Here is a 71054-nt window from a genome sequence, read left to right as displayed (position 1 = left end):
AACAACCCCCGAGGGAAACTCATTATCCTTATTGGGTTAGGTGGTAAACCACTTCCCGTTCAGTGCTGCATCCGTTGGTGGTGAAAATCTGAACTTAATTTTCGGTGGTTTTCCGGGCCAAAAGGAAAAACGATGCCTCAAGTCGTTCTTATAATTTAATGAGTCTAACCGTAGTGTAATGATAATGATCAAGTAGTCTTACTCTTACTGCCATTATGTCGTCATTCCTCTGGAAGTAGTTGAAGAGAAGTATTGAAGACTCCTTGCAAGGGTTAGAAAGTATCTTTATTCGTTTGTAAAGGTACCCGAATTTTATGAAGAAACGAAGATCTATTACGAATGAAAATTCTCCCTCGTTGTTCCAGTTCTGGTCAGAGACCTGCGAAAGCAAGCAATACCAAATGAGTTGATTTATTCCCAATTTCCAGCGCCACAAAACGTCGTCCTTGTCTGCGTTCGGAGTACGGAACGGCGTTCAACACGTGTTTCGGGCCGACTGGCTTAAGCTCACCCGCCCCGCTTTGCGTACATATTTACCCGCGAATTGGGCTTTTTTTATTTTGTTTTCCTCTTTTTATTACCACCCCGGTACGCACGCATCCTCCCTGCGGTCGGGCGGACATGTGACGAAGCGTTGTTTAAGTTTTTTAATTAAATTATAGGGTTTTCCTTTTAATAAACTGCTCGTGAATTTGACAATGATTTATTGGAAAACCGGCTCACTTCGTTCGCTGGTCGCATCGCACGCACTTCCCTCACTTGGGTTTCACTCCGAGCCAACCCCTTCGGGTGGCCGTTTTATGAGCGGGTGAGTTTTTGTCCATGTTTTCCCTATTCCTCCCATCTTTCCCTTTAGGTTGTATCTTTTTTTTTTGTGCTTTCCAGTATCGCGATCTCGCGACCACGACTAGTCCCCGACATTCATGACATTCGTGGCATTCGTTCGCTCACCTTTTTTGGGGCGTCTCTCCCCATCAGGTGATGCTGTGAAAGCGGAAGGGGGTGGAGTCGGCACGAGGGGAAAACTAGAATTAAATCAAACATTACAATGGCCAACCTTGGGGATGAGTGTTGGAGGAATTGGAGATACTTTCCTAATCTAATTGCTTCCCAGAACGCAACACCTTCGCGGTTTGTTGTTCGAGGATAGAAACCGAAAAACACAAGCCACAATTGTTCGTTCCCGTTGAAGAGATGATAAATAGAAAAAAGCCCACCAGCCCGCGATGAAAGATCAATCTACACTTGTGCGTGTGCGCAACAAATGTGTTAAGGTGCTGTAGATTGAACGAGCGATATTAGCTTATTCCCCCCTCCTTTTTTCATTTAGATTTTTTAAAGTTTCCCCCGAAACACGCCCCAACGTGACACGATGATTTTGATTGATGATGTTTAAAATTGTCCCTTTCCTCGTCCCCGGGCAGGGGGAAAAACAATGCGTACGCGTAGCGCTTGTTTGCGAGCAATAAAACTGGTTGAACATTGATCATTTGATTTCTAAATGGGACGCAACCCGTTTGTCATTGGCGTTCTGATAACATCATGTGGGGAACGAAAGGACATGTTCAATCATTTGGGTTTATCGCAAGGCGTTAATCGTTGTGTGATGCTGTCATTTGAAATAGGTTTAAACAATATTTACATTTTAATAGCCACGAGGGACAGTTATCGATAGTTTGTATTTGTTTAAAACTTCAGTTATGTAAGACTGCAGGACGAACATTTTCAACACTCGTTGATCACATTTGGGAAGTATGTTTCAGGCTTCTTTCTTTCGTTCCCATCTAAATATGATGGTGCTAAATTGGTTTGAGGCTTCTCGGCGCGGTCCATTTTGCCATCGATTGGAGCTTGAAAAGAAACACTTGAAAGCATAGAGAAAAGCGCACGAGAAGAGAGGGACTATGCTTGCCCCATCACAGAGAACATGCCCTTAAGGAAGGAACGGAACGCGCTGCTTCCCTGCAGCTGACCCATTGTTCAATTATTGATCCATTAGGGGGCGTTGAAACAGAACGAATTGGTGTATTATTAATTTTATGGATGTTTTCCCGTTCGCCCAATCTGCGCCTTTCAACGTGTGCCCGTGTTCTTGTCTTCGCCTCATTTTCTGCACTTCGATGGTGGATGATGGTGATGATGAGGATGAGGATGATGGAGGCCGGTTGATGATCACCGATGCCGCCATCTTCCTTTGATGCCCGGGGCCAAAACGGGGTTTCGCTCAGCGAAGACGCTCAGTCTACCGTGACTGGCAGGGATCGCTCGGGATCGGGTGTTCGCCCGTCGCCAGAAGGTCTCCCGGAGGATGACCGCCTCCTTCCCATGCCCATGCCAGCCAGCCATCCAGCCGGGAGTCCCCCGTAGGAGCGATCGTCTTCCCGGGACGCCCCCTCCGGCGATGTCGATCGACGCTGCTGAGCCTGAGGTTCTTCCGGGAGTTGCTGCAGAGTGTTTCCCCCGTTCCTCGAACCACGAACCTACCCCTATCGACATCCACGAGAGGTTTCTGAAAACATAAAGCAGACATACAGTCTGTGGTCGCTGTTGTTTTCCCGTTCCCGTTCCGTTTCCCGAGCGCAGCCAGATGCAGAGCGGAGGTTCTTCTTCAGGAGGCACGCTGAAAACATAATAATATTTATGCTGCATGCTTCGGCCGAGGACGAGGAATCTAGAGCACTGGCTGGGACGCACGCGACTCGCAACTTCTGCCCACCGAAGTGTGGAAAGTGAGATTGGGCGGGATCGATTGCTTGTTAGCGCAACAGTTGTGCCCTCTTCCGCCTCTTTGCTTCGTGTCTCGCAACAACTTTACTTCCAGATTTCTTAAGTGACTCTCTTCGGTTTCCGCAGCCTAGCACTAGCCCTGGTACACCTACTTTCTCGAGTAGCAGTTAAAACAAACATAAATAAACAAAAATAAATGAATAAAATGAATTATGCGCTCCACTGCTGGAAGTGGGCCGTGGGTAGGGATTTGTTGGTTTGTGTGTGTGTGTGTGTGTGTTTTTGATGTGTTAACCCAACGATTGAAAACTAATTGCCTCAGACTTCCTGTCGCGGTCGGTGCAGCAACTTTCTTAGCCCAGAGCCAGCGCGCTCTCTTAGGTTTTATTAGTACGAAGATTGTCCAACAATAACAACCTCCCCTTCGGGCTGAGCGAGACGGGCACTGTAGGAGGAGGAGTGCGGTTCGAGGCAGGAAATCGGAAACCAGGTGATAGATTTATGATCTCACACTTGACGAGCGTGGACTCGATTACTCGCGCCCCGTTCAGCGGACAGGTTGTGAGGCGTCCTTCCTGGTTTATGCGTTCGATATCAGGTGAGGGCCCGGGAGATGATCGAGAGATCAACAATCAGTGCAGCATAAAGTTTGATTTAGCAGGATTTTTCCCTCACGCCTTCAGTGTTTGAGGCTTTCCGTATGCGATGGCAATGGTAGCGACCGGGAGTGGGACCTCCGAGGCCTCCGGCTGATTGATTTACGATCACCCCCGAGCTAGCCATTTTATTCGATCGGAACTGCTCGCCGTCGTCGAAGGTCTCCATCATCCCAAATGCCACGTCCTCCAACCCGAGGATCCGTGTCAGAAATACTTTGTTTGACAGATTGTTTAGATAATGCCTTGGATTCGGTTTCTCGAAGTTTTGTTCCCCACAAAACCCCACGTCGATCGAACGAGTGATCGTACAATGACCGATTAGTCTGTTTGTTTTATTGATATTTTGGAATGAGTTTGTTTTCAAAACGCGTCACTCCATTGCGGAGGTTCATTTTCAATCCCTGGCCCGTCCCGGAAAGGAGAAATTAGGGGGTTTGTTTGACTCTGAAGGGTCCAAGAGATTGTTTATGTTTGTTGTCGATAACATAAGGCGTTTCTTTTTTTGTATCCCGAACAGGCTCCTTCATGTCTACGCGACTCCAATTATTGAGGTTTTGTGACGTATTTGCCATTATAAAATTATAAGAATCGAATAAACAGGGAAAGAATATCAACTTTTTAGGGATTATTCTAAGAATTCAACATTAAGCATTTTCTAACAGCACCATGATGGTTATAGTATTCCAAGGACCTCTTTTGTGTTGTTTAGTGAGAAAAGCGTTTTACTTCAGGAGATAACAATTAATAACGATGCCCAGCGCATTGTGATCGGTTTTGTTCCCGACTCCATTAGACAACATTTTGTCTGTCACAAAAACAAGGGCTGACCATTCGGGGATGGTTTCGTTATGGGCTCGCTTTATTTTCCTGACCATTCCAGCTGTTTTGATGTGAACCATTTGTCAAAATGATACAACAAAACGAAAAAAAGTAGAAAGGAAATCAACTATCACCAGCATGACGATGAAAAACGGTGAACAAAGAATACATTTTGTTTCGGATATTAGGCCGGATTCTCAAGGGAGAGAGAAAATCATCTAGATCTTTTCCAACATGAAACTCGCGGGATGCCACACTGGACGTTTCCATTCGAATGGATTTTCCAACAGTACTTGACGTTTATGGCAAACCCTGTCATATAAGCAAATTAAAGCGGATTGATTGGAAAATTGTTTGATCAGGTGATCAGATGAAGTCACAGGTGGCCCTTTCGTGCGTCTCAATGAAACCAATCGGAACAGAAACTGTTGCCAAGGTCCCCCGGATAATCGGATTAGTTCGAGCAAACGAACGACAAAAAACTACCATCACCGTACGACCGAAAAGCATGAATGGGAAAAGGCATCAAACACCGGAAACCCGGCGCGGAATCGATACGCAAATCCGCATGGGGTTGAATGGAAAATCGGGTGACAAAACAAGCAATAAACTAGGATCACAGAATCACGAGCTCGAGCGGCTCGGACCCGGCGACCCGGAGAACGCATTTTTCTGCAAACTAATCAGCTTTGGACCGCCGCGTTTTCCACCTTTCCGCAGCTCGGAGCGATAGAAGGGGGAAAAACAAAGACGGCAAACAAACAAACAACCTTGCTGCCCCCGGAATGGAAACGAAAAACAAATTAATTGAGATTATAGATTCTAGTCCGCGCACTTAATTGACTTTCGTTCCGGATCGCTTCGGATTTTCCATTTGAACACGCATTTTTGTTTGCCGAAGAAGTCAAAATGGTGGACTTCTCTCTTTTTCCCCCGACCCCGGGGATGGCGATATAAGGGGTGGTAAGTTTGCATGTGGAGTACATTACATTTAATGCGCTTTTAAAGTAGCATCTTCGGCAGAACGAAGCGTCCCACGAAACGCAGGCAAGTTGTTGCCAAAAACGGTTTACGAGAAAACTGCTACTAGTGCTACATTGTTTCCGGTGATTTCCGCCACGTATCGTCCGCCACGGTGCAGATATTTCGCTGGAAGGAAATGGTTTTTTTTCCCCCCATCATCACCATTCCGGTGGGAGAATGGTCGCATCGTTCTTGCTACGCATCGACATCATGATGTTGGAGAAGTGGAGTGCTGTACATATTTTAGCCCAAAAGTCGTCCCATTTGCTGCCGGGGATTGCTGAGTCAATAACCAGAAGTATCCGATAGTAGATCTTCTCAAGTTGGATAGCGTTCCTCTTTCTCGAAGGAAGTAGTGTGTTTTTTTGTTCCATTTCCGTTCGCCCGAGCTCATTCCTCATCCATCAGCCCGGATGGTGATTTTCGCCCGGGAGGATGTCTGCCGCCGTTTTTTTTTTTTGCAGAACGCGAACATTCCTTCGGGTGACGAGGCTTTCGCGCCTCCTGCTGTCAAACGGCAACACACGATAGCCAACAAAACAACAAAAAAGGGAAATGCAAACACGTTGGGAAAATTTCCCTTCACAACATCGCAGTTTGTAGCTTTCGTAACCAAAAAAAAAAGTGTAAGAAAGATTGCCAAATTTATGTATCCTCACTCGATTTCGAAGCGCATGCCGTTTGGGGAGGGAAGAGTTACGACGTGACCAGATTTGATCTCCATTTCTATGTGTTGCGGATTTTCCACTTCCACAGTTGCTCGACGCAAACTGTGTTAAACTTTAGCACTAAAAGGCATTCCTATAACAAAAAAAACTCCATCATTTCCATAGTGGATTACCTTCATTTGGGAAGGATTTGTGAGATATGTTGTGTGAAACTATTTTGTGTTCGCTGTGGATATTTTACGAAAAGTTCATCTCTTCAGTCTCTTGTCCAATGGGAAGTGAAAACTGTGTAAAAAAAAGAACTGTTCTAGAATGTGATCAAAACTTAGATTAATTATTGTTTATGATTCGAGGTAACAATTGTTGGGCCTTCGCATTCAATTCCAATGAGCCTGTTTTGAGCGATAAATATGGTTCTTTTCTTTACGATTTTCCCAAGGACTCTTCATTCCTCCGCAAGGTGTCCTTAATCGAGTCCTTTTGAATCATCGTCCAGTGGTGCTTGAAAATGTACAATTCTCCAACAAACCAACGTGCTCGGGATCCCTTTTATCTGGCCGCTTTGTCCCTGTTGCCCGGGGACTGAGAAAGGCCACGACAACCGTAAACTAATCTTCCACGCGATCATCAATCAAAGCGGTGAAGGATCACTCTCTTCTCGATGCACAATTTTTCTCGATCGAATAGACGAAGGTTGCGGTCGCTACGATGTGTCGCCTCGTTAATAGTCGTTTAATGATCAACCGGTAAATGTGGTGTGAGGTCTAGCTGCAAGTAGAGGAAAATGTTACATTCAATCGGAATACAATGTCCTTCAATGCCAAAGGGTCCGCCTTGAGATGCTAACGATAATGACGCGAAGTGGGCAACCGGAGTCCCTAATCTTGCCGGGAAGAAAAATGTCAATGTTTTTGGTGATGGTGTGGGAATTGCATAACGTCTTTCCGAAGGTCAAAAGGAAGCAGCAAAGTGTTGCGGTCCTTGTGGTTGTCCGTGGCCCACGTTCAATAAATCACGCATCATTAAACTCCAATTCAAACAACGGGCACCCGCTTTTCCGGGAAACCGCTGAAGGGCTGCGGGAAACTCGTGTCACTGGCGGGAAAACGAAGAGGGAAAAATGCGTCCGTCCTGTCCTTGTCGCCTGGTTTCCTTGTCCGACCGGGGACGGAAACAGGAAGAGATTCATAACTGGCGCGTTCATCGTTATGAATCATAAAGTAGCATCCTTGCACCCTCGCTCCCTTTATTTTCGCGCTCGCCCCCTCACTTCGGACGTAAAACATTTCGGAAGGCACACTTCTTGCCCACTTTATCCTTTTCCGGCCGCATCGACAAACCGATCGTCCTTTATGCGCTCCTTTTTTATTCGGTCTCACTCGCTTTCCTTCGATTGCTGTTGACGAAATTTATGAGTTTCGAAAGTCAATCGTGGTGCGCACGGTGCGGCCAAATGTGACAAACTTTTCATCGCTATTCCACAAACGCGAACCACGCGAACACGTCCGCTCGGCACGTGCATACGGAAATCCTTGCCACCGAGATCCCTGTTTGCACGCACAGGGCTGACGGTGGAAACTTAATCCTTCGTTGCTTACATTTATTAAAATATTTATTTATCACGCGCATCCTCCATCAGAAGCAGCCACCGAAAGGGAAATGCGGAATCTGCCCGGATGGTAATTACATTTTCACTCATCCTCAGGCATGTCGTGGTTGGCACAGATTTCGTTTGCTTATTACCTGCCACCGAATGGCACGTTCGTTCAGCTCAGCCCGGCACGTGTTCACATAATCTGTTCAAGAAATATCAGCATAAAAAGATCCAGTGTCAATTTCGTTACATTTTTTGTTTCCTTTTTAAATCAACAATCCATTAGTTTATCTCTTTTTTTTTCTAGATGAGTCAATTAGTTTTTCATCCATTTGCCAATCATTTTTAAACGACCTGACAATCGAAACCAAAATAGGATAAAAAGTAGTTTTTTTGCCTGTGTCAACATTGAGTGGCAATTGAATGCAATTGCAATTACATTCCCAACCACGAGGCCCTCCCATCGGTGCAATCGTATTAAAAATCATGTTTTTGATTTTCGATCAACTGACAATGGGGTTTTCCCGGAGCGATAGGAAAGGAAAAAAGAGCCAGTTTTCAATCGATGGAGCATCATGTGAAAAAAAAACAACCAAACAAAAAACATAAAACTATGACATGCAAAGTGAAAACACCAACCGAAAACATGCCGACCCCAATCAGGAACACAATCGACAGCATTATAAAAGATAGGCTCATGAGAGAGAGAGAGTAGGTAAAAAATCAGACCAACTCGATAACATCCAGTGTAAAAATCTGTTTGATATAATTCAATTTGCTTCCTGCCCACCTGCCCTCGTTACCCTACCCCTGCACTGATTGGAGTATTATTTATCCATTTACATGCCACCGGAACGGATTGGCCCCTTCGGCTCGACTGGTGGTGACTGTTGTCGTAATTAAATATTTTAAAATGTGTTGTTATCATTCCGACATGTATTCGTTTTGTTTTTGCAAGTGCTGTTTTTCTCATTTTTTTCACCTCTTCCATTTTTATGTCCAGGTTTTTTCATATTTTATTTTTTGCTTCATTTCTGCTTCCCATGTGCACACACATGATTTTTATTGCATCTCGCGTTACAATAGACGGTTGGTGGTGATTTTGGGGGGTCGTTTTGAGAGGCGATAGGCGATTGATTGTCGGCTGATATTCTACCCGACACCGTCCTTCACTACGTTCGGCGTCGAATTTATTCATTAAAAAAAGCACTGGAAGAAACTCACATTTTTAACAAATTGTACAATAGCATGAAGGATGGCGAAAGCTTGTTATGTTCACTATTATCCTTTCCAATGAGCTGCATCTGCATTGTCTGTTGCACCAGCAGGAACTCAGTGTACCAGTGGGTTATTGTACGTGGGTCAGCCGATTATGGTGGGCAGAATTCATGTCATTGTAAAAGTTCGCGCAAACGTCTAAAATGTTCTGATTATCTGATTCAATTTATCCAAAGGGAACTGCTCTGTTTTCGAAAACCCAACCAACAAATTTGCCACCAATCTTGGCACCTCCATCTACTCAACTAATCGGACATTCTTACCTCCCAATCGCATCTCGGTTGGTGTTTTAAAACAAATTGTTCATCCAACGTCACGTCATGGAGCTCTCTAATCAGATGACGAGCTCCTCAATCAAACAACAATCCGAAAAAAAAACACACGAACACAAACCGTTTTCCGATCCCGAGCGAGCACGAGAATGTCCGTTGGAATTATGATCGCAATCGTAGCCCCGAGGCTGTTTGGATGTTTGGCTTCTGCACCCACAAGTAGCCCCCGGGGCCCTTTCTTCTTCTGCTACCTCCCAAGAAGCCTCCTAACCTACATTCGGGAAGTACGAAAGCGTACGTCACGATCGCCGGCGAAAGAGTCAAAGAGCAGAGTGACCGACGCGTAGACGGACCACGGGCAGCTAATTTTCCTGGAAGGATTTTATAAATTTATCCAACTTCGTCGCGGCTCCGTCTCGAGCGGATAAATCCTTTCCGTGCGCGGACGAAAGGTGAGTGATAATAAAATTAAATCGATCTTCTCCCTTGGTATTCAGGGTTAGCAAGAAGAGGCGAAGAAAACGTTACTACCCGTCCGAAGAGCTAACGAAGAGAAGCAATCGAATCGGAATAAAAGCACCGAATCAAAAGGATGGCATCTGAAAGGTGGTGTTCTCGATCTTCTTCTCCCAAGGCCGGCGTCGGCAAGGTGATAGCGTGCGGGATAGATTAGAATCTCCGGATAGCCGAGAGATAAAGTTCCCCAGGACAGGGACGGAGGCGGGGGTGCGGGAAACGGATTAGATCTAGACCGGTCGATACCGTGTGGTCGATATATAGCCTTTTTGCCCGTGACGAGGGTGAGCTCAACGAATTAGGTGTAACGTGTATTTCAATATTTATTTTATTATTAATGACCATCGTTTTATTTATGCTCCAGACGTTCGCCGTTGCCGTCTCGTGACGGTCTTTGTCATCCTTCCTTTTTTTTTTTTGGTTATTGGTCCTGCCCGAAGGAATCTCTCTAAACTCCTTCGGTTTGCAAATACGATCGCCTTTTTTAACTCTTCGCCCGGGTGCATCCGAATGCCAACGCAAGGTCGCAGTTAAAAGGCTAGGCTAAACAAGAGACCCAATATCCAAGTGCATCCCCTAACAGAGGGGCTGGTCGGAAATCACAACTGAATGCATAGCTAATTTTGTTAAATTGTAATATATGACTTTTTAAAGGTCTTATGCTCACGGACGCGCCCGAGCGTTTAGGTTGTTTGTTTCGTTTCATCGTTTGATTTTTTTATTGGTTATCCTTTTGCCCAGTTAGATGTGGAAGAGTAGAAATAAAAAAGGGAAACATCAAAAAGGTGCTCACGGGAAAGGTCACGGTGATTTACCCATTGGGAATGCCCGTGGCCCAGCGATATCTACCTGGAGCAAGGACCCGGCACCGTTTTAGTGTGTTGTTTATTTTTATTTCAACTTGTCTGAACTATTCGTTTGGTTTTCTAAGCTCTCGCCTATTTGAAGAACGCATTTGAAGCCTAACGGGACTCAAGAGGTCGAAATAAAATAGCTTTTGCGCTAGACAAATGGGCGTCAGATTGGTTGGAAAAGGGTTCACCTAGAAATAGGCTCGCGAAAGAAATCGAAAGCATCTTTTCATTACGTTACTTTCGCAAGCAAAACTCGATCGTGCTCGATATGGTGGCCAATAAATAAATCATAATTTGGCATCTGCGACTGGACCGAATATCAATTATAATGTCACCGCGTCTCCGTGGGTCCTCCGTTAGTCAAACGAATCCCTGCTTCGGGACCGACGCCGACCGGCGCAGACTGGCAGACGAAATAATTTATGAACTGACTTATAATTCGATTATCTTCAAAGATATCTCCGACTGCCCACCGCGAAATGTCACCGGGGCTGTATGTGGATCTGTTTTTGTCCCAAGTTCCCATTTCCCCGCCGACCGTCTGGTTCGGATTGGTTCTGGTTGATTTTTGGCTGCCAATCTTGTTCCGTCAGCCAGTTTGTCATGCGGGCCAGTCTAAAGGCTGATGATCGTGCGAGAAGATAGGAAGCACTACCACCGACCAAAGGAGCATTAAAAAATCGGTTCGTCTCTAGAGTCCCAACCCATTGATTGATGGGTGATCGAGTTGAAGTTGTGGACGATCATAAAATAAATAAAAAATATTAATGTGCAACATCTGTACGTCCTCGAGCTTGCAAAGCTCGGTTGCGATCGGTGGGAATGCAGAAGATTCAAACACGAGCTTTTTATCGTAAAACATCGGATCCACTTCATGCCAACTGTTGCGAGCTACAAAAAGACACTATGCAGTTTGAATCGCTTCAATTAAATTTTTAACATCTTATCCATAGTTATTGATGCAATTATTAACATTTCAGCGTAATTTTTATCTTCCATAACCTTTTTTTCACATGAAATGAAGCTTCTTATGAGTTGGTTGAAGAAATATAATTAGAACTAATTTCATTGAATAAATTTCGCTTTACTTCAAGATTTGGTATAGATAAAAAAAACACACACACCGGAGGAGATTATGAATAAAACATGAACGATTGGGATCCCTTTCCGTGCGCATCTCCGGCGCTCTGAATGTGCGACTTATGCATTCTTTAAATTTATAAAATTGTTTCCAATAAATTATCGAATGGTATCGATCATTTTTTTTTTTTTTCATGTAAGATGTTTCCCATTTCTCGGTTTGTGATTGATTTGGTTTTTGTGTTCACGCATCCCGCATAATCGCTGGCGCCATCTCGAAAGTCTTCCACGGATGGAAGATAAATGTTCGATCAATTTTTGTTTGTCTTTTTTATCTAGGGAAAAACCTACCAAGTACATACACACACAGCTAATGCAAGTCGCTAACGAAATCTCTCATAAGCAGGATGTTTTAGGCAGGACCTACCGAATCATCAAACGTATTGCTTTTCGGGAATATCTGTGCTTCTACTTCTCTTTGATTTTTTGGGTTATGCTTATGGTTTAGTGCTAATGTTCGGTAGAAAAAAGCCTAGCGATTCACTCATCAAAATATTGATCCAACTCTATACTTTTTTGAATTGTACTACAAAAACTTTTTTTTTTTTTGTGACGTCCGAAATTTCGAAATTGAATACACCTATTAAGTTCAATGGCTTCACAATTGCCAACGTATAGACAAAATGCTAGTTATAAAAACTGTTAAATAATAAATTATGGAAAAAAATGTTATAATTATTTAAAATTCTTTATAGTAAAATTCAAAAGAATTAACAAATGTCATGCGAATCGATTTGCCAATGTGTGGAAGAGGCTTCAGCATTTTGACAGCTGCTGTCAAACGAGCGCTGTCATACGAATGCTTTCAATCGCGCGAAATTTTCCCAGTCGTCAACAAACTAAATATTCTTGCATAGCAGCCGCGTTTTTGTGAATTTAAAGTGTGAAATAGTCTACATTTTTTTAATTTACCAATATCTTTCAGAAAGTGTACTATAAATCAAACTATTTCCGTGTGTTTAACCGAGCAGGAACATGTCAATGGTGCGTAGAATGTTTGGCAAGGTGGTGTCGTTTCCTTAATGACTTCTTGTTTTCACAGGATATTCGATCGTTTTTTGGCCGCGGCGGATCGGCCGCGAAGCCTTCGAAGGCGCCGGAACCGGCCAAGACGCCCAATGCGAAGCGAAAGGCTGTTATCATCAGCGACGACGAAGAGGAAACTGAACGTCCAATCAAACGAAGCGACAAAGAAGCACCACCATCAACAACGGCAGCTGCAAAGAAACGACGTGTGATCGACTCGGATGATGAGAAAACTCCGGTAAAGAAGAAACCCGTCGAGGTCAGGCCCAAGCTCGAAAAACTGAAGCCGGTAAATGTGACCGATGTGTTCAGCTCGGCACCGGTGAAACGCGTGGAACTACCGAAGATACCGAAGAAGAAAACCTTGGAACCGGTGGCTATTGAACAGGCGGAAGCGGAAGAGGAGGATGTGATCCCGGTCACTCCACAGCCGGAGAAAAAGTCCCAAAGGAAAGATAGGAATGGGAACGACAAGACACCGGAAAAGCCGAAAACGTCTCCGATTGAAAAGAAGGTTGTCAAGCGGGAATCCAGTCGAGAAGACGAACCCAAGAAAACGTATGTCATTCCGGAGGCATCCGATAAGCCGAAAACGTCTCCGATTGAAAAGAAAGTTGTCAAGCGGGAATCCAGTCAAGAAGATGAGCCTAAGAAGAAGCATGTCACACCGGAAAAAAAGAGAACGATTGAACCAACGGCCACTCCCAAAAGTGAATCAAGCAAGAGCAAAAAGAATCTCAACGAATCCGTCAAAGATCCGAACGATTCCGTGTTGACCGACGAGGAACGTCACGAGCGTAAGCGAATGTCGGCGATTCTGTACCAGAAGTTCAAAAACCGTCAAGGACCGGCCAATCCGGGCTCGAAGGAAATTCCCGAAGGAAAGCCAAACTGCCTCGTGGGCTTACAGTTTGTCATAACGGGCGTCCTGGAATCGATGGAGCGGGATGAATGTGCGCAGGTGATAAAAGATTTGGGCGGCAAGGTGGTGGGAGCCGTATCTAAGAAGGTTACCCACATGGTTATCGGAGACGATGCCGGTCCAAAAAAGATTGCTCAAGCGGAAGATCTAGGAATAACCACGTTGACCGAAGACGGGCTGCTTAACTTGATTCGTGAAAAGTCGGGCCAGAAGAAAACTCCGGAGCCAAAGAAGGTTTCCAGTGAATCTGAAAGTGGCATCGAGAAGAAGCGCAAGGAGTCGCCCCGGGAGGAGAAGGAAGTGAAGAAAGTAAAGGTAGAAAAGCCATCTAATGCACGCTCCCCAAGTAAGCCCAAAGGCGATGCAGGAAAATCGGAAGCTGCCTCCGTTAAGGTAAAGGTGGAAAAATCACCTACGAAGCAAGTGAAGCAACCCGAGAAGAAACCGTCCCCTCGCAAGGAACCGGATGTTGAAATTGCCAATGTCAAACGAGAAATGACCGACTACCAGAAAGATATTCAAAGTGTGGATAATATGGCTTGGGTGGATAAGTATAAGCCGACGAGCACGAAACAGATCATTGGGCAGCTGGGCGCAAGCAGTAACGTACAAAAGTTGACCACTTGGCTTTCGACCTGGTACAAGAACAATGATGGTACGAAAAAGCACGCTAAACCGAACCCTTGGGCCAAGAATGATTCTGGGGCTGCATTTAAGGCCGCGCTTCTCTCGGGACCGCCCGGTGTTGGAAAGACAACGACGGCCACGTTGGTTTGCCGGGAGTTGGGATTCGACACGGTAGAGTTTAATGCCTCCGATACTCGCAGCAAGAGGTTGCTGAAGGAGGAAGTGTCCGAGCTTCTGAACACCAAATCACTGGCCGGGTACTTTGGTGGCAAGAGCGATAAAGTTTCCAGCAAACACGTGCTGTTGATGGACGAAGTGGACGGGATGGCGGGTAACGAGGATCGGGGCGGAATGCAGGAGCTGATCGCGTTGATTAAAGACAGCCACATTCCGGTCATTTGCATGTGTAACGATCGGAACCATCCGAAGATCCGATCGTTGGTGAACTATTGCTTCGATCTCCGCTTTAACCGCCCTCGCGTGGAGCAAATAAAGGGCGCCATGATGTCGGTTTGTTTCAAGGAAGGGCTCAAACTGAGTCCGGGTGTGCTGGAGGAGATTATCACCGGCACTGGAGGTGATGTACGGCAAACGTTGAACCATCTGGCGTTGTACAGTGCTGGTAAGTCGATGGCAGCATCGATGTCGGTCGACTCGGCCAAGAAGCAAGCGGACTCCTCCAAGAAGGACATTAAGATTGGTCCGTGGGATGTGATAAGAAAGGTGTTTTCCGCCGAAGATCACAAGACCATGACGCTGAACGATAAAGCCGACCTATTCTTTCACGATTACAACATTGCGCCGCTGTTTGTTCAGGAGAACTATTTGAAAGTACAACCGAAAGCTCCCCGGACCGAGTGGCTGGATCGGATTGCGCTTACGGCGGATAGTTTAAGCAGGGGTGACATGGTTGATCGAAGAATTCGTTCGAACATGGCGTGGACATTGCTGCCCGTGCAGGCCATGTACAGTTCGGTGATGCCCGGAGAGTTTATGGAAGGCCATTTTACCGGGCAGATAAACTTCCCCGGATGGTTAGGTAAAAACTCGAAATCAACCAAACGCAAGCGGTTGGCACAGGAGATTCACGACCATACGAGGGTAGCTACGTCCGGATCGAGGCTTGCCATTCGGCTGGACTATGCACCGCATCTGCTGAGGTCGATCGTACAGCCGCTTCAACGGCGCGGAGCAGAAGGAGTCAACGATTCGCTGGAAGTGATCAAAGAATATCGCTTGCTGAGGGAAGACATCGATTCACTGGTGGAGCTCAGTACGTGGCCGAAGAACAAGAGCCCAATGGATTCGGTGGATGGAAAGGTTAAGGCGGCCCTCACGAGGGCGTACAATAAAGTCATTGCTCCGTACTCGTACTCCGCCATGGCGACGGTGAAGAAGAAGACGCACGACGCCGGGCAGGATGAAATGGACGGATTGTACATGGATGGTGAACAGGATGCAGCGCCTCAGCAGGTCGAGTCGGACGAAGAGGAAAAAGAGGACAAACTGGACGATAATGCTTTCATTAAAATTAAGAAAAAGCCTGCCGCCGGCGGATCCACTAAAGCTGGTACTTCAAAAGCAAGTGCTCCTGCAAAGGGAAAGAAAAAGTGAAATCCTTCCGGTTGTTAAATTTGAATCTAATTTTCGGAATAAAAGTTGGCAAATACAAGGCGAACAAGGCTTGAAAATAATTTGTAATGTATTCCTCCTATTAGGTAATTTTGTAGTTATTTGTTGAATATTTTATTTTTGTTAATTTTAATTAACGTTTTTAGTCAGTATTTCAAGTTGTGGCCAAGGTTCTTGAAGCTTGTTGATGTCAGTTTCGCGCGCTGCAGCTTCGTTCTAGTGGTGGGTAAATCGAATCCCCAAATCCGAATCCCAACCCATCAAACAGTCGCGAGACGATGTAGCAATAGTGCGGGATAACCTCAGGTAATAGACATTGTGCTGCATTTCTTTGATAAAAATAGGTTCATGAATTTTTCTCGAACCTAAGATATTCACATTCACATCAACTTCAATTAGGTTCGGATCAAGTTAACACCGAATCAAATCTGGTCCCAAACCAATCACATCTGATTCATATCCAACCAATCATATCTGAATCGAATCTCACACAAATCACATTTGATTCGAATCCCAAACAAATCAAATCTGATTCGAATCCCAATCGAATCAAGTCTTTAGAATCCGTCAAATGGGATTCGAATCTTTGGAATCCGTGTAGGGATCGATTCTTTGAATCTTCCGAATCCCGATGCTGCCAACACTAATTCTGTCTAGTGCCCTGAACACTTCAATCTACGGGCCATTTTGGGCGTGAAAAGATGAAAATCGCGTCGTGATCCGCAGAGAAAGTGCTTGCAAAATGTAAGTTCCTGTCTTTCCGACACGATTTGTGCTGTGAAAAGTGTGTTAATGTGGATTCAATCGAGAAAACATGTAATGTAAGCGGAATGTCTATTTTGGTGCGCTTTTCGGTAGCGAGAATAAGAAAACAAAGATCACTGACACGCATGAGGGGAGTGAAAAAAACATGTATGTTACATGTTTTCAATTATTTACAACAAATAGGCTGCGTTGAATTGTTTATGCCCTCGCGAAACGGTCCGGTGTGAAAAGTTCTTTGTGAAAAATGAAGTTTTGCACAGCTCCTGGGGTGGTTCAGTCGGTCCCAGAGGAAAACATCCCATCGTTTTGGGCTTGGCAGGGAATGATGTAAAAAGACGGGCGGAGGGACAGTTTAGTGACGACGTCAAACCACCGCGCACCGTTATCGCTGGGGAAGAAGATAGCGACCGCGAACCATACGGTTTTTGTAGTGATTTTAATTCGATAAACATATCACCGAGCCACCCGGGATGGGCTGCGGAAGGCTTAATGGTGATAAAAATGATGAACCAGGCTACCTGGCGAAGTGTTTGTTCCCAGAGTGAGTGCAATAAGACGTTACGAAAGGTGACCCCGCACTGGAACTATTAGGTTTGACCGTTCGTAAGATGGTGATAATGATAATGATGATTAGCAAAGCAAATTAAATTTCAATCGCTAACATTCCCCCTAGGGGAAGTGAAACGCTCCCAACCAGATGTTGAAGCACTTGCAGTTCTGCGGTACGTGTCTCGCATAGGGAAATGAAAATTCTAAAGTGCCAACTTGGATGACCTAGTAATTTTCCTAGGCAAACAAAATCGAGCAAATCGGAACGGCGGAAGAATCGCTGGGCAACCAACGGCAACGACATCCTTACCCGCCCTTGCCCGTGTCCCAGCGTCGTCAAGTTGACTGTTGACCCCTAGCCTAGATATTCCCGAACCTATCCGAACGTCGTCGGGCGCGACGTGGGGTTGAGTAGTGGTGGAATGCCATGTGCGGGATAGGACAACAAGGAAACTCGACTACCCGACCAGACCATTTCATTCGGTTCGTCCTCGCCGAAAGTGTGTCACGTCAGGATACTACGAAAGCACTTGAGTATGGGTGCGACAAACACCACCGTACGTGTACGTGATTCCGAAAGCGTTTGATTGCACCTCTGCAGTGTGAATTAGTGAACAGCAAGCAAGCAAAGACCAAGGCTGGGTCGGAAGATATTTGAGCATCAGTGGAAAAACAAAAAAAAACTGTGGCACGATTTTAATGGGGTTTATAAAACCCACCCCGAGCTGGCTACAGGAACGATGAATAATCAAACGGATATCCTGCCCAAATTCCACACCCATTCGCGAGCATCTTCTTGAAAGTGCGTGCGCAGACGAAAACACGAGCTCACGAGCGACCGACGGAACGGAAGACCGACGATGGGCTTGAGGGGCACGGTGGAGTGGTATGAAATTTTCTGGAGCAAAAAGTACCAGGTCGCCCCAGGTCGTTCACCATCCGCATGGGGCGACCCGCCCGTTTTCATTCGTCCTTTGACACCGCGCTAAGGAGAAACTCGTTCCGAAATTAAGTTTGTCTTCATTAGTACACAAGGTTCTGGTGAGCAAGTTATTACACTATTCGGCCGCCTCATTTCTTATTCAAATGTAGTTTGATTAGGCGCTAGTGGAAGCACGGCGTGAAATTACAACGACGCCGAACGCGTTATCGCCCACATTCCGCACGGGGTGGTGGAGGTCACCACACACGAAGACGAAGCAACTCCCGAGGTCGACGGTGGGAGACAACACCGTTGGGGAGGAGCGCTGGAGTTCATCGGAGTTGTAAATAATAAATTGGAGCTAGGGTTGGAGGTTTGACCTAGTTTCTTCCTGCGCCTGGGATGGTGTGGTCCGTTTGGAATTCTACGGAGGATGAAGTTTTCCAGCATCATCTTGGCGCACAACAAATGTGATTCCGGTCCAATTTACCGAAACAACGGTTGATATTTTTATCCTTCCAGCAGAGACGCCAACCCTTGGTGGGTCAATTTAAGTTTTCGGCTGGCGTGAAATCGGATCGCTCGAAAGTAATCATGCTAACGACACACACCACCTGAAGAAGACATTGACACTAACCACCGCACCATGGAAATAGAGCCGGAGCGTGCAAGTGCTGATAAATTTGCTTCGGTTTGCAAATTGATGAGCCAATTGTGTTTGCAATTTGCACCAACAAACTATCATCTGACGGACCGATGCTCTCAATGCCAATGCCCGTCGTTTACTTATGGAGACCAAGGGGGGCACTGCCTGCTGTTAACACTGTACAAAGGATAAGGAAGAAGAACTTGTTATCGTTACCTTCTACAGTTCAGATTAGTCGATAGTTTTGCCACAAACACTAGTGGGCTACTAGATGAACCACTCGGACACGAAAATGGTATGGGTAGTCAAAATGTGTATGAAACGGTCGATCTTAGAGCACGTTCGCTAACTTTTCGTCCCCAAAGGGCGGCCGCTAGATTATGAAGAACCATTGTGTAAGCTATGCAAACACGTCATTAGTAACCCCGGAGCCTTCTTCCTGGGACTACATTATGGCCAGCATCGTACGCCAGGTTCTTTGACCAGCATAGCCCCTCCTAAACGGAGAAGCAGAATCGATCGCCAGGCTCGGAGTTTTCCCAGGGAAAGGCGTAGCTTATTTTAGTACCATTATGTTTATGTTTTATGGGTCTCTGGTGTATGTCTGCTGCAGGGAAAAAGTCGGGCCAACAACCGGAAGACCCGGGTGAAGAAAAAGGAGCAAAAAGGGCGAGCGAGAAAGAGAGACAGTTTTCCCTTCCTATGATTGATGGCGGAGACCAACGGGACGAGCGTCTGTAAAAGACTTACTGAATATTTGAAGACGAAATTCTGGTAATGCACGCTCCATGCCCGTTTCCTCATCACGGACATTCTTCAGCCCACAACTGGAGCATAACGAAACATCAGTCGGACGAACTTATTCGCCATGTGTCGTACGGCGGTACGATTTGTTTTTCCCATTTTTTTTCTCCCCCAACTGCGGCAGAATAAAGCAGCTCCGCAAATCGAACGAGAACGAGGAAAACGGGTTCCCCTTTGTGAGCGTGGCCGGGCCGCTTGAAAAAGGAAAACTCTTTTCATACCGGTGCGGCTTTTCACTCGACTCGCGCGGCCACATTCAAACCACACTGCCGTTGGTCGTATACACACGGGTTTGAATCGGGTTTTCCTTCTGTTCCTTTTTGGTTTCAGCGACGACGATCCCCGACCAACGGCCAGAACGTGGCTAATGTTTGTGTGTTTGTGCTAATGGGGTTTTGTACGCTTGCTTTTCCGTTATGAGCAGGGAATACCTTCATCACCACAAAGACGGCCTTCTCCGGTATCCGCGAGAGTATACGCGACCAGAACCAGAAACCCTACGAAACCCCTCACAAGGCCTCCGGTTTCACCGGTTTAGCGATTTGTTGTTTTAATGTGGGCGAATAGGGGTGGGAGGGGGGAGCCGGATGGACGTGGGAGGATGTTTCGGCGGAGGTGCATTTCCTCTTTCGTCACAGCCATCTTGAAGAAGACGACAAAGACAACGACGACGACGACGACGGACGACTCTTGCCACACAATTTGCACGATTACATTCGTGTCACTCGGTTCCGTTGCGGATTGCTGCTGCTTTACGTTGCTATGCCCTGCATCATTTTATGGATTCTTGTTGGCCCTTTTGTGGTGAAAAGTCGACATCAAATCGAACAGAACGGCGTAACTGGACACACAAAGACAATTTCCCCATATGAGTCATGCCCACTAAGGGAGGAAAAAAGAACTTACTACAAGAAGTCACATAATTCTTGCATAGAGAAAAACACCAAGAACCCTTTCTCTGGCACCACCATCGTTCTGCGGGAAGCTATAAATGGCACCGGGATCGCGATCCTACGCCTATTCGGGGTGCGTCGTCCCGTTGGCGTTCCCGGCACCGCGCGCGATCGTGGAGAGGGCATTCGTTGCGTATGATCAGTGTTTTTCACCAGCCACGGAAACCGGTATGTTTATTTACTCACCATCTTCGCGCTTCGATGCGTCGTCGCGCCTTTGCGTCCTCCGGGTCGCTTTGCCTCCGATGGTTCGGTGTGTGGAACTGTATTACTCATTTACTTTATGGTGTAATGGATGTTGGAAATCGTTTGCTGGAAAGAGCAATGTGCTGTGCTGATGCGACGATAAATCTTCCAACCCCTTCCTTGTACTCGTTTACTTCCACCGGGAAGGTTTCGGCGGACATCTATTTTAAAAATTCATCCACTCGTGATGAGTTTGCCGAGCATTACTCGCTCTTTGTACACGACGGAAATCATCTTTTTTTTGCGAACTCTTGGGTGCGCTGAAATGTTCAGCGACAATGTGTCATGATGGTGGTGTGCCTTAAGCTGGAATGCATCGCGTCAGGCATGGATGCACTTTGTGGGTCAAAGCTTTCGATTGAACAGGGCGCGGGTGGTTTATTGTTTGATATGTGATAAATTTGAAAAATGGAATGGCGCATTCCCTTACGACGAGAGAGAGAGAGAGTGAGCAATGTCGAGCTTCTAGTTGGGTATAAATCATCATTTGTGCATCAGACATCGGGAAAAGGGAAAGAATACCAACGAAGGGATCGATTAAGGGGGATGAAAAAAAAGCAGATAAAGATCGTTGATAATTGATCCACTTTAATTGATATCAATTACCAGCAGGCATCAGAAGGTTTCTCATGAACCCAAATGGTTTGTTCGGTTGATTTGACATAATATTATGAAAAATTTAGTTCATCAATCAACATCAAAAATATATTGATCATGTTAACAATGATCGTAAAATATGTCATTAAATCGTACTTGAACTGTAGTGTATAAATATGATTATCTTTTTAATAGAATATTTCTACATCTCTTCTTACAGGGCAATATAAACGATAAAAACCTATGAAAAGCCGACGCGATGAACAAGCAAAACGCAACCGAAACTGGCTAAAACATCATCATCACCGAATGGCTTCCCAGTAACTCGTCGCACTGGAAGTTGCCGTGTACATATAACATACAACCATGCGTGTTACGTTATGAGAAATATCAAGCAAAGATCACACATCACTATCAGAGTCAGTATCAACCAAAAGCGTCGACGGCAGCAGAACGTCAACGTACGGTTTGGAAGGAAATCATTCCCAGCCGTGAATCGAAGCAAGCCGTGATTGAGCTGAACGAACGACCTCCTGTAGCAATATGTTTTGAACGTAGTGTTATGTTTAGTGTTTTTTATGTAATACCAAGTCGTATATCGTTATTTGAGTTGCTGTAATTAATCATACAGCAACCCCATATTTTATTCCGTTGTCGTATGAGAGGTTTTACCGTGTTTGACCATTTTTATTATCACTCGTTTGATTGAGTTGCTTGTGAATTACCAACGATCATCTGTTCTGAGCGAGATTACGGTTTAGTTCCGAGTTATCCACACGAGGGCGGTGAGAGATCAGTTTGCTGCTGTTTGGTTAAAGTTTGCGTAACAAACATCTGCAACTTTTGCTACAATCACGACACGACGATGTATTGACGACGACGACGACGACAACGATCGGCTGTGTTTGTTTACCGTGATCAAGATCGCGGCGTGTTGTGGAGCTAAGAGCGAGGCAAAGTCGGTGACGGTGTTTGCTTAATGCTGCTTGGTGTAGACGTGACGCGATTGGTGGTCAGTGGTGTGAATGAAGTCAGTGTCAAAAATTACCACAACGAACAACAGTGAGACGACACGAGTGGCACGAACAAAACTAGACAACCGTAACTAAATCAGTGCTGCAAGCCGAGCAGCGGAAAGGAAAACGAATAAAACACCGAAAATGTCTCTAGATTCGATGGGTCCATCGGCCGGCGGTGGAAGCTCCGGGGTCGGCACATTATCCGGCACGAGAATGATCCACTCGCTGAGCACACCATCCGGCGTGGATGGTACGGTGACGGCCTCGCATTCGCGCGGCGGTAAGAAGCTGGCCGTACGCATCCAAATGTTGGACGACTCCGTCACCATGTTTCAGGTTCAGGTAGGTAGAAGAAGGAACGCGGGACCAATTGCGCGTAATGATGCAGATAAATGAGTGCTACAAATAATTTCAATCGCTTCAAGCAATCTAGTAATCATTGGACCACGTGACTTTTCCACGTGTTCGCCTTACAATTGTGCTCTAGTTCAGTTGTGCAACGAATTTAATTATGCTTATCGATCGTTCACAGGCGAAAGCAACTGGAAAAGTTCTGTTCGAGCAAGTCTGTCGGCAGCTGAACCTGCTGGAGGCAGATTACTTCGGGCTAGAGTACCAGGAAGCCCCGTCCGGAACCAAGTACTGGTTGGATCTGGAGAAACCGCTCAACCGGCAGGTCGGCCTGTCGCTCGTCGAACCTGTGCTGCGCTTTTGCGTGAAGTTTTACACTCCCGACCCGCTGCAGCTGGAGGAAGAGTACACGCGCTATCTGTTCTGTCTGCAGGTGAAGCGCGATCTTGCCACGGGCAGCTTGCAATGCAACGACAACACGGCGGCCCTCATGGCTAGCTACATCGTACAGGGTACGGGGGGAGGGGAGGGGAATCGCTTCTCAATTCAATTGTCGATGGCATTCACAGCTTGTTTATTCTTGCTCCATTGTAGCTTCTTGTGGCGACTACGCAGCTGAGGATTATCCGGACCATACCTATCTGTCGTCGTACCGGTTTGTACCGCAGCAAGATCATACGATGCAGCGGAGAATCATGGAGAATCACAAGAAGCATGTGTATGTGTCAGCGTGTCGGCAAGCGACTGAAAACTTACTAACCTGCCTTTTCCCTCTCCCACAGAGGACAATCGCCAGCTGAAGCGGATCTCAATTTGCTGGAAACGGCCCGTCGCTGCGAGCTGTACGGCATGAAGATGCATCCAGCTAAAGACCACGACGGTGTCCCGTTGAATCTGGCCGTCGCTCACATGGGTATTGCCGTGTTTCAAGGCATAACACGAATTAATACCTTCTCCTGGGCAAAGATTCGTAAAATTTCCTTCAAACGCAAGCGTTTCCTCATCAAACTGCATCCGGAAAACTATGTTGGTTGAATTATTTACTTTTCCAGATTTCTTGAGTTCTATGTGTTAACCATTAAAATATCTCCATCATTTACAGGTTTACCATAAAGATACGGTTGAATTCTTCTTCGAGGGTCGCAATGAGTGTAAGAACTTCTGGAAGAAATGCGTCGAAAACCATGGATTCTTCCGTTGCACGGCGGTGCAAAACATACAGCGCAGGAAAGCGCGAGTACTGTCCAGGGGAAGTTCCTTTAGGTAAGTTGAATTAGAGATAAGTAGAAGTATGGAAGTCAATAAAACTATGTTTTACTTTTACAGGTACAGCGGCAAAACACAGAAACAAATAATAGAATTCGTACGGGATAATTATGTGAAGCGTCAAACATTTCAAAGGTAAGGATCGCTCGTGGGTGAATGAACGTTTTGTAAATTCCATTGCTTTTCAGTGCTTGAGTTCTTTTGGTTTAGGTCATTTGAAACATGTTTTACAACACAACAAAATCCTGCTTATGGTTTATATGAAAGATCGGAGTATTTTAGGACTTTGTTTTCAACCATACTTAATTACGATCATACAAGTAAATCATACACCATGGTTGATTTTCTTTCGCATTGATTTTCCATCGAGTAGAATATTTTCCCTTCAAAAAATCATTTCATTACATCTTGCGTTTTGCGTTGAATGTTTTGCTTTCTCTTATCGTACTTATTTCCTGACTCTTCCCATTCTAAGGGGCCCCATCTTCAAATGGGGCCTCTCTTACCAACCTAGAGAGTTTCATGAGAAATTTCATCGCGAATATAAGTAGATGCACTTTTGTTTTTGTTTTCATTCGTTCCATACTCTGTTTGCTCGAGCTGTACCCAATTCTCCGTGAGTGCCTCGAACGGAATGTAGATTTTGCCAATTGTAGTTTCCCAACAATACTCGAACGATGTTGTTCCATACCACTCCTTGAAAGTATAGATTCTGTCCATAAAGTCACCTGTACAATGGGTCATGTAGAATTTGGCAACGGTGATTGATTTTTTTTAGATATAAATTACTTTCAATTTTGTATAATTTTGTGTTGGTTTTAATTTTGGTAACATTATTTTAGTAAAAGTTTATTGATTTACCCAAACCGGTTGGTTTACGATTTTTAACATTTTTTCCCCCCATATTGCCAGGGTACAGATTTGCTCACTGCTCCTTGAATGCTCGGAGTTCGATTTTGTGAATCTTTTTCGCTCGTTTTGCACTTGTGCAATTTATATGAAAATATTTCCAATGACAATCAAAAAGAGAGAAGAGAGTCAATCAGTTTTGATTTAGTTTCTTATGCTCTGTTTACTCACACACATTTTCCACGTTTTCTCATATACATATTTTCTTTGATCGAAATCATTTCATTCATGTTTGTCCATCTTAAGACTGTTAATTTAAAGGATGTATCAGCTTTTCATAAGCAAACAAACATTCACCTCAAACAAATCATTTCGTGAAATGAACGTTTCGTTGGTAAATTTCGTTTTAATGAAAACAAATGCGTTTGTTTCGGTTTGCGAGCGAGATTTACTGGCCAAGTGGCTTTTAATTCTGTGTGTGTGTGTGAGCTTTTTTTTTATTTCGTTTCGTATATAAGGTGTAGCATAAGCAGGCAGCAGAAGCTGGCAAAGAACCGCTGCGAGTCCTTTCCCACGATGCCTCCCTCTACTTTAATTCTCTCTATCTCTCTGTTTTATAATCACAAACAGGTCTCAGTCTTTTCGGCAGGGTCCTCTACATTCAAGTAACAGAAGTCAATCACGCACTTCATGTAATGTGAATCAAAGCATCTCGGCTCATCCTTTACTTCCGATCGAAACCGGTTTGTATTATTTCTATTATTTTTATTTTCTTTCGAGATCTCATTTTGACCTTTAATCCACCTCCTCGTTTTCCTGGTTCTCATTTGTTGCTATTGTGTTGTTTTTTTTCTTTCGTGTCACTATTGTTCTTGTTACACAAATTCACTGTGGCTGTGAAAATATTTAGTTACGGTTTTCGATATTGTTTTTAGCGATAGGTTTTACTTCTTTCATGATCTGTTAACTTTGTTCAGTTGATTGATGAATGTTTTGCTGTTCAATATCCAAGTACAGTTTAAGTTCCGTGTCCAATTCAACATTAGATGTTTGTGTACAGTTTCAATTGAGTATGGTTTCATGCACGATTAAACATATCGTTTGCTCAAGGCGAGATACATCGTTTATAAAAAATGCTGTTCAGTTTTAGAATGTTTGTTCTATAATTTACAGTCCTGTTGTTTAGACGTGTGCATCTAGTTTGGTTGAAATAAAAGAAACATATAATTTCCATAGCTTAAGAGAGGAACAAATTACACGAAAACAGATCCGGGTGATAGGATAAGGTTTTATAGCTGTCTGCACGACTGTGTATTCGAGAGGAACACAGAAACGAACGATCGCAAGCGTGTATGTGTAACGTTGGTACTTTGCATTTCCAGCGGAATGGGAGCGTCGCAGTCAGAGCAACGTCTTGAGGACGCCTTCTCAGACGAGGAGGCAAGTGGATATGGAGGTGGATCACCTACCCAGCAGTCCTACCGGCCACAGTCGTTCTCAGCTCACGGAAGCCCAGGTGGAGACCTATCCGACGAAGAGCTATACCCAGCAAATGGGAATGGAGGCCTCGGTCCAGGACTCGAGCCAATCTGCGTCCCCGGGGGGCACCTGGAGTTCGCCATACCTCAACAGCAACAGCAGCAGCCATGCGCGCGAAGCCGATCGGGCTCGTGCACGTCAAGACGGTCACAGTTCCGGTGAGTACGCTCTGGTGTCCGGTTCGCCGGAAATGCCGATGCCGACGTATTCGTATGTTTCGTTACTTCTATTTGCTTTTGTTTGTGTTGTATTTCGATCGTTGGAACAAGTTTGTTTTGTTGGGTTTAAGGGAGGACATGTTCTTCAACATGATGCGCGAAGTACCATTTACCAATTTTAGTTGTTAAGTGAACCGATTTTTAGTTATTTTAGCGACAGGATGTGAAGCGGACGAGCAATTCGAGCTGCCGATTTTTTTTTCCGTTGGAAACTCTCTTCGGTTTTGTTAAGTTTTTCTAGTGTTTTGATAACGTTTTCGTTTTTGGTGGGACGCTAGAATGTTGATCGTAATCGAATCCGTGTTTCCATCCGTGAACCCGTACCCCCCCCCCCCCCCCACACACCACTCCCCATAGGTCTGAGCAACCGCCACTATGCCACTATGTCCCCCAAATACACTCATCGCAGCCACAGATTTACCACGCAGCCACAGCAGCTGCTGCAGCAGCAACAGCAGCAGCAGCAGCAGCAGCAGCAGCAGCGTCGGGCCTCAGCCGGGCCGCTGGGCCAACCGGGGGATCGCAGCAGTTCTATGGGGGAGACAACGGTCTCCTCCACCAGCCGGGAGAGTGTTTTATTGCCGCTGGACACTCGCACCAGGCGCTCTTCGGCGCTCCTCCCGGGGGCGGCGTCGGCATCAACGGCGGCGCTGGCGGGCTCAACGGGGCTGGGAGCCAGCAGCTCTCAATCCCACAGTGCCACACTAGCCCGTTATAGCAATACGAGTACCTATTCGATGTCTAAGTCGGTTAGCACCGGGACGGATCTGTCGGACGAGGTGCCGGACAATGTCATCTACTCGGATATCAATGATCTCTACCGTCATCGTCGGAAGCTGCCCGGTACCGGTGGTACGGGCACGGACGGTTCTCGCGCTGGAGAAGGGGGGCAGGACGAGGATGCCGACGAGGTGGGCGAGGAAGAGGAGGAAGATGAGATAATGGATGAGGTCGAGGACGAGAATGCGATCCGTCGCCCGTACCTGGAGGACGATGAAGATGACGATGAGGATGAAATTGATATCCGTTACGCGACGGCGACGCAGATCAAAGCGATGACTTCCGGCACCGGCGGTGGGCCCGTTGGTGGGGATGCCCCAAAGCCGTCCGTTCCGAGTGACGAACTGTACGCGACAGTGGATAGGAAAAGTAAGCTGAACAAACAGCGCCAACAACAACAGCAACAGCAACAACAACACATTCAGGTTCAGGTTGCAAGTTTCAAGACAAATACTCATTACCCCGGTAAACATTTTAGTGACGAATTCATAGATGATAGCATAAGAAACTACAATAGTCATACGAACATAAGCACGAACGTGGCGAGCAAGTTGAACGAATCGAGCTCGGGCACGTTGAACTCCCAGGTCAGCGCCGGTGAGATGTACAATCGTTCGGCTCACTTTGACGAGTACTGTGGCAACAATCGGTACTCGGACACGTCGGATTACTTCAGCCACAGCCAGCAGCACTACTCCCACTCGCCGAATTCGCACTCCCTCGCCACGACGATCACGCACAAAAACGGTCTGACGGATGACGATGAGCGCTACTCGTCGTCCAACCCGCCGCCGATACATCCCCGAACGTCTCACTCGCTGCCACGCAATTCGCAGCTGTCGAAGATTGAATCCATCGACTCGAACTATAGCGGTAGCGGTGGTGGTGGGGGCGGTGGCGGTGGAGGACTGGTTAGTGGAACCGGTGGGTCAGGAGGAGGTGTAAGCGATCATAATTTCATTGGGCATCATTCGCTGACGAACCTTCCAAGTTCGTCGAAGGTGACCAGTGATTATCTGCACTATTCGTCGCTGCTGAAAGGCGGTGGTCCCGGTGGAGATCCGGATGATCCGATGAATAGTAAGAAGACGTCCTCGGAGCGGTTGGAGTATGAGCTTTCGAACGCGAACATCTACTCGACGGTGCAGTACAAAAACTATGAAGATGACTTCGAGGAGGAAGAGTACATGAACTACCAGCGTCAGCGTGGAGGAGTCGGTGCCGTTTCGAAGGAAGCGTGGCTGAGAAGTAGCTCCTGCAAGGAACTGTGTGACTATGGGTACGACTCGACGGGACGGGCTGACTTCTCGCTGATGGAGCGAGAGTTTCTTACGTCCGATCGCATCGATAGCCCGGTGACGAGGTATGACGATTCGCGCCACTCGATGTACGTTCAGAAGTCCAACTACTCGGTGGAGGTGAGCCAGGAGTTTCTGGCCAACGAGGGGAAGGTGTACTCGTCCAGCTATCCCGGCACGACGTACAACACGATCGATCATACGAGCTACCGTCGGCAGACGAATCAGAACTTCTACTCCAACTATGAGTACGGGTCGCAGGACGATCTGTCGCACGATAGCTACGAGTTGCTGGAAAAGTCGGACGACGAATTGTACTACAAGTTTAAGAGCAACTCGGAAGCACACACCCGCTCCTGCTCGCTCGACTCAGGCAATTATATTCCGACCGATGACGAGAGCATGCCTGATCAGCAACAGCAGCAACAACACGATCACCATCATGTGCATCACGTTTCGCGGCTCTCCAAGTACTGCTCGAGCCTGGAGGCGAAGAGCAAGAGCGCCCCGGACATGGACGACCTGGACGATATGTTCCTCATGGAAGATCCCCGCGACCTTCCGCGTGAGAAGTTGTGCGTCAAATCGGATGGGAATTTCTACAAAAAGATCAAAATGTCCATGGGCGGATCGTCGCGGACGTCCAGTCCGGAGTCGCGAAGCGATTACTACGAGTCGAAACTGTCGAAGAGTAGCGACTCGAGCAAGAAATCGAAGGACAGCGTATACCACACCGATAGCAACAAGAAATCCCGTGAGACGCTGAAGAGCAAGTCCGGATCAGGGTTTAATTCGCGCGCATCCAGCCAAGACTCATCGAAGGAATCGTTCGGTGGCATGGATATTCTGCTAACGAAGAACTACGAAATGCCGACGACGACGAGCAAGAAGGCGAAATACTTGTCGAAGCGGTTCGATAGCAGTTCCCGTAACTCGAGCCAGGATTCCAAAAGCGACTACTACGACGCCAGTGAGTTGCAGCAGCAGCAACAACAACAGCAGGGGCTGGACATCGATGGGGGTGAGATGTCGGATGAGATTTACTCGCGGGCTAAGGTAAGCCACTCGGACGAGCAGATCGGTGGGCGAAACACGATTCCGGACGATGACATGGACGATGAGTTTGTGATCACCAAGAATGGCATCTCATCGACGTCGGCCAGTTTCTACGACAATCAAATCTACTCGTCGACGTTTCCGAGCGCCCAAACAAAACCCTCGAACGGCGGTGGTGGTGGTGTTGGAGGAAGCGGCACCGGTGGCAACAAAACATCCCACGTACATTCGATCAGTCTGCAGAATGTGGAGCTGGAAAGAAGCTCCCGGTCGGTCGGCTATTCAGCGTACAAATCGCCCTCACCGGTCCTACCTCCCGCCGTACCGAAGCCGATCGAAAAGCAACCGCCCAAAACGACCCACATTTGGCCGGAAGAGATCGAGGGTTTACCGACGACCATCACGGAGAGCCAGCGTATCGATCGGTCGCGTGCGTTCCGCAAAAAGTCCGACAGTGAGAACATTTTCAGCTTCGATAAGGAGAAGATCGAATCGCTGACCAGCAGCTTGAACGACGAAACGCCCACCACCGCGATCATGGTGGAGGCGAAGGCGAAGCCGGTAAGCCCGGACTATCCTCTGACCCCGGAGCTGCTTTCGGAGTTCGACAAGCAGAAGATTGAGTCACCGCACATTCTACCGAAGAAGACGCGCAAGGAAGAGTTGATGGCGAAAACGCACTTTGAAGAGTACACCCCGAAGATGGTGGGACTGGAGACGGGTTCGGCCATCGGTGGCATTCCACCGTACGCCCATGCGACCGTCGAGCGGACGAAATCGGATCCCAACTCGCTCGCCAATCGGCCCCGGTTGGGGCCGAACTCTCGCCGTCATACGCTGATGCATCAGAAATCGATCGATCTTACGCCGGCCGATTCGAGCGAGGAGGAGTATTTGTACAAGCAGATCCCAAGCGCGCCACCGTTGTGCAAATCCCACGGCAGCCACTTTGAGCTACCGCAGTCGTACGAAATGGGCGTAATCCCGGATGTCGTGGAGCTCCCGCGCAATGGGTTCGAGATGCCGAAGAGTTTCTTCAAGGATTTCCAGGAGCGTCGTTCGTCGTACAAAACCGTACTGAAGGATGATATTCCGTACGTGCTGCACAAGCGGCACATCATGAACGGGACGGCCCCTTCGCCGATGCTCGAGGGAAAACCGACGCCCCACCGTAGCTACCCCAAGCCGAAGAGTCCCAAGTCCCCGAAGTCCCCGAAGTCTCCCAAATCACCCAAGATGCTGTTGAACGAGTCGAAAGGAGCAGGAGAAGGTGGTTCGAAGGAAAACTTACTGCGTGTGAAAGATGACACGGAGCTGATGGGGGGTGACCATGGGGTAGGAGGGATGGATGGACAACAGGTTGGCGGTTTTCTTTTCACGCAGAACATCGATCTCTCGAAGGTCGATCCGGTGACGCTCGAGGTGGATAAAACGGTCCAGACCGTTCAGCTGGCCGGAAGTCCGAAGCGTGACATCACCAAGCGAATGGACCCGTTGATGTTGGAGCAACTGAATAGTAAGCTGAGCCAGATCGAGAGTGATTCAGCTACGAGTTCGAAAACCGATAGCAATGCCGCCCACCACCACCAACAACAACAGCATCAGCAACTGCAACAACATCAGCAGCGAAAATTCGAACCGAAACCGGTCGACCTCCCGTACATGATCGTGGAGAAGAAGGCCAACGAAGCACTGTCCGTACCGACGAAGCGTGTGGTGAAGACGCGGGTCGCCCCGATCAAGACCAAGTGTGGTAAGAAACGGAACGCCAAGACGCGCATCACGTCCTTTTCGTCCGACGACGAGAGTTTGGACTCGGACGACGTGTTCGGTTCGGCCGAAGCGATGCCGACGAAGCTGGAGTTCTCACCACCCCAGTCGCGCAAAGAGATCGAACCGATTCTGAAGCACGAATCGAGCAAGATGGCATCGAACGCATGGGCACGCGGTCAGACGATGAGCTCGACGGAGATCGAAGGTTCACCACCGCAGTGCCGTCGGTTGGCCGAGCTGGAGAGCCGGTACCATACGGTCAAGCTCGAAACGACACAGCTTACCAGCACGGAGCTACGGCGCATCTCCGAACGATCGTTCTCCATTCCGAGCTCGGAGGATGAGGGCAAAAAGCAACCGACGGTGATTTCGTCGAAGGTTGAGGCTGAATCGACCAAGGCGTACCACCTGAAGGAGCAGATACCGTCACCGATCATCGAGTCGGTTGGGGAACTGAAGGCATCCGAGGTGGAGGACCGCAAGGATGGGATGAGTTTGGGGTTTTCCACGTCCAAGTCATCGAAACAACAGCCGACGGCGGCGGACGCGGGCGGGAAGAAGACAACGGACGGCACAACGACGGGCACCAAGTTGTCCCCTTCGCGGACAAAGTTGATTGAAGAGCTGATCGATTCATCGATCGTGATGCGCTCGAAGGGGCACGCTCCGATTTTATTTGCCCACGCCCGTCTCAACCTAAGTGAAGGGTCGGCATTTGCATCGCTCCAGCGACAAAAAGCCACCCTCGATTCACCGACATCCGGTCGACGGGCGAAAAGTCTCGATACGCCGGTCATCTCACTCCATAAGCTGCCCCCGATGAATGCGTTCTCTTCCAAAGACGACACGGTTGGGTACGAGGAGGAAGAGGAGGTGCTTGAGGTGAAACCACTGCAGCAGCACCAGCAGCAGAAACCGAAGGCGTCCGTGATCGAGGAGGAAGACCAGGAGGACTCGGTGCACTCGTGCGGCGATGCGATCGTCGTGCGCGATCCGACCATCTCGCGCCAGACGTCGACGACGGAAGAGGAACGCAAGCACGTGCGGATCGAAGCGGACGAGCTGGAGTTGCTCGATCGGTTGAAGTACATTGAAAAGATCGAACTGCAAGGCGTTAAGATTAAGGAAAAGCGTAAGACCAAGACAAAGCTCAAGAGTGGCCATCAGCTGATCCTCGAGATACCGAAGTACAAGTTCGAACCGTTCAGCTCGGGCAATAGTTCGATAAAAACGTCTCCCGCCATCAGCCGGGCAAGCAGCGTGGAAAGTACGGGCAAGGCGCGCCAGAAGACGGACAGTGGCACGCAAACGCCTACGGGCGGTGGGGCGGCCATCAAACCGCAGCGCAAGTCCACCAGCCCGAAAGGTTCGGAGAAGCTCGTCCAACCGAAGCGCCGATCGTCGGACGATGCGAAGAAATCTCCCTCGCCGAACGATATGCTGCGCACGAAGAGCCAGGAAGCGCTGGGCAGGGGCAAGGGTTCGAGTGCGAAGGAGAAATCCAAGTCGCTGGAGAAGATGGAACTGAAGCGGCTGGGAAGCAGGGAGCGCAAGTCAACGGAGGAAAGCGAACTGGAGCGTGCCCGGCGTAAGGAGCGCCAGCAGAAGCTGTACGAGTCGGCGATGAAGCAGACGATCAACATGCTCAGCCCGGTGAAGGATCAGCTGCCACAGTTTCCCGCTCCGGAGGATAAGATCTCGGTAAAGACGGAGGGTGACAAGATTATCATCGATGCCGACATCAAATCGAAACCGGAGGATCACGTGTTTATTGCGAAGGCTCCCCGGAAGCTGGACTGTGGGTTGGCCAAGATAAGCCGCAGCTTTGAGGACCAGAAGAGCGTGGAAAAGCTGGACAAGGCGAGCCGCAGCTTCGATGATCGCAGTAAGTCGTTCGATGATCACTCGGATCGCTCGGCGGACGAGAGTAGCATCGTCATCAAGAGTCCGACACGGTTGAGCCGCAGCCAGGAGCTGAAGCAAAAGATCGAGGGATCGGTAGTGCACAAGGGTCGGATGGAGGGAAAGTCGAAGAGTTTGGAGAAAAAGTCCGAACCGCAGTACCTGGACATTGAGTACAAGACGCGCAGTCTGGATCAGAACTACACGGAAAGCAGCGGATCGTCGTACGGTGGGGGAGGAGGTGATGCCACTTCGCCCGACTCGGAGGGCGTCATCGTTGGTCAATCGGGGACGGGGGCGATGTCGAGGAAGCAGGAGGTGGTGAAGGTGGACGTACACTCTCCCTCGAAGGTGGATTCACCCGATGCGGACAACAAGCAGCAGCCGGGGGGAGCTACGCGAGGTCGCAAGTCGACCACCGACAGTGACAGCAAATCGATCGACGATCCGCGGTCGGGATCGTCGAGGTTTGATAAGGGCAAAAGTCTCGATAACGATCGGAAAGACAAACCACAGCCGGTGGAAAGACGTGCCCTGTCGCAGCCAGTGTCGGAGTTCGGCGGTGAACTGGACATGCAGGACATTATCTCCGAACGGCGTACGTTGGACTTGATGAAACGACGATCGGAGGAGAAAACGTTCGACACGGGCACTCCAAGCAATGAGGCCGAAACATCGGAGAAAGGTGTAAAGACGACGAAGCAGGAGGAACCGATTGCAAAGAAAGCATCTACGGCGATGAGAACCGGAAGTGAAGAATCCCTCACGGAGGTGAGCGAATTGAAGGATGCTGATGTTCAGGACAGTGGCTACCTACCGCCTCCGGTGCGGGTTCCAACGATCGAGTACGAGGAGCCTTCGATCGAGGAGGAAGACGTTGTAGAGGAGGACGACGCATTGGTGGAAGAGTTACCGGTGGAGGTGGTGGTGGTGCGTGACAAGAAGGAATTTGCGGGAAAGTTGAGCATGGAGAGAATGGGAAGCGATGAAACCGGGTCGTGGGTTACGATCGCTTGCGAAGAGTTTACCGGCACGGAAGGTGAAGGGAGTACGCAACAGGATGACCATCAGCAGGGTCCTCGTTATCGTGTCGAATCGCAAGGCACCTTCGAAGACGTGAAGGATCTAACCATGCCCGAATCGGAGGTGGTTCCGCTGGCTGATGCGCTGACGCAGCCATCTTCTAACCGATCGTCACCGTCGGCGTTCGATCATCCCTTGCCGCAAGTACCGGACAAGAAACCGGACACTGCGGTGTCTCCGATTCGGGAAAAACTCGGAAGAGTGCACGCCCCGGACCCGGAAGAGGATAGGAAGCACGCATCGCAACGACGGGGTGATTTCCTACGCCTGTCGATCGAACGATCGCGCAGTTCCGATACGGGTTCGAGCCGCGAGAATGAGACCAGCCCGATACGGCACGATTCGAGTACACCGCGCGGGAAGGGCTCGCTCGATGAGGAATCGAGCGTAAGTTGTTCCATCTCGCGACCGCTGGGGATATCGCAAGATATGGACTCGCTGGATCACATGAAGTGCCGGGAGTTGCGTGAGGCCATGCTGAAGATGGAAGAGTACGACGAGGATGTGGTGGCGAATGTGAAGAAGGTCTCGCCGACGCTCGAGAAGCAGTATCCGGTCGATTTGGGATCCGGGTCCGAGCTGGACATTGAGACGACGGAAGATCGCATATCGAGACTTTTGCAGCGAGAGGAAAGTGAATCTAGCTCCGATAACGGTGGCGGTAATGGTTCACGTTTTAACAGCTTCGCTGGGGATACAGTTGTGGCACAAACTCCCGGAACAACCACCGCAGGGGCAGGAAACGGTGGTTCTGGAACGACACCAAAACCAAGGGTGGTGAAACCCGTTCGTGCCACTCTCCTCCACAAGAAAGTGTGCCGTACGGCGCAACCGAACGAAAAGCAAACGCAACAAACCACGGCCGAGTTGAAGTCGGGCACGCTGAAGCTACTCAGTGCCGACGGAGGCGATCGGAGTTCGCTCGAGTCCAAATCGAGTCTCGAATCGAAGGGCTCGCTGGGATCGTTTGAGACCGAGAGCAGCTCGGGATCGCTCGGCGCCGCGCAAAGGAAAGGGGACTTGTCGCAAAAGGAACAGCTGTCCACCTGGCGTCCCTACCCGATCGAGAGTTCCGGTAGCTCGAGCGTCGAGGACAATTGGCTGCCGCCGGAGCAGGAGAGTTACGAGAGCTTCGAGCTGGCGACGGAAACGATCGAGATACAGAAGATTGCCGCCCAGGACACGAAGGAACTGTCGCCGGACGAGCAGAAGGAAAGTGACTCGGATATACAGGACGAGTTGAGCGATTTCCCAACGACGTTCGGCTACCCGGAGATGACTTCCACGCTCGGGATCGCCATCAACCCGGTGGACGTGCTTGGGTACGGAGCGAGCTTCGGTGTCGGTCGTACACTGTCCCGCATTTCGGAGCGTTCGACAAACTCGGAGAAGTCGAGCGGTGAAGAGGTGGCCGAGGCGGAAAAATCGAGCCTCGAGGATTTGAGCGTCCACGATGAGTCGGTCATTTCCAGCGAACACCAGGCAAGCCTCAGTTCCGATCTCCATTCAAACTCGAACCCCGCCTATATCTCCGATGCGGACCGGCGAACGTCTGCCGAAATGCCTGACATTCCGTGTGATTCGGCCGCAGCCGAGCGGCTTTCCGAGATTTATCAGAGCAACGTCGTGAAGAACGGACGCTTCACGGTATCGAGCGTTACCGATGGGGCTAAGGGTGGCGCTGGTCCCCCTGGAGCTGGGGGTTGCGGTGATATAAAACCGGTTGAAAGTAAGCCCGATCTGCAGTGCCTCTCGGCCGGCGGAGGTAGTCAAGATTCGGAGGACTGGCCTCTCCCAGACATTCCGTACGATAACACGCCAGGGGAACGGTGCGAAGGTGGAGGAATGGCGATGCCTGCACCATTGCGACCATACTGGACGGAGCAGGCGATGGCAAGGCAATCGCAAGAGTCCGAAAACTGGCCCACGCCACCTTCCTCCAGCATGCTCGAACACGCCCCGATCGTAGAGAACGTGCAGATGTTCCGCGTCATTGAACCGCAGCATCCGACGCAGGTGATGGTGGAATCGTTTACCGAACCGACGACCGGTGGATCCGACGATTCCGATCCGGACTACGCGGAAGTGGCAGGGGATGACATACCGGAACCACCGAAGCGTGATTATACCATGTCGACGGATCCCGGTTCCGGCTCATGCTCCGGTTCATCACTTTCCGGCAAATCCGGATCGTCTCCCTCCCTTTCGATGGTGGTGCCGTACGAAAGCACGGCCTATCTGATGTCGGCCATGCAAGAGACCAAGGCATATGAAGCGGCCGTTACGTACGAGAATACGACCTGCTTGAGTAGCAGCCTCGGTCCGACCAGCTGCCTCAAGTCGACATTCGAAATATGCTCCAGTCAGCGAACGGCCGGATCGTCCGGAACGGCTTCGGGGCTCGGTGGGAAGGAGTCGAATCCGGATCGGGTGATTATTTCGCAACCGACGAAATCCCCGCAAAACCTTAGCCCCATTACCGACGATGATTTCTTCATGAACGACGAAGTGTTTGGGCCGGGCACGGTGAAGATTGAGATCTCGCCCGATGATAGCAAACCTTTGTCGTCCGGTGCAGGAGGCAGTGGCGGGGGAGGAGGAGGAGGAAGCGGAGGGATGGAGTATGGCAGTCAAAAGTTTTCGCGTGGATCGAACAACTCGGACACCTCGATCGATGACATGCTGTCGACGTCTTGCGCTACGTACATGGAGGAAACGGTTCGGTTGCGCAATCTGGAGCCGCGCCGATTGAGCAACGAGTCGTGCAAGAAGTGCAGCCACAGTTCCCACTCGGAGGAGGAAACGAGCTCGTTCGGCACGGACCTGGACGGGACGGTGAAGATGGGCCTGCAGCAGAAGCGCTGCACGCACAGTTCGCACTCGGAGGACACCTCGATTGGTCTTAGCATTTCGGAGTGGTCGACCGGTACGAACACGGTGCGGCAGTACGCGAACCTGTCCGGCTCGGACAGCCTGTCGGCCGTCTCGAACCACTCCGGCAATGCCAAGAGCGAAAAGTCGAACCACACCAAGAGCTCGATCAGCTCGAGTGTCCACAAGTCGACCGAGAGTCTGGACGAGAAGACGAGCGGGGGTAGTTTTTCCAGCAGTAACACCGGTAACCAGGCGATCGCGCACCATGCCGCCAACGGGAAGCGCTTCTCGCTGGAGAACGTGTCGGAGAATGGGGGCGGTGGGCCGCGCTACGAACCCTTCAGCAACTCCGAGACGGACACCAAGTTCTCCTCGGGCACGAAGAGCGACGACACGACGACACTGACGCTGACCGAAATGGCCCAGACGATCACGGAGTGGTCGACGAGCAGCAGCAACACGCTGATCGCACAAGTCGAAGCGATGAAGCAGCTGGAAGGGACCACTTCTTCTTCGGGCGGTGTGAAAGGGTCCTCCGGAGAGCGTCATCCACCTCCCACGGGCTCGACGACGCGCACCTTCGAGTATGTCCCGCTGAAACCACCAAAGGTAGTTAAAAAGAGTGGCACAACCTCGGCCGAGCTGCCAGGCGTTCACCTGAAGCCGGCCGGCTCCAGAAACGTTGTTGTACCGGTTGAGAAGGGAGAAAGCTCCCGGACCATCACCCAACCGGACGTGATCCCCGATCGACCGACAAGACTTCCCCCAAAGATTGTGGATGTGATCGAAAAGTCACCGAAAAGGATGCCCGTAACTCAGCAACCATTGCCTCAGGGTAAACCGAACCCTGGAGGATCAGGGGACGCTCCCGATTCGGGTGCGACGAAGCGGAAATCGTTGGAAATGATGTCGAAGCGGTACCAGAGCCAGGACATCTCCGATACGGAACCAACGTTCACCGAGAAACTGTACGGACAGAACGAGAAGCTGACGGAACGATATCAAAGTCAGGAGTTTACACCGTTCACGGCCGCCGCTGCGCCTCCTGCGGTACCTCCACCAAACAAACCGCCCCGCGGGGACTCGCTACCCTCTTCCAGCCCCACACCGATGGCCGAAAAGCCGCTGGTGAAGCATCACAGCTACGACGATAAGACACTCTCGAAGTCGCAGATCCGCGAGTACAAAACTTCCAAGATGCGCCACAGCCAGTCGTTCCACGAGCATCTCGTGTCGTCGGATTTGAACAAGATTGTCGAGGAAAGTTTGGGCAGCTCGTCCACGACGACCCACACAAGCGAGGCGACGAGCACGGACAACTCGTCGCCTATGTTCCCGCGGCCGGAGAAGCTCGTGCGATGCTCCCCGTACTACTCCAGCAGCCTCAGCTCGGAGTCGCCACCGATTCAACCGAGTCAGCTGCCGCCACCGGTTCAGAAGCCCCCGCGGAAGAGCTCGCTTCCGCGAAACTTTGTCCCGAAGAGCCCACCGAGTGGTAACGACACCGACAGTTCGCTCGATCATCGCGCCCAAGATCCGAAGCTACGATCGCGGGGATATCGTAAGAAACGGACGGTTCCGCTGAAGAAGAGTCGTCTCGATCGACCGCTTGAGCATCAGGAGAGCTCGGAGTGCTCGGAGGGATACTTTCCGGAGATGGAATCGGGATCCTCGGAGGCGGTGATGATGGATCAGGCACAGTACCACCGCTATCCGGACTTCGAGGAGGAGCTTGAGCAGCTCCCGGAGGACTACGAGGACGAAACGTACCGTGCGGACGAGGACGAGGTAACACCGAGCCGGAACGGAGCCGGAGTGTACCCGAGCGCTTCCTACTCGAACAAATTCGAGGGTCTCGATATGACGGAGAACGTCGACGAGATGGGTTTCCCGCGGTACGATCGGCTCGGTCACATAACCAACCCGAACCTTTACAAATCGGACACTCCTTCGCCGCCGGTCAAACCGGCCCGCCAGCGTCGCTTGAAGCAGACCAAGCGGGACGATCCGGCTGACCTCGAGTACCAGGGCGTACAGTATACGCCCGAGAGTGGCAGCTGCTCCGAGACGAAGGCGGGTCTCTCGGACGATGTGTGCTACTCCAGCGAGGACAGCTTCGCGGCGGGATACAACCGAACCGGCCCGAACGCCGGCAGTAGCTCGCGGTATCAGAAAAACGTCGAAATTCCCTATCCGGATTTCCTCTCCGACTACGAGAACGAGTCGTCGTCGGCGTGCTCATACGCTCGGCGTATGGAGCAGGATCGGCATCGGTACGTCGAGATGGAACTGCAACACCAACCACCTCCTCACCACGAGCCGTACACCGAGTCGGAGAAAAGTGCCGACGGTTCGGCGGTGGAGTTCGATCTGAAAACGCTCCCTCCTCCGATCTACGTGGAGGAGGAAGAGGAAGATGGTGGCCATGGTCCGGACGAAGGGGACGAGGACGAAGACGAGCAGGACAATGCCGTTTAAAAGTGTGCCGTCAAAATGAGCCGAACGAAATCGCAACTGTGCATCATCTGCAACGAATCTTGGTGGAAATAAATTTCCACAAACTTACCTTTACACACACCTTGGATGCCAAATCTTTAAGAAAAATCCTCCTTTTCTATTCTATACTTATAAATTCATCTATTTAACATCCGGAACGCCAAACGTTGAGCAACTTTCTATGGCCAAAGTTAATTTTAGAAGAAGATTGCAGTGCATTATTTTTCTGATACACTTATTCATGTTCATGTTCACTTTCATCCGCGTGTTCGCGATTGTGTTGTGCTCGCACAAAGACAAAAAAGAGGGTAAAATTGTTATACGTACCTGTTGGTTTGACCTATGTGAATTTTTACGTACCTTTTCGGAATGTTACTTTTTCTACCAAACAAGTCCAATACTCTACGATATCTTAGTAGGCATACTCTTTAGTGCGTCGTCATAGATCCCAGACTGTAGTGGCCGGAAAGACAATTCTTCTCTCCCTTTTCCATGGCTTTCTTGATGGGAATAATCAGCATTTATTAGGCGAAATACCGAAATGGATTCGTAGTTTAATCCGTAGTCCGGAACAGAAGCAACAACCACCGTTACAAGCAGTAAAGGAGAATAACGATTTTTTGTCGATGTCGTCGCTTTACGCATTTCGGTTGTAGATTTATTCGCGTGCCGGTAAAACAACCGTGGGATGATGAGAATGGTCCGCTAGAACGAGGAAGTCGATACGGACAGTGAACCGATTAGCATAGTTTAGTGCGAGACGAGCGCGCGCGCGCGGTGAGCGCATAATGTTCTAATCAATAACAGTTTTAGATCTGTAAGCATGCATCATACATATTATATAAATCGTTGAACGAATGCCACGAAAGGGGCACAGGAGAAAAGCGTCGCAAACGCAAGCGGGAATGTTATTTACTTTGCCTTTACGTTTTCTTCCCCAAATGTTTCCTGTTGCAATTTTCTTAACAAAAACCCTCGAGGATGCGCACGAAGAAATTTCTCCTCCAGCGTCGTATAAGATGATTTAATTTATCCAATTTACAAACGGGGTAAAATAGAACTATGATAAAGTGTTGTTTGTCCATGTCCGTGTGTTGGGAAACTTATACTTTCTACCTGTGATCCTATCGTTGTTAGCGAATTAGAATTATTTCGTTGTTTGAGCGATTAAGATGCGCTAAGTTCGTTAGTAGTTGGTCCATGTCCTTGTGAGCCTTATGAAATGAGTTTTATGGTTGAAAGAATAACAAGCAGCACCTCGTGTTAGTTACAAACGAAAAGAAATAATATAAATTAATCTGTTTAAATTATATGAACACAAAAGCAAGCAAACAAACATACATATTCGTAATACATGAGGCATATAATTATATATCGCAGAAATATTTTAAAAACAGCCAAATAGAACGAAGTGGCCAAATGCGTGAAGGAGGGTGGGAACCGTGTGGCAAACAAATAGAAAAAAAAGCATAGAACTGGAAAACAGCGAACAGTGTTATAGTAAAACGAACCCGGATGGCATAAAGCTAAAAGTGGGATGGGAATAAAAAGTGTGTAGTGTTTTATAACGAATTTTCAACGTTTTGAAATTATTTGATTCAACAATGCTCCAGTTCAGTGAAACACGAAACATATATAAGCATATATAAGCGCATGAAGAAATACTTTATTATCGCAGATACAATGTTGTTTACTTAAGCATTTATGGATAGATAAAAGAAAGGAAATCAACAAAGTAGTGAAAAGAAGGAAGTCATTTACGAAACTCAAGTAACTCATAAATACAAACACACATGAAACCTTCTGTTACAACACGATGAAGAAGAATGGTGATCTCAGTTTTGGGCGATGGACAGCGTAGGGAAAAGAGTCGTCAGAACGAAAGTGCAATGATTGTGCCATGCAATGGAGAAGGAAAAGGGGACAAACGCACGTTGAGAAAGGATTAACAGAATCGTAAAAGTAGACACGGGTCGACCCGCATGTTAAACAAAAGAAACCAAGCAAAAACGTCAGCCAAACAATTGCCAACTTTACTTATCACACTTATTAATCACACTCCAACACACCAGCGCCAACACTTCATAACGTCAACTATTATGGGTAATCTCTGAAATATGCATTAACCAAATAGTGAAACATGAAAAATAGCGAGCAACCAAACGAGAATGTTCTCCCCCTAATAAAGAAAAGGGTAACCAACGCAGACTTCCTAGTGCATTTTAGAGCCCAAAGCCACATTTATTAGCCATAGGTGCAACGACAAAAGAAAAAGGAAAAGATCCTTTTCATTTCATTCCGCGTGTCCTCCACGAAGAATAAGTAACGGTGAAAATAAAGGCAAAATTAATCCAACCAATATTTTTTCTGAATCGTTCTGGGTTTGGGTTAATTCTTTGATAAAGCGCCTTACCCTTCAGCCCTAGGACACAGTGTAAGTTAACAAACGATCGTAAGCGACGACTGTTGCGTGTTTATTCATGTTCAAGTTAGATTAGTTTAAGTTTCTACATGTTTCGCATGCTTTTCTAGTATAAAATTCTTAGTATGTAAGTTAAAAACGTTAGTTATTACTCTGCACTACTTTTATGTTGTACTAGTTAAGTAATTTAAGTTGAAGAAAAATTACATGAGCTTTAAATTCGCGCATGAAATATGCAAATTCGCGGCATTATATATACATTGTCTTTTTAGCGATATATTTTTACTTAGCATATTCTATCTGTTAATCGTTATTGGTAGTAGTTTGAAAAGCTATTAAGGAACGGATTTTGCTAACACATCTTTTTTTTCCGAAATTGTCTTTTCTCTAGACGACTACCATGGCATCAACGGGAATGTTTCGTTGGACCGACGCAGTGAGATCGTGCAGTCACCAAACCGATACGAGCTGGCACTCGGCACGGCAGACAAATCGAACAACAACTCGTTGGCCTGCGGAGAAACGGGATCGTACGATCTCACCAGTGCGGAGGCTCGGGCCCGAACCAACAATGGCCACAGCAATGGCGCTGGTGGTGGTGTTGGTGGTGCGTTGCACACGGTGGACGAGAACATGATCAACAACAACTATCAGAACCAACAGCAGCCATCAACGGCGGCCGGCATGATGATGGGCAATGGCAATAGTGGGACGCTTCGTTCGATGGACGAGGAGATGCGCAAGAAGAAGTGGCCCACCGATCGCGCGTACTTCCTCGCGAAGGAGCTGCTCATGACAGAGCGGACGTACAAGAAAGACCTGGACGTCATTAATACGGTATAGGAAGCATCCACTTCCAAGTCACGTGTGTAGGTTTCTTAACACTTTTTTTTTTGTTCCCATTTTGACAGTGGTTCCGTGAGGAGCTCACGCCGGAGGATTTAGAAAATCTTCAACCACTGTTTCAGTATTTTGAATCGATGTTGGAACATCACAGTGTCTTCCTGAGGGACCTCGAGCATCGAATATTGCTATGGGAGGGTCGTGGTGGTCACGAAACTCATCGGATCGGTGATGTTATGTTGAAGAATATGGTCGTTTTGCCTGTAAGTATATTTTACTCTGACTTAGTAGGCTGGTCCCATGAGTTGCTTTGATTTACCATAAAATAAACTCTGTACAAAATTCAAATTGCCCTAAACGTTTTTTTTTCTCCTTTCAGATCTATGATGAATACGTGGAGAGTCATCGTGAGATACTGGAGCGCTTAAACGATCTGTACGACAATGATGAAAAGTTTCAGCAAACGTACCGAGACTTTGAGCAGCAGAAGGTTTGCTACCTGCCCATTAGCTACTTCATCCTCAAGCCGCTGCATAGATTGTTGCACTACGAGCTACTGTTGGATCTATTGCTCACACACTACGGGGAGGACCACTTCGATCGTACCGACTGCCACGGCACGCTCATGATGTTAACGCGCACGACGGAAGTCATCCGGCGGGAGTTAACGGGCTCGGAGAATCACAGCCTGCTGTGCGAAATCCAGCGCGACATCGATGGGTTCGATGGGTTGGTGCAGCCCGACCGTAAGCTCATCCGGCAGGGCTGCCTGCTGAAGCATTCCAAACGCGGTCTGCAGCAACGCATGTTCTTCCTGTTCTCCGACATGCTGCTGTACGCCGTCAAGTCGCCGGTAACGCAAACATTCAAGGTGCTGGGGCACGTGCCGGTGCGCGCCTTGCTGACGGAGAACGCGGAGCACAATGCGTTTGTGATATTCGGTGGCCAGCGGGCGATCACCGTGAGTGCGGGCACCACGGTCGAGAAGACGCTCTGGCTGGAAGAGCTAACGAAGGCGGCCAACAGTTTGAAATACAAACCACAGACCCAGTTGCCAATCGTATCGATCAAAACGTGCAGTAAGTGCTTACGAAAACGCCCCCCGAAAACGGCCCCTCTAGTGACAAATTTTTGAATTTATTTTTCATCAGCTTCTTCCGAGGAGAATCTTGAAGCCTGCGGACTCAACAGTGCCCTCGTGCCTCAGGTTCCTACGAAGCCAGCGTCGTCGCGTAACAACACGGCCCTTCACGTGTGCTGGCATCGTGGCGTTACGATCTGCTTGGACGATCATCTGCGGTCGGGAAGGGTAAGCTAACATTTCACCCACACACGAGTAAACCCAAACTAAACCGTCGTAATTTCCTCTTTCTGTTTTTTAGAATCAAATTTCCGGTTATCTGTTGCGCAAGTTTAAGAACAGTTCCGGCTGGCAGAAACTGTGGGTCGTGCTGACGTCGTTCTGTTTGTACTTCTACAAGAGCTACTCGGACGATGCGGCACTCGCCAGCCTACCCCTGCTAGGGTACACCGTTGGTCCGCCCGGCATGCAGGACGCGGTACAGAAGGAGTACGTCTTTAAGCTGTCGTTTAAAAATCATACCTACTTCTTCCGCGCCGAAAGCGAGCACACTTACAATCGGTAATCATTTTGTTGGTTAAGGTAGTGTTCGGATTGTTTTACTTAACTCTCTTTGCCTTTTGCGCCCTTACAGATGGATGGAAGTGTTGCGAAGCGCTACGCAAGTGCAAGAAGCACGTTCTTCACCAACACTCAACTCAAATAGCAACAGCAACAATGGATCCAAATAATCACCCCGGGAATCACCGCATCGTCTTTCCATTTGCAACTCGCATTTCACTTTGTATTAATCATTTATTTCACAATCTTTCCACTTTCTTTATTGGATGGTTGATAAAATCGATCAAATTTACACACCATTGAATTGATATAACGCTGCACGGAAAGACACCGAGTCAGATTCGACAGGCATGAGACAGAACTACCCTCCGATCATTTTTCGGCGCAGAACTAATGGATGCGGACCTGCGGAAAGATTTCACAAAATTCGTCCGGGATCATCGCGAAAACATAGGAAAGGAACATCTGTGTCCGAACGAAATATTCATTATTGTTGCAAAGAGACGAAGTTATATTTATGTATTTTTTTATGTTTACTTTGAGCTGCATGTAGGAACAATTTTTACGTCACTAAGGACAATACTAAAGCAAAAAAAAAAGAGTGTGCCTAGTAGTGATGGTGGAAGAGAGATCGTGTTACTAGCAAAAAATAAAATAACAGCGTTGAAAAAGAAGGAACCGACGTTCACGTCGGTGGAAATAAAACTATATTATTAAAAGATCTACAATATTTAGAAGAAGTTTTATTTTAGGTACAATGTTTTAACGTTACACACTTACAATCCCCTCTTGACCGGCTTGGGAGCAAAGTGCACCTTCACCGGTTTACAAAGCTCCAGCTCGTTGTTTGGTTTCACCGCGAGGCAGATCGTTATCTCGACGGTCGAGGCTTCCGTCCATACGCCGTGCGAAAGCAAAACCTTCGTCCGGAGACGCCACTGCGATTCACTTTCACCCTCCTCCGTCATAACCTTCTTGAGGTCACGCTTACGCGGCACGATGATGTGCACGTTCTGATCCGGATACTTGATTTTGAGGCGCAGATCTTGCCGCTGGCTTTGCTGAAGGTTCTCCAACTCCGCCACGAAGGGTACGGCCGCAATCAGCCCTGCCGTTACCTTGATCACGTTATCGGCGCTGTAGGACGATTCTGTCGGTTCAATAATGCGTGCCTTGCACATTTTGATCTGCAAATGGAAGGCAAAAGTAGGCGGTGATGGAAGAAGAAAAAGCGTGCTTTCATGTTACTTACATTAGTATTAATCTGCGGAATAACAACAGGTGCGGCCGTTTGAACGATGGGAAGGATTTCCCGGTACACACGACCCGGCTTCGGATCGCCAACGGTGGCCAGCTTGATCAGAATGGCGGTAGTAAATGTGTCCGCAATGAGTTTCGTGTTCTCCTGCAGAAAGCTACTCGTATCGCTCGCAATGTGGAGGAGCAACTGGCACGGTCCAAGGGCGCTCTGCGAGCGATCCTTCACGATCAGCACCAAATTGAGGGCACTGGCTCGCAGGCACATCTGTTTCACGAGCAGCTGATCGTCGTTGGTCAGGTTGGAGAACAGGTTTTGCAGCATGAGACACTTTTTGATCAGCTGCAAAAGACACTCCTTGATGGGGGCTTTTATCGAAAGCCCTGTGGCGGCCAATTGAAGTTGTTCCATCTGCAACTGTGCTCCGAAAAAGACCGAAGTAAAGTTAGCAGTTCCAGAGAATGCGGGATCGATCTCGGCGAGTCGATCGAGATCGTCCTGGGCCGCTTTTAGAAGGGCCTGTCGTGCCTGAGGTGCAGAATACGCCCGCTGTATGTTACTCAACAGCGTCTCGAGGAACTGCCTCGATCCGGTTGAGCCGGTCAAGTTGAGTTCTTTCGCGTCCCCTCCCATATCGAGCCGAGGGACAAAGTTTGGCATCGTATCACGCAGATATGCGTAATGTTTGATTGTTGTTTCTGGGAAGAGACTCAGCATCGCGGGAAGGTGTTGGGCGGCATTGAACAGCATGATCAGCACACACACGTACGCCGGATCTTCCACATCACGTTCGGCACTGTCGAAGAATGGATGATCCTGCAGTTGTTGCGGTGTGATTGACATACAAAGCTCCGGGTGTTTCTGACCAACGCGCTGCATGCATCCAAACGTCGAAAGGCGATCTTCCGGGTACTTCAGTAGGACATCGAGTACCTTCTGAACGACGAGCGTCAGACAGGCCTTCGTAGACACTTTGCAAGCGCCGAGCATCAGATGGAGTCCCTCTCGGACCTCCACCGAGTAGTCCTCCAGTGAGCTGAGCATCGTCTCAAGCTGATCTTCGCGCAGAATAATATGCCTCGAAATGGCGGTCAAGCTGTAGATCGCTCGAAGGCGCACTTCCTCGATTTCGTCGTTAAACATATCGACGAGAAAATCGAGTGACGTTACCGCAAACAGAGGATTCCTCAGCGCGAGCTTACACATCGAGTTAACGGAAGCCGTGCGTACCTCAAGAAACTCGTCCTCCAAACCTTGCACCAACGCTCCGCAAGCACCCGACGCCATGAGCGACACCGAGTCGGCACTGACGACTTCCTTCGGGGCATCATCGGCCCACTTTTTTCCGCTCGACCATTCGCCGCTCGCAAAGTGAGCCGCACTGCGTTCGTGTAGACTCCGCTTCTTGCGCATGTTGCTCATGAGCTTTTTGTCCAGCGTCTGGTGGAGAAACTCGTCGCTTACCATCGTCATGCCACCGAGCAGTTCCGCCGCTTGGGTGCGAATGTTCATCGAGAGGTCACAGATTGCGGAGCAAACCTTTCCGAATGCGTCATCGATCAGCCGGACCTCTTGTTCAGAGTCTTGTACTTTGATCATTCTGAAACAAAAGCGAAACCTCTGGAGTAAGATAAGTTCTTACTGATAAAGCTCTTGTTGTACTCACTCCTCTGGATGTCGTACTCCAAGCTCGTACACCATATTTAATGCTTCCTTTCGAACGCACTCGTAATCGTCCGTGAGTGAAACGCACGCTCGTGGATAGAGAGATGGCGGCAAGTGTACACCCCGCAGCCCGAGGGTAAGCATCGAACGGAACGCCTGTGCGCGAACCCGAGCATCCGGAGAATCGGTATACTTTCCGATCAGTTCCAGGCTTTCCTTTTCCGCGTCGGAAACGAGGACAAACACCCCGAGCAAGAGGATCGCGTGTCGCTGGACATTGTGGCTGGCAGAGAACAGTTTCACCTTGGCGAAGAAAACCATCTTGTTGATGTACGACACCGAAGGAGTGAACGATTTTCCGATTTTCTCCAGCACGTTCAAACCCTGCGAAATCACCTTGGCCGATTTTTCCGTCTTCAGCAGCTTGATCACCTCGTCGATCAGCTGCTGACCATCCATGCCGGTTTCGGTTGCCAGGTCAGCGAACAGCGAAAGAATCTTCACCCGAACGGCCGATTCCGGTTCGCGCTGAAAGTGTTCGGCGAGTTTGGTGATCGCTTCCGGAAACTCATTTTCGTCGAAGTGCATCGAGTCGGTAATTTTAAGCAAGATCTGCAGCGCCTCATTGCTCGACGCTTCTTCTAGCAAGTTCACGTAGGACAGGATGGACGTAAGTGTTCCATTCGGATTACAGGCATTTCGGCGAATCCTTTTGTAAAGCCGGTGAGTTGGAATCTGGGGAAGTATCGTCCCAGTATCCTATCGGAGAAGAGACGTTCCATTAACATGCTGAGCTCATTCTTCATTTATTTATGCTTACCGGTATGGATATTGATACTTCTGCGATGGATCTTTTCATTGTCACTGCCATAAATCTGCGAAAAACGAGGAAAAAACCAACAATTTTGCAATAAACAACGCAATTCTGCTTGTTTATTTACGATCCGGTTTGCTATCGTTTGACAGCTTGCCGTCACGACCATTGAATGTCAAACGAACGTCACCTGATATTGCATCCCTTTTGTATGACTCATCGAGTCACAACAAAGTAGTTATAAAAACAACACCACGAACGGACCATCGCAGCGAATTAGTGTTTGGTAGTGTTTTTCACTAGTTTTCTCGTTGAATTCAAGAAGAATAAATCATGGAGTGGCTTTTCGGAAAGCGAATGACGCCGGACGAGATGATGCGCAAGAACCAGCGGGCGCTCAATAAAGCGATGCGAGATTTGGATCGGGAAAAGATGAAAATGGAACAGCAGGAGAAGAAAATCATTGCCGACATCAAGAAGCTGGCGAAGGAAAACCAGATGGACGCGGTGAAAATCATGGCCAAAGACCTCGTCCGGACGCGTCGGTACGTGAAGAAGTTCATGCTGATGAAGGCCAACATTCAGGCCGTTTCGCTGAAAATTCAAACACTGAAATCACAGAACGCGATGGGTGAAGCCATGAAGGGCGTCACGAAAGCGATGACCAACATGAACCGCCAGCTGAACCTGCCACAGATACAGAAGATCCTGCACGAGTTCGAAAAGCAGTCGGAGATTATGGACATGAAGGAAGAAATGATCAACGACGCCATGGATGATGCGATGGAGGACGAAGGCGATGAGGAGGAAACCGATGCCATTGTGTCGCAAGTGTTGGACGAATTGGGCCTGCAGCTGAACGATCAGCTGGCGGGGCTGCCTCAGGTGCTTATCATGTTGATGGCTTCGCTTGAAACTTTTTTAGTTCGGGATTTTAACCTTCTTTTTTATTATTCCCTTTCCTTAGGCGTCTGGTTCGTTGTCGGTAGCCGGAGCAAAAACTCCTCAAGCAGCGGCCGTTGGAGCGGCCGGCGGAACCGGTGGAGGCGGTGCAGGATCACCCGTATCGGATGCCGACGCAGATCTTCAGGCTCGCCTGGATAATCTCAGAAGAGAATAATAGTCGTAGAGCGTAGGAGAACCAGCTGCCTAATACTTCGCATGCCTGGCGTGTTGAAACCCACTATTTTTTTCTTATCTCAAGCAGAGTCCAATGATTTGTATGAAGCTTGCAAGAGGATCCGCGTTATTCAGGCTTGAAAAGGACGAGTTTTTGAGAGTGTGTTTTTATTTCGTTAAATTATAAGTTGTAACACTATTAATGCTTCGAATTTGTGAACAAAAACAATGCATGGATGTAAATATGGAAAATAAACGATTCGTACCATTTGGCAATCTTTGTCAAATAGTATAAAGTAAATTTCGATGGCTCCAATGAAAATAACGTACACAGGGAAAAAATATTGATATCGTGGTCGTGATCGACCGAAAATTGTATTTATATAATTCTTTTCAACTATATTTGGGATTGTCATCTAATGCACGTACATTGAGCGCCTGTCCTTAAGGACTTCGGGTACAGTGAAGGTGTCGTACAGATAAGACGAGGGTTCGTTGTACAAATTGTGACCCGGTGTTGCGGTCTGCAAACCGACGAGAGGACCCCGTTCTCCAAAGCTCGTCAGTTGTATCTCGTTCAGGAGACCTTCGACCGTACCGTGTAGACTGATGGCCGATGCAGGCTGATGTTGCTGTTGCTGCTGCTGAGGGAGATGTCCCGTCGGGGAGGATCCTATCAGCGAGACGTTGGTCTGTTGCTGCTGCTGCTGGAGATGGGGTATTTGTACTTCGCGGCTTGGCGGCGTAGTAATCGGCCAGATCGTAGTTGGTGCTATCGAAGTTAAAGCAGTCTACCGTCGATTCGTACGTGGCACTTGGGTCGCTGATGTCGGGCGCAAGTGGAACGGGCGACTCGAGTGCATTCGTGTCGTTCGACCAGACAATTCCATGCTCCGGCGATTCGTGTAACACAGTGAGGGTGTAGATCTGACCATCGGCCGAGTTCGGTGCTGGAGGAGGGTCTGCAGCGGTCGTGGAAGCTGCCGGCTGCGGAAGACTGTCGTACGTTGGCCATTAGGGCGTCATTCCAATGACTTAAGAGTGCAGTCGTTGGTTCATCCCGTCCGTACGTGAAGGTCCCCAAATCTGAGAAGCGATGAAGAGATTGTTAAAGGTTAGAGAGAAGTGTTGGTCAAGAGTTGTATGCGACTGGGTACAAAACAATAACACTCCGAGGCTCAAGGAGACGCCGAACGAAGTGTCCTCAACGAGATGTAAAATATGGAAGGTCGAAACCTTCTGGTTGTGTTCTAGCGATCGCTTCGTATATCTTGTTGCACTACATCATCGCTCTTAGAGGAAGCATCTGTAGATCACATCCATTTTACGTCCCTGGGAACATCATGGGCTCCTTCGGTGGCATCTTCAACATGAAGGTCAGCCTGGGAAATAACGGGTCCAACACCCACACCCACGGATATACGGAGAAGTGCAATTTGTGCAAACGAAACTATTTATCCAGATCGGGTAAGGTACGAACACCAGACTGGACCTAACTGTGTTACCGTTTCAGACGTGCATGATCCAAAAGATCGCTTCCTCAGCCTAAGCCACGAGATTACCTGATCGAATCCTTGCAGGGGGTTGTTTGCTTGATGCAAGCTGAAGTGGATAATGAAGTGCAGCCTTACTCCGGGATACTCCAAACGATCCCGCCAAAAGTCGATCATCTAACGGGTGATGGCCACCTCCATCCCTACCTCAACCTCCGCCGATGGGATTGAGTGGATCGATAAGTTCCCACTTGATGGCATTTTCTCCGCTGGTCATCAGCCCGAGCGCGGACCTCGTTTTCGGATCCGTTAACATTTTTATGCGGGCGGGTGGGATGGAAGAAGCTGCCAAAGAAAGACGAGATGAGATTAGTATTGCCATGAAACATTACCCATTTGTTCGATGGCGGCTTGGTTGCGTCCTAACGTAGGCTAACTGAAGAGGAAAAGTGTTTCTAACCGACACCAGTCTTCGTCGTTGTCGAGAAGGGATGCAAAATAAAAGAAGAGAAAACTAAAAAGACACCTAACGGCACTCAAGCACATCGGCACATGGTGGACACTCGTCGTTAGTTGGCGTAATAAATGTTTTAGACGGTGATAATTTACACATCATTTGTTAGTTGTCATCTAGCCGTCCTCTTGATGGTGTTTATTGTTGTTTATTAGTATTTAACATTTTGATTGTAAACGTAAACTTTTTCCTCCCTTTTTCACTTCTGCCGGGCTTCGAGACGATCATCTCTCCTCGCCGCATCTCAAGGAGGGGCACACGTGAGGAGCAATTATTGATCGTAAAACAATGATTACTTTCATTGAAACGTACCGACCGCACGGCCATCTTGAGTAGCCGTTGCGTACGTGAAACAAGGCAAGTAATTACGGTAGCACCGAAGCAAAGCCCAGGAGGATGGTTAACGTCCACTCGAATGGCATTCAAATGATAAACGGTATGGTCAGGTCCCGGCTGGGTCGTTTCGCTGCGTTGGCACTTGGGCTATCTTTAAATTCGTCAACTGACATCTTGATGTTCGTCTTCGACGGGAATTCCATATAGGGAAGCCAAGAGCCACTGTTCCCGGTTTGGTTTTGGTTAGATTACCAATGAGGACATGTGTTAGATGTGTTACGTTTCTAAAAACCAGCATGTGTTCGACCAATGATGGTAACTTAGTGCTACCTTTGCGATTTTTGTGTAAAAGATGTGTCTTTGATTCTAGGATAGTCATAAAATTATAACAATTAATTATTGTAAGATTCTATGACGTTTCTATTGGTTTGGTATTGGTATTGAACCAATTATAAGAAATAATAATGAAAACTTTCAGTTCAATTATTACAGCTTCAATTAAAAATAATGCAGCAACTTTGTTGCGAACAACGGTACGATCATTTGCAACAAAAAATGAGAAACAAAAATTTAAATTTGAACTACATACACACACATAAAAACACACACACGAGAACGACTGTCCACTAATTTAACCACTTACTTCTCTTTATCGATGCCCCAGAATCGATGCGATCATGGCAAAATGTTGTTGTCCCGAGCCGACCCACCAGAATGGGTTAGTTGAACTTTTTGGAGGGATCAGCTCGATCATCCCCACCACCCTCTCCCCCTTCACCAGTACCTCCCTGGCATGCTCCCTTGGTGCATAGCAATGTGCGCAATGTGCATCCAATCGAAACCATCAACACGTCCGCTGATCTTGTCACTTCGTTAAGCTTTGAATGACATCCCCATTTCGTTTGGGGAGGTTTTTTTGTTTTTCCGCACACTCACAGCTTAATGAGTTTGACGATCGCACATTGATGACTCGATCGTGTGGATGCAGCAGAAATGCGCCTTTTGGGCTCGCCACAACGCATCTGGTCGCCGATCGGAACTGCAATCCGGAGCTTCGGACTGGCCACTTTCGGCGGATTCATCGGCCGGGTTTTCGTTCGCCGCTGCTGATCCCGAGATTAATTTTGACGGGCGGGAATAAAAAGGTAATGTTTACTGGTCATTACTGTCACGGGCGGGTTTTCGGTTGCCCCAACCAAAAACCGGCCGGGCGTCCAGTGCGTTGAACCGGTCGATGAAATGGACGATTTTGAGGTTGGCAGCAAGTTCGCCAAACAGCAGGGAATTTTGTAGTTCGGGAACGGCATGAGTGCATCGCACGATAACGGCAAGTGTGTTGTGATAAAACAGCGATCAACTGCACAACTTCTTGCTGCCAAAAGGCGCAAATTAAACAAACGTACCGTTTTACTTCGAGGTACTAACGTTGGAAGGCCTAAAGCCCCCTCGAAGATCCGGTTCCTCGCAAAAGAAGATGTTGGTCGAAACGATTATCCGCAAAAATCTCACTCGATATAATCACCAACCTATCAAAAACCTACGAGCCGTGCTCATCTTTGATTGGGAATGGAACTTTAAAGAATCGCTTTTCTGAGGAGAGAAGCTTTTAAAGCAGAGGTTTAACAAACCAGTTAAAGCCAGAAAATCGTCACTCGCTGAGTCAATTGCATGAATGTTTATGTAAAAATAAAGTGTTTTCTGACGCTACGACTGCGCGTGAATGTAATTTAATTTGGCAACCTCTTCTCTCTCCGCACGCCTGTTGCGAAAAATATTAAAATAAAATGGCAGACAGGCAAAATGCGCGAGAAAGCTTTCCTCATTTTCATCCACAAGAAGATGAAGTTGAATTTGGATGGTGATTGCTTACTCACTCTCACGACAATTATAAGAAAATGTTCCTTCTCCCTCTGCATAATTGTCACCGGAATTGTGTGTTATCGGTGGCATCACTTTGACCGACGGCGATGTCTATCACCTTGGGAAATTGGTGTCTGGAGCCAAAAGGGATCTTTTTGTTGAAATTGTGAGTTGAAATGGAGTTAAGAAATTTGCAAAAGAGTCGCAAAGTGAATGTGTGATTTTTGTTTAAGTGGAACCTTTTGGAACAAATGTTTGCAAGCGCAAGTTGTTTGACAAGTAAGAAAACTTATAACCAAAGTTGAATTGATTGGTGATTTGTGAAACGTGTGTGTTAATATTTTTGAGTCGTTCGCATGGGCCATTTAAATTAAACTAATCAATTCAATTAAGACAACTAAGAAGTGACTACTAACTTCACCCTAAAACCAACATAATAAAAGCTACCAACAAAAGTGCTGGTGAATGTAATTCAATTAGTTAATTTACATTGTTTCTCGTTTCGGCATTTCGGAACATTTCATCGGCGATCGCTGGCTAAATGGAGCGGCACTGGGCAGCATAAGCCTCCGTCCCTCTTAAGGGGCCTTTTCGGAGTGTTTCGGTCAAATGTATGAATAATAATGATGTTGGTGGGCAAATAATGAACCAGGGAGGGAGGGCCAGTTTTTCCCGGCGCCAGTTTAGTGGAGTGAAACCGTGTTCGTGGAAAATTGGAGCGCTTTTCGGTGCGCCCGGGGGTGTCATCAGCCGTCGAGCGTGGAGTGGAATGCATGATTACCGAAAAGCCCTTCGGTGCGTGTTTTCCGAGCGTGTGTGAGTGTAAATGTGGGTGGGCAAATGGTTATGAGGATCTCGCATGATGAACGCGTTGTCTAAAGAAGCATTTATGCAAAGTGCCCGCGTCAAGGTGAGTTTGAATGTTTAAAGCATTAAGATGCTTTATAATTACGTACTTTACTTTCAATCGCAGAATGTTTGAATTAGTCTTTCCTACTGGAAATACTTTGGTTTGCCATTTTTATTTTGCATGCCAACAGATTTAAGGTGGTTTAATATGGCAAAATACTATTGAACATTTCACAATAAAGATTTTTAAAATAATGTCACGATTGATTAAAAATATGATTTAACATCAAAGGCGCCTGGTTTCACTTGAAAAAAGTAGGACGGCGGACGACGCCACGAATGGGCAGCAGTTGTTTAAACCGAACCGGAGACCTGACTTAGGCTTTTCTCCCCAAAGCCCTTCAAATTCGCGACGATTGACGCGGCTCGACCATATCAGGATACGCGCCAGTAAGGCCATATTTTCTTTCCCGTTTATTGCCGGATCTGTAGATTTATTGTTAAGCCATGATAAACTCACAACCTCAATCATCACCATTCCCAAGCGCCACAATCGGCGTTTGTTTTGAATTGTGCGTGCTGGACAAACCCGAAAGAGGGTTTGAAGTGGGTTAAGCAACAGCAGCAGCATCCCTATGCGCGGCAGTTTTCCCTATCCTTTCTCCCTACCCCGTCCACCGCATTCCTTCGTCAAAGGAGGTCAAAAGTCATCGCGGGGCTACAAAACTGGACGCGATCGCTGCGCGGATGTTTTTCCGCCTCGGGCGCATCGGTGAAGAAAGGTAGTAAGCATTAGCCAGCTTGCGTGTGCATGAATGTGTGTGGATAAAGCGGATTTTCTTGTCAAGCCGCATTTTCTGCAGCCCGAACCCTCTCCGGAACCGGTTCGAGGATGATCGCGAGCGTGCGCCAAAGCGCGTTCTATTATATTTTCGCTTTCATGCGCGAGGAGGACAGGAAAAACACACCACGGCGAATGAATGATGCAAACTATGTGCGCCGGATCCTAACGGGACCGCATGCGAAATGTGTTGGTTGCTTACATTTTCTCTCTCTCCTGTCTTCGGTTTGTTAGTTTCCACGAGGAATCCTGCTCCTCTGGACGCCACCCCAGCGATTTTCCTCCACCCCGGCGTGGAAAACGATACCTGCTTCGTTCGGCTGGTGCAACCCTGGGCTTTTTAACCGACTTTCACTATTTTTCACAGACGGTTCGGGGACAATTTTCGTGCGCAAACACATGGCCGAACGGCGGGGCGTAATAAAGTCACAAGGACGCGCCTCCGGCGGTGCTGGCGGAAGAGGTTGGTGGACGAAAATATGTACATTGTATAAAATGGCACAGCGAAGGCGAAGGTGGTACGTTTCCTTCCGATTGGTAATTAAACGCAAGCCAAGCCAAGGTGTTTTTATATTTCTAGGCGCGGACCGGATGAAAACACTAAAAACGAATCTTGAAAACAGGCAGTCGAGCGAGAAAAATGTGCGAGACTCGCATGTGGATTAAATGATCGTATAAAACAGAAGGAAAAACACAACCAAACAAATAAATGATACAAATGGGAAAAAAGGAAAAAAAAGGAACCAACATTTTAAATCATCGCTCAACACGAAATGAATCGAAATGAAACCAAAATATCACCTCTTTCGAACCGTGATAGCCAACCTTGACGCACCTCGCATGTCATTCCGTCCGTGTCCGTGCGGTGGAGAGGGAGGAGGGTTGACTCCACCCTGGTTGTCCGCCCAGCGCACCTCTGACCCCGCCGGGACCCATGCTGGTCAAGGCTTTTCTGGTTCAAATGCCAATCCGTGGCGTTCGCTTCAGTTACGCGTGTCGCGCCATTTGTCGCCGTGTAGATTGTTGTAGACGAAGTCGTTTGCAGATTTGTTCCTTTTTCTGCTGTATTAGCTTCCCGCCAGTATTTTGCCTGGCAAGTTTGCGAATTGCTCCCGCCCGGCCTTCGGCTTCATCACTTTTGCGTGCTTGCGTTTCCCGTTGTGAGGGAATTCGGGTCTGATCTGTTTTGGGCAAGTTTTTTTACCCTCGAACCAATCCTTCCTTGCTGCGGTTTAGGATTAGCTCGGTCGTTTTTGTTGTTATTTTGCACGTCCCTCCCCCTAACAACCCTCCATCGCCGGGGTGGTTTCGAGTTTCGTGTCCCCGAGTTCTTTGGGAGAAGATTTTTTTATGTTGTTTGTTTCATGTTTATCTCCCGCCGGCGCACGTAGGTGAGGTTTTTGTGGCCTTTTTCTTATGTGTGTGTATGTGTGTTGCTGCTTTTCACTCGCAAGAATCTTAATTAGTTTCAAATAACGTGCGCGTGCGACCTGAAACCCGCCTTCCCCCGGCTTTCCCTTGGGAGGAAACACTTTTTGGCGACGAAGAAGTGCGTTTCATGCGTTCGTCTTTGTGGCCGCCTTTTTCCATGTGTGCTCCCTCACGAAAGCTTCCGTCCGAGTTTTCAATGTGAGTATGCACAGTTTCGTCCCACTTCCCGCCCTGGAAAGCCTCCCCTTCAATGTCTTCGTCGTCTTCGAAGTCGTCGTATGCGACCTCAACGGCGTGACAAGGTAAATTTCATCTTCCCCAAGCGTTCGGCTCTACTCGCACTCCATTTCGCTATAGGTGTTCTCACTCTCTCTACCTCTTTCTTTCCCCTACCTTTCCATCTCTTACTCCCCCTCAAGACGGGGTTGGGGGGTTGTTTTTATGTTGGGTGCTTTCGATGATCTAAAACCATGAAAATGGAAATGAGGATTGCCACCACTTGCCACCTCCCCCAAACCCCCACCATCATCCATCATCCCTTCTGACTGAGTGGTTCCTTCTCGAGCTTGCGCCAAAACGGACGGTAGGACAAGCGACGAACCTGCACGTGGGTGGATGAGATGGGTAAAGGGACGCGCCTCGCGATCCCTTTGGAAAAACGCGACGCCAGAAACACCGACACGGGAAGGTGGCTCACGAAAAGAGAGTGAGGAAGTCAGCGAAGGAAATAGATCAAGTCCGTGTGATAAGCTTCAGCCCATGGGCTAACGTTGAGCTGCCGGTGAAACAAAGCAGCAGCGTTCGTGTGTGTGTGACCAAGGAGTACGTGGGTAGGTGTGAGAGTTGGATGCCCGAAAGATTTCCCTGCCCACCAACCCCCCCAAAGGCTACGATTGTTGCTGTCGGGGGGCTGAAGAGCCTGCTGTAGGGTACTCATTTGGGTGAAATTAAGCGGCGTTGAGATCATAAACAACACCACTCGACAGAGGAGTGAGGGGGAGGAGAGACCAAGTCCAGCACTAGGTCACCGGTGGAAAAAGGGGGGCCATTCCGACAGGGGATGAAGAATTCGTAGCTTAAATTTCACGTTCAAAAGCCGGCCCAGTATCGCTCCGTCATCGATCTATGTCGCTCAAAGCACGAAGATAATAGGCCCAATATGACTAGTGGTTGGCAGTAGAAACGAGGGAGAAGGAGAGGGAAGGGGATTCCATCGGGATGGATGGAGGAAGCAGACGAAAGTCATGACGCCCGTTGATGGGGAGGGATTGAATCCAGACACCGCTTTTTCATTGACTTCATCCTTCATCATCACTCGCACCAGGCAGTGTGTCCGTCGGTTCTGCTTCTTCTTGTGTTTTCCCGTCCTCACCGAAGACCTTATCCCGCCTTCTACCGTCCCTTTTCCGCACCGGGAGTTTCAGTCTAGTTCTCAGATCCTCCTACATTTCCCACCCGGTTTGGGCTTCCCTTTTGGACAACGCCATTGTTGAAGGTCGTGCGGAAGGGGATAGGAAAAGGGTGTGTAGAAAAGAAACTACGCCAAATGTACGACCACATCATAAGGCGAGCATAATGCATTTGAAGCGACGCGGAAAACAGGCACAATCTTACGAAAACGGAGTAAAAACGGGAGGGTTCGTCGCTTGGCGCAAGTTTTTCGTTTGTCGCAATCTCAGAGGCAAAATCAACACACAGAAGTTAGGTGAAAAAACCAAAACCCGGGGTCATCGGGTACACACACGCCCGCGAAACGATCGCGAGGGGCGCTGGATGACTAGAAAATGGGTCAGCCGGTGTCGGGTTCCATCTGGGAACAGTGGAAAATTTTATTACAAAATAAAGAAACGTTTTATTGCGCGAGGCCGCCATGGTCGTGGGCTCCATGGGAAAGAATTTGCCGGTAATCGTGGATTGCCCGGCGGTTTATTTTCAATGTTCATTAAAAACCTACTGAAGCTCTCGATTCCCTGATAGCCTCGGATATGTTCGTACTCTAAATAGGTGGAAAATGTACTCGTGGAGGTAAAGTGCGATGGAATAGCGAGATCAATGTATGAAAAGCAAGTCGCGCATTCAGGGTTGGTCCGTTGCCTTAATTGTGCACCGGAAAACAAGTAAAGCACCCGACTACGAGGCTCCTAATCTGGTTAATGTCGCTTAAAGTAGTTTTGAAAGCCTTGAACCGGAATCCGGCCACTCCGGAAGGGATTCCTGAGGTTGCGTTTAGCCTTGAGGTACATTTTTTTTGTTGTGGTTATTTGCGGGAACTCAAGGTGAAATCAATGGACTTCAGTGCCGGCGGAAATGGTCGGAAAACTGAACGCAAAGCAAGGCGACGACAGTGTCGGTAATCCAAACGTAAACAGACAACCTCGTCCGGATCGTCACACCATCCGGAGCGCGCAAACGGGTTGAGCTAGTTCCGCTTTGGTTGTTCGTTTTTCCTCCGATCGCAACAAGTTCTTGGGAGCAAGATCTCTTCGCACACGATGTTGGGTCGGGTGGCCTTGCGCTTTGCGAAGAAATAGGTTACGGTGGAGATTTCAGTCCGCATCAGAACAGCATCTCTCACGCGGGAAGGATTCGGCCGACGATGGTGAGTTGGCAGCTCCCTTCGGTTGTTCTCCTTGAAGGATACATCCGTTCGTCGATGAGAATTCCTTGACTTTTCAACGACATTTGTGTACTCAGGGTCTTGGGTTTTGTTCTTTTATAAAATTCTGCATAATTCTAGGACTACCGTCGTGGGGTGGCCATTATTTTGCCTTTCGTGACTCGTCTTATTTATTTCTTTTCGCTACCATTTATCTCTCCAAGGGTTGTTTTATGTCACTTCTCGTTAATGTCGATTCGTGTGTGTCTCATCCTTGGATTATTCACTCCATAATGCTTTCGTGTTGAGCCCTTTTTGCATAACCTTATCAACATGCGCTTATTTTAAATACATGAGCTTACTGACTTTTAATTAAGAGATATGAACAACAAAGGCTTTAAATGTTAATTAGTTTAAAGTTGAGCCTTTTTCTTGTTCATGTTTGACCTATTTAAATAATCCAATATCTTTTGTCGAGTTGGTTCCGGTTGTTTAGTGTGTGTCGAAAATAGAAAATCATTGATCTTCGCGCTTCGTATCCCAACATCTCTAATGACCTGTGCACTCAAAATTAGGGGCTTTTGGGAATGTCGGCAACCGCAGGTCGGGAGGAGGAGTTCCCCACGTTTCTTGCATGTCACGCACGCACGCACGGAAAGGTGCTTTGGCGCTTTGGGTTTTATTTTCCCCGAACGAAATTAGACATAATCCGAAACAACAAACTCCCTCACGAGCACCACGAGCGAGGGCGGGGGTGTCAGGCAAAAGGGTGTACTCACAAACCAAACAAAAACCAACCCCATGTCAAAGTCACACATACGGGTGTACAGTCAGGGTCACGCATAGGGCGAAAGAAAGTTCAAAAGAAAGCGCGCGCTGGCAAAACTATTGGCAAGCTAATCTCATTCCGGGATTAAATTTCTTTCTCTTTCGGCACGTTATTATTGCTTCGGCTTGATGCCGTCCGGTTGCGGTCCGGGGGCTCTTTTGTCGTCCCGCGAAGAGGGGCATTTCCATCGGCAGGGGCAATAATAACCACAATCGTTGGAATAATAACATCCATTATTCGAAGTTGCTGACCGTCATCAGGAGCTCGTGGTCCCGACGCGACAAAACACTATCGGCACCGATGACGAGCCGTATCTTCTCCCGATCCGATCGCAAGTGCGCCCGGATGCCGGCGGTGACGGCGAGAAAATTCGTTTAATTTGGCAATCCAACCCCCCTGTGGACTTGCTTTCGCCCCGAACCATTTGGGGGCGAGAACGAGAGGGAGGGTGACCGCAGTGAACTACTTAATTGACCCCACACACCCCAGACTGACCGACCGACTGGACCGGGGTACGGTCAATTTCTTTTAATCCGACAAGAAAGTGTCCGGTGTCAGCCATCGCCTCCGAAATGAGGCTCGCGAAAGGTTAGCGCGAAGGTTAATCGAAAATCGAAGCCCCCAAATCGAGTTTTCTTTGTTTTGCCGGGATCTAGTTTCGATCTTTTTCGCCTTACGTTCGTTCTCTCTAGGAAAACAGGGGCAGGAAAATTACTTCCCTTTCCGCTGAAATGTGTGTGTAGGAAAGGAGGAAAAGCAACCGCGATTAGACTGGCGGCACCCAGAGATAAAACGTTTGACATGCAATGGGTTATATTTTAAACGAAATTCCATGTCCGAACTCGTTAGATTTCGTTTACTGATGAAAAAAAAATAAGTATATCGAAAGAGAAAGTACATCGATCTAGCTCAATATCTTGCGGTTAAAAGGAAATCGAAGGTTGCTTGGAAGGAAGTATCATATACAAGCGACAACTTATCCAACTTATCATAATCTTTGGTAGTATACAATTGAGTTTTTTATTTTTCTTATCGCTTTTGACCGTCATTTTCATATTTACATAAGTGTTTTTTAAGTGTTATCGTTCCTCTGAAATACACCGAATCAGTTTCCGAATAAATTGTCACTCATTCCTTTAGTTGAACCTGATCATAAAGAATTATTTGCTCATGATTTCCTCTTTTAAAACCCTCTGTTTCAAAACTGCAATGGTTAACTTTAAAGTATGATTAACAGACCCACTTAATCACAACGAGTTTTCGCACGAGTTCTGTAGGGATTGGTATTGCTTTAGGTTGGTCAGGGTGCGTCTGGGTTTGGTACAAAACAGCAGCTACGGTTTCGGTTGCAATGCGCGAGGGTGTAAAGTTTTTACTTGTAAGTGAATTGACGAAATTAAGCAAACAATTACACCTCGTATTGCTCACTTATATGCTAATTGTGTTCCCGGCTTTTGGTGGCTTGGTACTTGGAAAAACAACACAGAAACAGTCCACCCCTTCCTCTGTTTCTCACCTTAATCACCATACACACTCCGAAAATATTCGAGTGAAAGCATACACTGGCGCTTTCGTCATGCCCCAGGATTATCAATGTTTACGCTGATGACTCTTCTGAAGTTGTCCGCGGTCACTCTTCCGCTTCGCATTTTGACATTTCTTCTCAACAGCGGCACAAACCAGCTCTCTGACTCATGCTTTCTTCACCCCTTGAAGCACTCCGTTTTTATCACAATTTGCTTAATTTTGTCCGGTTCGTGCGTGTCCTGATTTGGGCAGTCCTAGTTTGGCCAACTCGAGCTTAGAAATTTGGGCAAGTTGTTTTGCTGCACGTTGACACTGCAAGAGAACACCGAAGCATCACTGGAATTAGCACCAGCACATCTGACGAGATCACTTTCGAATTAACACGTTGGTGGAAGATTTTTGTAGCTCGCGAATTTTAAACAACGAATTCCAAGCAGTGGAAGGAAGGAACGGACCGTGTGTGAGATAGATAAAACCGAAAAGAAGGTTTGATGTACGCCCTCCGAGCCGCAAAAAGATCGCGATGCGGCGAAACCCCTTCGCGCGACTTTCTGCTCTGCTAGGAAAAACGGCGAGCGGCGGCGTTATGCGGCGACACGGGTACCTCTAGACCGACTGACCGAGTAATACAGTATTTCTTAGATCACAACCGAAGCCGTTGCTGGGTCGCCTCTCGCCCAGTCTCTCCTCGTCCTCGCCACCGATTGCCGTTCGCCCAGCTCGCGGAGTCTTCTAGCAACTCGATGCTTTTTCTCGCTGGCTTCCTGCACCGCCGCATAGGTGTCTCCTTCCAGCCCCCTCCTTCTCCTACTCACCTCTACCCTCGGCCTGGCCGATGCTCTAGTGAACCACGGAACGCTCCCCGGCCTATATTAGTTTCGTCGCCGCTCCGATCTACTCTGATCTGCTCTCTGCGCACGATCGCCGCACGATCTTCGGGTTGCGCGGGTTGGACCACGAACCGCCGTTAAACGGCACCAGTCACTCACCAGGCACTCCCGTTTTCTTCTCTCAATTTCCACTCACTCTCGGCACTCACTTTAGAAAGCCCGAAGCTCGCGCGATCGCGAACGAAAGACTTCAACGCGCAAACAGGAGAGGAACCCGCGAATCAGCACCAACTCTCCACCGTTGATCCCGTTTCGGCGGAACCTGCGCGCGGTTCTGGCGTGGTGTTGCGGATAGTTGTGAGCCCGCTCGGATCATCCAGAGACGCGCACCCCTTCGGAACACCTACGGATCACTGCATGGGCAAATGCTAATAGCACACTTACGGAGGTGCGCTCGAGCGCACGAACCGGGCTACGAAGCTCTACTGACTGACTGACTGACTGACTGAAGGCGGTGGTGCCGATCGACCCAGCAGCAGTCCCAGCAGCTAACGGTTGTTGTTGTACCGGAGGAGCAGCCGCCGATAGGTCGCGTTTCTCTCCTCTATTCTTAGTGCGCGCGTACAAAACGACCTCTATGGACACGTCTCCGAGATCTGCCTCTTTGATTTTGCCTCTCTTCTTGCGACGGATGACGAGTAGACGGATGGATGGATGGACGTTTGTTTTGTGTTTGACTGTTTCTTGTTTCTTCCCTCCTATTTACACCTATGTTGCCATTTGGATGCTGACAGGTTTTTTGAATCCTTCCACCGATGTTTCTGCTCCTAATCGATTCGTAATTGCTTTACGCGTGGCGTAGATAAGGTGAGCACGAAACGCAATCAAATATCACGTTCGAGCACTCCCAAAAAAGGCTGTCTTTTATGAGAAAAAGGGTATCGGAGGGGTTTCCAAACATGTTGCCTAATAATTAAACGATTTCGCACCACTACGAGATCGCAACGATCTTATCGGCGGGATGTGAAATATCAGCGGATTCGGTTGCAAGCGTACTTCCACGATCTTCGTAAGCTTACCTTCACGTCCATCGAGTTCGTTTCCGATCGATTGAAATGTAATCAAAGGGCATCGAAGTGGAATGATGATTTATGGCCCCACAATTTAGTTGCACGCTGACCACGAACCTGAGAAGAGCTTTCTGCGGGTAGGGTTCTTCGTTTCGTGCGGGTTTGCCACGAGAAATGAAGACCTCCGAGGCTCTTTTAGACGTCGACGAGGTTCTGGGTCGGTCCAACCGTCGAAAGTGTGAATATACGACGTGAGAAGTGTTATCAGGAAACGATAAATTCATTTTTCAAACATGATGTCCCTCTGAGGAAAGATCCTCAGAGACTCATCGATTTGTGAGATAATACTTTGCAACCTTGTAGTTCGGGACTCGGGGAGGGGCTTTTTCGAAGGATTTCAAGGAACCGTTCTAAAGTTCGAGTGCGAAATGATTGACGATCGACGCGAGGTAATTTGAGTAATTTATGCGAAAGCCAAGTCCTTGGCGCGATGGAAGGGAGGTGAACGAAAGATGGTTGGATAAAAAACGGAGTTATCAGCGTAGTAAAACAATACTCCAGAACACGAGACACAATGTAAGCCACTAAAAATGTGTGGCACGTTGAAAGATTGATTGCGAGGCGATCCTGAGGCGTTCCTTCGATGCCAGGATGGTACCATGGTGTCCTTACCGATGCCACCGGGGAGCAAAGTAGATTTTGGCGTTCGGTATCGGAACCTCGGTTGATTTATTGGAGCGATTAATTTGGTATAAATCAAGCAATTATCTCATTTTTCAACGTCGGCATTGTTTAACGAAACTTGACTTTATGAGGTCTTCATTAGAGGTTTCGGTCGATGCGGCGTGCGGTGTTGTATTTAAGCTTTACCTAACCTGTAATTGAAGATATCCTACAAAAAGGCACCTCTTTCTTTAATATCCAGTCAAAACAAACGAGTAGCGCAACATTGTATGGATTAAAAATTTCATCGTCTTTCAGTGCTGCAGAAAGATCAACAGTAAATCAAATGTTTAGCTTAAGAAGAAAGGGTTTCTTCAGTGAACCGAAAGTATATTGAATTCCAATTACTTCTCGTTGCAGTTCCTTTCCACTCGGAGCGTTCAGCGTTGCAGTGGCGTGGTGTGAAAAATCGCGTTATATTTAACCATAATAAGATACCGACTACCAATTATGGTCGGCACTGGAAGAACAATAAAGCATTAAAAGGCTGACGCCCTTTTGCGGCCCTCAGTAAGACACGCTCGCACTAAAATATATCTCACGTTCCGTTAAAACATTGCATGCGAGCGTCACTTCCAAGGCGTAAGTACAAGGCGTTTGGGGTGCAGTTAGGACGTCGCTCGGTGGCAGGTGACCTGCACAGTCCCTCGGAGGAGGATGGCTTGTCAAAAGGCCACATCGCGGGCATGCAAATCTGCGGCGAAGGATTGATCCGCAAGGATGGAGGTCCTCGACTGCCCCAAAATCGGACCAAAAAGTGTAATATAATTGCGGCCAATTACTCAAACTGGAATAAAGAATGCCGCCGGAGTGTGGTAAATTATACCACACCAAAGTGTCCGACGCTCCCTGGAGGTCGCTAAACGAAGCTTCCCCAAATTAAAACGCTCACGAAAGGGATCACCGAACACCGGACGGGGAGATTTTGGGGGACGCCGATAAGGCAACGGTTGACGCTGTCGGCATCGCAGTGCGAGCTGTGGTTAGGGGGAAATTACGTCTGACAATTGCTGCAGGACAGATTAAAGGACGTGCCATGCCTGCCCCGATCCTTCAACACCGTCCAGCCCACCACTTTTTCATGCCGAATTCGTTTGGAAACGGTGTCCAAAAAGAGGGCGAAAAGTATTGATCGGAGGGAAAGTAGAGGGAAGACAACCGAGCAAAAGGGTGGCAAGTGAGGCCAACGATGAGGTCCGAGGCTGTAATGAGTCGTTTAATTTTGACCCATTGGGTATGCAAATTTCACACATTGACCTCCCGCGTCGACGAAGCTTCGTGTTGGAGTCAAAGGTCCGGACGCAGGAACTCGTGACAAAACGAGTCCAAATCTCGTGGAACTGGGGGAGAGAACCGGGAGCCGGGGTGAGGTGGGTGGAGGAGGCGAGTTTTGGAGGATTTTCGGTCCGGGACCACCGGCGACGCTCGGCGGCGAAATCACGAAACCTGTCAATAAGTTCGGCCGAAATCTGTCAACTCTAGGGGAGTTTGGAGTGGGCGATTTGGAGAGTCAAGAGGCCGCTCGAAAAGAGCCACTTGACATAATTGTTGGCCGCGTTTTGGGATTACTGAGGTTCATCCAATGTCTTCCGATGTTCGAATGACTCATTCGGAGAGCTGGTCACATTCGAAAGCGGTTAATCGATTAGCGTTTCGCGACAAATTTTGGCACGATGGATCTAGATGATCGTGTGTGTGATCGTCACGGGCGGCATAATCCCTTTGACCACCGGTCGTGAAGAGTGAAGTGCCGGCGCGCCGTTCACCCAGCGATCGATCGATCATACTTGACTTCTGTCGATTCGTGTTTGTCCCAAAGGGGAGCCCGGCTCGTCCGGCTGGCGCACCTTCCTCCATTAATCTGCATCTTTCGGAGTGGAGTTTCGCGCACGCCTTTTATGGCGATCATCGATCATCAAGTGCAACTGCAACAGCTGCTCATTCTGTGCTCACTGAGAGTTGCTCTCCACTGCAGGGACGTAAACTCGTGATCCGACTTGGCCGATAGCGCGTTGACGGCTCGACAAAATATTTGACAAATTCTCTGCCTCCACCAACCGGATGCAACGATCGACAGGGTGGAGGGGTGCTGTAGGATTAAGCGCAAAATAAACAAATGGAATCCCGAATGCACCGAAAGGAAGTGGAAGGAATGGATAACTAATGAATTTATCGCCATCATATTTGTTAATAACACGACAACGAGCATTAAGAATTGAATCGGAGCTTGGCTAGGTGGAGATCCATTTTGTGCGGAAAAGATTATACACAATTTATCTTTATCGTGATCGTGGTGGTTGAAAAAGGTAAACCGCTTTGCCTCGGTGTATGTATATTGTCGTTAAAGTCAGTGAGTGATGAATACACAATTGTATGAAAATTATTGCTCGTTTCTTTACAGCTCTAAAGAGCAAGTAACTTTGTTGGTTGTTTGCAAATTTAATCGTAAATATGATGAGTTCTTTATTGGAAAATTACAGTCCCTACGGTACACCATTTTCACCAATTACAAAACTATCGATGACTTTTTGGACACCATTGGCACGCAGTACAACGAGGAGCACGGCCTGCCTTGATACGTATAATTTCACGGCAAAGGTAGAATGCAGATGAGGCCACATTTAGGAGCGCCTTTTTGCTGCAAAGCGAATGATCATGTTTGATGTCAGCACATCTAGCCTTCCTGTCAACGCCACGGCCAACGCGGATGAAACATGCTGTTTATTTGCATAAAAACCAACATCATTACACTAATTACTACTATCCGATGGCGTAGATCGGGGCCCGGCTATACAAGCAACCCTGGGTGATTCTTTTTTAGAGAAGCATCGTGACAAAAAATAGTGGAACTCCGCTATGTTGCTGAACAAAAACGAAATATGCATATATTCACAACCTCCCGTTGGGAAAAAAAGCCAAACTGAAGCGCTTGCTTTCCACTCCGGCCGCACTATAATCAAACAAAATCTGTCCGCGTAACCCTTGATTAAGTGGCCCGGTGGTATGGAAATGGTATCAACTCCGTGACTGTGAACTCTGAATATAAATAATTTTTGGACGATCTTCGATGTCTATCTTTTTCTTTTTGTTGTAAAACCATGGGGACTGAGGGATGGCCAGAGGCTGGCCGAAGAGTTCGCTAAAGGGCCGGATGATCATCATCAGTGCGCGAGTAAATGCAGCGTGCATGAGTGCCCTCCGATGAGGGATCCGATCTAAGCAACTTCGGGGTCGATGGCGCTTTTGAGCGAGCGATTTCGGGATCCTCGACGCAGAGCGTGGAACGATGCACACGTTTTTAATGACTTAATAAGAGGTTGCAATTGCAGTGCAAAGAACGGACCAGCATCGAACGAGCGAACGAACCCCGAGGAGTACTAAAGCGGGTGGCGGTGACCGAAACTGTGCGAAAAAATCGATTATCGATCGCAAGAAGGGGTCTCCTCGCGAAAATAGGTTGAAGGGAGCCGTCCGGGGGGAGAGGTGAAAAATGATGGCTCTCGATGGCAGCGAGGGAGCCTAAAGACGTGTAATATCGATTTAAAATAATTTGTTCACGTTTACGGATGCTTTGAACCGACTGAACCCGAACGAATCGCCTTTTTTTTCGGAGAGAAACAACGAGTGAGGTGGCGCCTGAACCGAGGAGTTTTACTTTTTGCTACAAAAAGTCTTCCTCAAATTGGAAAAATTGACACTTTGGCATAAATTGCTTTATAAATTACAATTTTAAAAGAAACAAAAAGGAAAGGTTGTTAACAATGCAGTTAAAAGATGCTTAAAAAATGAAGTAACAAGAGTGCTTCGCAAAATTCTAATTTTAGTAACAGTTTAATACAGTTCTTATGTTTTTTTTAATAGTTTGGATGTTGTAGAATTGATTTGTGACATTTACAGAAACTTCCTTTGATCTAACCTTACCTACTTAAATTCTTAACAAAACGACCTACAAACTGTTCTTATGATGTTTTACTTGAGTTGTATCTGGAAACTTGTGACACTTCTTATAACCAATCACATTGCTAATTTATTTGATTGGTTTTATGGCAAATTCGATTTCCCTCGTTGGTAACAAGTGAATTGAGCAACTTGATCAATCCAAAGTCTAGGAAGCCTACGAATCGAGCAGAAAAACCAACGAGTGACCCAAAGGTGGTGCAAGGTGCTTCTTCGTCGTCGATGACAGCCGTACAAGTCCATGATTTGATTAAGATAATTGGCAGCGTGCTGGTCAGTTCACGCGCGGGAAAATATATGCATTCAATTAGCCTTCGCGCCTCGCGCGATTTGTTTGTGCGGCTTTGGTCTGGCCCGGTCCGGCGGTCTGGAGGTGACCCCTAGCGGGAACGGCGATCATCGCCATCGGACACCATTCGGCGGGGTCGTCGGAGTGCAATCACCTGTTTGTTTATGGCGCCAGCGGGCAAAGGTTAAGTAAATCTACTCCCTTTCGACTCGCGCTCGGGAAAAACCACACTCAGCTTCGGACGACGATCGACGGCTAAGTAAATATTGAAGTCCTGATGAACGCAGGAGAGCAGACATAGAAAAAGAGGAAAAATACAACATCGAGTCTCTAATAGTGGAATGATTGGGTGATAATCGAATCGTCTTCGAATCATCCGTACACACACTTGCAGCTTCCCTGCCAGCTTGACCCGGGTCAAGCTCGCGTTAAGAAGGCAAACCGTGCACGGAAAGCTCGTTCCCTCGGCAATGATGGAGTCGTACGTGGCAATAATCATAAACGGAAATTTCTGTAATTTTGTGCAATAAAATAAAGCAACGCTGGATCGTGGAGTTTATTAACGAAATAACTCGCATCGCGGGACCAGAGTCTCTTAAGGGAAGAACCTCATTGGTTCAAAGAGCGAGTCGGTGCGTCTTCGTCTGCAAATGTCTTTCCGCATCCTTTAAAGTCGCGAAAAACGGACCGATCGAGTGAGGGGGAATGGAGTGGAGAGGATCAAAGTTCTCATTACCGTTTTATGTTTGCAGTTTCGAATGTTTGAAATTGGGAGGAAATTTATCTCTCAATTCCTTAGGCGCACCTCTGGTAACATTTCGACAATTTATTTCGGAAAACATTTTATGACCCCATCCCAGAATCACGTCGTGTCAGTCGTGTTCCCCCCCTTTCCCTCCCCTTTACCCGATGTGGTGCCCTCTTGGGGGAATGACGGATAATCGATAAAATTTTATTGTCTCTTGAAAAGTAGTATCGCCGATGGCGGCTTTTTCCTTTTTTTCCTTTCCACCTCGTCTTCCCGCGGGGGAATTTGTGAAAATTGTACCCAATTCATGGGATGCCAGCCGAGTTTGGACGATCATGTTTTTATTTGCTACTATTTTAACAAGCAAAGCATAATCGACTCATGCAGGTGACAACAATGTTTTTAAAGGTGCGTCGTTCGGTGGATGAACATCGCTTTGTCTACGCACGCACACTTCCTTCGCACGCCTTGCCGAAAGATGGAAATAGGCTTTCCACCACCTTCTTGTTTCTTTTTGCACCCTTAAAACTGCTTCGTTGGGACGAAAATGCCATTTATTTTCATTGCTCGATCGCGTTTGAAGCATCTATAAAATATGATTTATGGCAAAGTTCTGCTGCATTCGGTAGCTTTTATTGGTTTCTGGTGTTTTCATGTCTGTCCAAGCCAAGGTGAGAAGAAGTCCCTGAAGTCGAGCTTCGTCGTGTTGGAGTGAGTGATGTATCACGACTTCGTTGCAATGAAATCGCATTGAATTTGGGTTCGATATCGATCGGGGAAGAGTTAGAGTTGACGTTTAATGACGTTGGCTTTCCATCCCATTTTGGGTTCGATTTGCAGTTTCTACCGGGGGCTCGAACCCCCAGCGCATTTAATTAGACCGCTTGGTTGTGTTAGTCCCCGGAACCCGTTTGAACCCGAACCACCTTCTCCTCAACCTTCGTCGCGCCATCGCATACATCCGGCGTCAGCGGAAGCTCGTAAAGTGTAGCATTTTAGGTTCTTGGTTCGGTTTCATTCACGGTCGAAACGACGAAATCGCCTTCGTCATCGGCGAGTTTTGGCGAGCGTTGCACTAAAACCGGTATAGTCACTTAAAGCCCCCGAAAAAATCGCAGATTACGTCGCTCATGTGCATTTCGATAAAATTGTTGCCAAATGTTGTTTGCCTTCAATAGTGGCCGATGATGGGAGTCTTGTGGTGTTTTTTCTTCATCCGAATGAATGTTGGAATGCGTCGAACAAGTCTCAATAAAATTGTAAATAAACGATTGCGGGAGATGCGAGGGAGATGAGACTTTTAAAGTCGTTCAATAAATCAACCGACAATATAATGAAACATTTTGCAATAACGAACAAGATGAGAAGAGAGAGAATCAATCCTTGTTTGTGCCAAAAAGATATTGAAGATGTTCCATGGATGCTGGAAAACAAGCTGAAGATCGTTTTAGGGACAATTTTTGAAGAATACAATTGTCCTTTTGGTTACGATCAGTTATGGATAGAAAATGGCCGAATCAATGCCAAATATTCATAACCGTGTGATAATAAGGTTAATCATTTTTACCATAACCACCACCACCTGCCTCCCCCCCCCCCACCGTTTGAGGCGGGGCCTGAAACAGGTTGGGAATTTATCGACGATGCTCGTCGGT

At 48.0% G+C, this 71054-nt stretch overlaps 4 protein-coding genes and 1 pseudogene across 5 annotated transcripts; 3 read left to right on the top strand and 2 right to left on the bottom strand.

The window, feature by feature from the left end:
* Window positions 1-12404: 12404 nt before the first annotated feature.
* Window positions 12405-15797, top strand: LOC131261180 (replication factor C subunit 1). Its single transcript, XM_058263130.1, has 2 exons — window positions 12405-12534; window positions 12593-15797. Exons 1-2 carry the CDS (start codon window positions 12526-12528, stop codon window positions 15737-15739), a joined length of 3156 nt encoding a protein of 1051 aa, XP_058119113.1. The 5' UTR covers window positions 12405-12525; the 3' UTR covers window positions 15740-15797.
* A 616-nt stretch (window positions 15798-16413) lies between these two features.
* Window positions 16414-45371, top strand: LOC131260512 (FERM, ARHGEF and pleckstrin domain-containing protein 2). Of its 2 annotated transcripts, XM_058262254.1 has the most exons (15): window positions 16414-16501; window positions 21460-22600; window positions 22791-23121; window positions 23204-23327; window positions 23392-23635; window positions 23712-23872; window positions 23936-24010; window positions 25355-25467; window positions 26107-26421; window positions 42557-43002; window positions 43077-43271; window positions 43388-44087; window positions 44160-44317; window positions 44391-44650; window positions 44724-45371. In XM_058262254.1, the coding sequence occupies exons 2-15, from the start codon at window positions 22400-22402 to the stop codon at window positions 44818-44820; spliced, it is 3420 nt and encodes a 1139-aa protein (XP_058118237.1). In that variant the 5' UTR covers window positions 16414-16501; window positions 21460-22399; the 3' UTR covers window positions 44821-45371. The 2 variants fall into 2 exon arrangements, with proteins under 2 accessions (XP_058118237.1, XP_058118236.1); XM_058262253.1 differs by lacking the exons at window positions 42557-43002; window positions 43077-43271; window positions 43388-44087; ... (1 more) ...; window positions 44391-44650; window positions 44724-45371 and adding an exon at window positions 26839-39725 and having other exon boundaries at window positions 16453-16578.
* Window positions 45367-48462, bottom strand: LOC131260513 (integrator complex subunit 4). The gene is made up of 4 exons (XM_058262255.1): window positions 48394-48462; window positions 47575-48332; window positions 45903-47508; window positions 45367-45837 (listed from the first exon to the last, which is right to left on the bottom strand). Exons 1-4 carry the CDS (start codon window positions 48442-48444, stop codon window positions 45427-45429), a joined length of 2826 nt encoding a protein of 941 aa, XP_058118238.1. The 5' UTR covers window positions 48445-48462; the 3' UTR covers window positions 45367-45426.
* A 168-nt stretch (window positions 48463-48630) lies between these two features.
* Window positions 48631-49801, top strand: LOC131272396 (charged multivesicular body protein 2a). Its single transcript, XM_058274114.1, has 2 exons — window positions 48631-49272; window positions 49355-49801. The coding sequence occupies exons 1-2, from the start codon at window positions 48721-48723 to the stop codon at window positions 49505-49507; spliced, it is 705 nt and encodes a 234-aa protein (XP_058130097.1). The 5' UTR covers window positions 48631-48720; the 3' UTR covers window positions 49508-49801.
* Window positions 49802-49922: 121 nt separating this feature from the next.
* Window positions 49923-51315, bottom strand: LOC131260117 (uncharacterized; annotated as a pseudogene).
* Between the last annotated feature and the right edge of the window lie 19739 nt (window positions 51316-71054).

The sequence above is a fragment of the Anopheles coustani genome, chromosome 3 (genome assembly GCF_943734705.1).
Source record: "Anopheles coustani chromosome 3, idAnoCousDA_361_x.2, whole genome shotgun sequence".
NCBI classification, from domain to species: Eukaryota; Metazoa; Arthropoda; class Insecta; order Diptera; family Culicidae; genus Anopheles; species Anopheles coustani.
This window is presented reverse-complemented; position numbering and strand designations above follow the sequence as displayed.

Coding starts and splice junctions, on each gene's coding strand:
- LOC131260512 (XM_058262253.1), top strand. CDS start 22,400: ATGTCTCTAGATTCGATGGGTCCATCGGCCGGCGGTGGAAGCTCCGGG. Junction 22,601..22,790: donor TCACCATGTTTCAGGTTCAG/GTAGGTAGAAGA, acceptor GATCGTTCACAG/GCGAAAGCAACTGGAAAAGT. Junction 25,468..26,106: donor TTTACTTCCGATCGAAACCG/GTTTGTATTATT, acceptor TTGCATTTCCAG/CGGAATGGGAGCGTCGCAGT.
- LOC131260513 (XM_058262255.1), bottom strand. CDS start 48,444: ATGGCAGTGACAATGAAAAGATCCATCGCAGAAGTATCAATATCCATA. Junction 48,333..48,393: donor AAGTATCAATATCCATACCG/GTAAGCATAAAT, acceptor CTTCTCCGATAG/GATACTGGGACGATACTTCC. Junction 47,509..47,574: donor GGAGTACGACATCCAGAGGA/GTGAGTACAACA, acceptor CTTTTGTTTCAG/AATGATCAAAGTACAAGACT.
- LOC131272396 (XM_058274114.1), top strand. CDS start 48,721: ATGGAGTGGCTTTTCGGAAAGCGAATGACGCCGGACGAGATGATGCGC. Junction 49,273..49,354: donor AGCTGGCGGGGCTGCCTCAG/GTGCTTATCATG, acceptor CCCTTTCCTTAG/GCGTCTGGTTCGTTGTCGGT.